Genomic DNA, 72,089 nt, shown 5'->3' on the forward strand with positions numbered 1-72,089 from the left:
CAAATCCCAACCCTAATCCTGACCCCACCTTATCCCTAACCCTATAAAAACTAATAAAATCTATATATATATAAAGAAAAAAAATGCTGGAAATGTAGGTTCCAAAATTTCTGCTTGCATTATCTGCAACAGCTCTGTGACCTAAAGACTACTTGACTTGAGTTGACTTTAATAATTTTCATTCGTCAAGATCCCTAATCTTACACTTTAATTTTCCCTTACCTTTCTGATATTCTTTCACCATCAGTCAGTCAATCAATAAATCAACCAATCCTTACAGAATTTCTTCTGGCAAATTAAATATGAGCAGATTTATTATTATTTAAAGTTTCCAAAACCACAGTGTCAGAATCCATTTATATCACATTCATAAATGTATATTTAAAACATTATCCTCCCCCCATGGATTCTGCCATCTCCCGAGGAAGGAGGAGCGCATGTGGATTCAGCCTGCCTTAGGTTATTTCAAAGACCAAGGGAAACCTTTTGAACTGGGGGAATAAAAGGGAGGGTTAGAGAAAAAGGCATCTGGCCTGCGTTTCCACTTGAATCTGTAGAGGAAGAAGGCAATAACCATAAAGATTCGAAGTTCCTTTTTCCCATGAAAGGGATGACACGAAGTAAAATGATGGGGGGTTGACCAAATGGGGTTGAGGGAAGGGGGGTTGAACCAGGAACTCTTTATAAAGTTTCAATTTGTAAAACAATACCAAGTCCTGTCTTGTATTTCCACAACCAAGCATGTCCTAGTAAAAATTCCTTTTGGACTAGAACTGACTCCAAGAGTTTTTGTTTTCCTAAGACGTGGATTGGGGTGAGTCCTGACACACAGTCTATTTTCTCAGATGCCAGGTGGAAAAATGAACATCTGGACTATGAGATTGTGGAAGGCTTCTGAATGAACAAAGGAGCTACTTACTTCTGTGAAAGAAATTGTGGTGTATCCCCATCTGAAGAAACTATTTCTGGATCCTGCAGTCAGATAACTGCCAGCCAGTTTCTATCCTTCCCTTTTTGGGAAAACTTGTTGAGTTCATGATAGTGGCCTAAAGAAGCTGATTATGTAGACCTTGTTCAGTCAGTTGTCATCTTAGTTATTACACTGAGATAGCTTTGGTCATTCTTCTGGATAACTTACATGAAGACTTGAATGGGAAATGTCCCATTCCTCTTCCTTTTGAAGCTATTGATACCATCAACCATAGTATCTTCTTGGACCACTTCTGAAATGGGAAGGACATTTTAATGGTGGTTTTGCTCCTACTGTCATGCATTATTCTGGTCTGGTTTAGTGGGAGATAAGAGGTGGCCATTGATTTACTACAGGAAATGGTCCTCCCCCCATTCTTTTACATTTATGTGACCCCTGCATGAAATATAATCTAATATTTGAGGTGAAATACAATTAATAAGTTGATTATGGCAATTATATACCACCTCATATGCTCTAAGGGAAAAGCTGCCAGTGAAAGGGCCCTATACTGATGCCTGTAAGTGTCTGAATGGGGAGAACAGAAGCCAAGTAAGATGATATGCCATTATTGTGTTGAGATTCTCCATCAGTCCTTGTTGTATCACAGATAGCTATGCCTATGTGACTGGAATCAAGTCCCAATAAGATATAATGTGCCATTGAATTTCTTGATGATTTCTAGAAGGTTCTTTAGCATGACAGTAATTTTTAATTCATTTACAGCACAATTTTTAATAATTCTTTTTATTACTACCCTGCTTGTAGATGGTATTTTTATTTTTATTCATTTTATGTTGCTTGTACTTGCTTGTATTGTACTATAAAAAGGTAAAGGTTCCCCCGCACATTCGTGCTAGTCGTTTCCGACTCTAGGGGCCGGTGCTCATCTCCGTTTCAAAGCCGAAGAGCCAGCGCTTGTCCGAGGACGTCTCCGTGGTCATGTGGCCGGCATGACTAGACGCCAAAGGCGCACGGAACGCTGTTACCTTCCCACCGTAGTGGTCCCTATTTTTCTACTTGCATTTTTACATGCTTTCGAACTGCTAGGTTGGCAGAAGCTGGGACGAGTAACAGGCGCTCACTCTGTTACGCGGCACTCGGGATTCGACCCGCCAAACTGCCGACCTTCCGATCGACAAGCTCAGCGTCCTAACCCACTGAGCCACCGCGTCCCTAAATTGTACTATACTTTATTGTAATTTATTTATTTTATTATAGATATTTATTTTTTATATTTTATAACTTTTGTTGGGTTTCTTCTTTTTCTATTTTGTACATTCTCGACACCTTTGCAACTATGGTGGAATGTCAAACAAAGAAATTAGCAATCTCTTGTGAATTAACATAAGACCATTTTGCTTTGAAAACCAACTAACTTTTTCCTGTTTTTACACAAAAGCTAAAAAAATCCTTTTTTTTCTCCCTTAAGCCCTCGTTGCTCTTAGTAATTGCAGGATTGTGGACCTCTTGCCACCCCACTGAAGCAGAACTGATGTTTACTGAGATCAAAAACATGTTTACTGTTCATGCTTTCCTAAGACTTTAATTACTAATTGTTGACCTTTCCATTGTTATTAGCAATCCCCATATCAAAGTTTCAACTGCATCTCCTAGTGACAAAGGGGTTGTTGTGCAGACCAGTGCAAGCAGTAATACTCTTAATAAGGAACAGCTTTGGGAAAGAGAAATTGATTCACAGATAAAACATATTTATTTGTGATGATGATATTTTCAGCCTTGGTCTTAGTGCTTTTGCCTGAAATGATGAACATGACGCCCAGTGCTACATGTAGGACAAGTGATCCTTTGCCTTTTGTTCACAAGCAATATCAGCCAGGAGACTTCATTGTTGTGGACATTCTCTCTCAGATCTACATCTTCTATACTATGATAGACTTCAGAAAACATCCTTCTAAGGAACTCTTTGTGGACATTGTGTGAGTTGTTTTTTTTTTACAAAGGGACACAGAGAAAGAAGGAGAGAGAACCTTCATGTTAACTTTCTTTAATTTGTTCTTTGATGAATAGCTCTTTTCTTGTCTTTAAAGTATCTCTTGTTCTTTGACCTATGATCTTCCTTCCTTCCTTCCTTTCTTTCTTCCTTCCTTCCTTTCTTCCTTCCTTTCTTTCTTCCTACCTTCCTTCATTCCCATGCATTACATTTTCAAGAAAAGAAATAATACTGATAAAACACACATTTAAAGAATATTTGCACGTGAAGACAGCTAGGTAATCTTGAGCCAATCTTCTTAGTTCAGCAAGCAATGGCAAGCCACATCCAAAAATCATCCCATTAAATTTTATATCATTTGCAAATGATCACTATCTCTATGGAGATAGTTTGCCTAAGATATTTATAATGATTTATTTTGTGATAGTTTTGTGATACTAAAAAGTATTATTTGTAGGCTAGTAAATAAACAATACTGTAATACACTATTAGATGATAGATGATAGATTTATAGAAGAAGTTGATAGAGAGATAGATGATAGAGAGACAGACAGACAGACAGACAAAGAGAGAGAGAGATGATAGAGAGAGAGAGACAGACAGACAGACAGACAGACAAAGATAGATAGATAGATAGATTGTTGTTATTGTTGTTAGCTGCGAAGTCGTGTCCGACCCATCGCGACCCTATGGACAACATTCCTCCAGGCCTTCCTGTCTTCTACCATCTTCTGGAGTCCATTTAAGCTCACGCCTACTGCTTCAGTGACTCCATCCAGCCACCTCATTCTCTGTCGAGATAGATAGATAGATATAGATAGATAGATAGAAATATAGATAGATAGATGATAGATAGATAGATAGATAGATAGATAGAGACAGACAGACAGACAGACAGACAGACAGACAAAGAGAGAGAGATGATAGAGAGAGAGAGAGAGACAGACAGACAGACAAAGAGAGAGAGAGATGAGAGAGAGAGAGAGAGAGACAGACAGACAGACAGACAGACAAAGATAGATAGATAGATAGATAGATAGATAGATAGATAGATAGATAGATAGATAGATAGATAGATAGATAGATAGATAGATAGATAGATACAGACAGACAGACAGACAGACAGACAGACAGACAGGTAAATGTGACTAAATATTAGGTTGAATTGCTATATACCATACATCACAGTTTCAACAGAGTATATTTTGACAGAATATATGATGCTTATTTTAGAGTCATGACTCCAATGTATCAACACATCCTAGCTTTAGAATTTGCCATCATGGAGATCAATAGAGATTTCTCTATTTTACCAAACCATACCTTGGGCTTCCACATTTATAATACATATTTTGATCCAAGTTGGACATACCGGGCGTCATTGGAACTCTTCTTCACAAAGGACCAATTCATACCTAACTACAACTGTGATATTCAAAACAGACCAATAGCAGTCATTGGAGGTCCTACATCAGACATCTATCTAAACATGGCTAACATCCTTTCCCTGTTTAAGATGCCACAGGTATGGCTTTTTTTTAGTGATATGGAGTGATAGGACATAAAAATCCATTTGCTGTTTCTCTACAGAATTGTTCATGGGAGAAAAATGTTGTGATTGAGTCTACATTTCAAAAAATATAGGGTTCCGGAGGATGTGAGTGAATAGTCCAGTGGTTTGGTTATGCTATAAGTCTTGATTTTTTTTTCTTTTGATGTTTCCAAGGGCTAGAGTATTAATGAAGTAGTATATGTTGTCCAGAAGTAAGATTTCCTTGATTATTTCAGAGAAAGAATTGCTAAATACATGACAGAGCATGGTTAGAATTGTCAAACTGGGGCTAGGAACACATGAGCTTCAAAGATTACACTGTTCAACCTTTACTTTAAACATGATTGTAATCATTTACAATTCTTTGTGAATACCTTGGAAAATATTCATTGGATTGGATTGAATTTTAGTATTCTCCAAAGTATTCTCCAAACTATTCACTATTCACAAAGGTTCACCCAATCTTGTGTTTAGAAGTATATTCTTAATAGGCCATTCAGTATTGATAAACTGCTAACATTTATCTTGGAAATGAGATGATTTAGTTTGTACTCTACAAAGAGAATCTTGTGCCTCAGGTTATGATATTGAAAATCCCTGAAGTGGTGATTATTGTATACTTTCTTTCCTATAGTAACATAACAGGATATGCCTCTTCTCTGTGAATTATGAATTGCCGTAACTGCTTGAAAAATCTAATGCAATGCTGAACCATGCACCTATTTTTTTTCTTGCATCTCAGCCTTGTTAGTGATGGCATAGCAATCTCCATATAGAGATGAACTTATATTCTTAAGTCTTGAGAAAAGCTGAACCTTAGCTCACCTTCAGTACAAATGTAAAACATACATGGAATTGGATTTTAGTTTCTAATTTAGTAGCAAAGCAGGGAAAGAGTATGATTACACACAATGCTAATTTTACTGATTTTTTCCCTATTATTGTTTGTCTCTCTCTCTTTCTAGGTAATATATGGTTCTGCTCCTGAAATTCACACAAAAGAACAAGCTGCTTTTTACCAACAGATGTTACCAAATATGGACGCTCAGTACAAGGGCATTTCTAAATTGCTGCTATATTTCACATGGACATGGGTTGGGATGTTGTTAGTAGATAATGACAGTGGTGAAATGTTTCGACACACATTGGTTCCCATGGCTACCCAGAGTGGTATCTGTTTTGATTTCATTGAAAGATTTCCAAATCCTGTGTTTACAAATAATATTGTAGAGTTAGTAGAAACAGGACTTAAGATGTACAAAGTGGTTATGAGAAGTAATGCCACTGCAGTGGTAGTTCATGGTGAATTTGGGAACATGATAACTCTACGATTTCTGTCCACTAGTTTGAAATATAATGATTTTCCACTATGGACAAAAGGTAAAGTCTGGATCATGACACTCCGGATGGGTTTCACATCAACTTCCTTTCAAAGATATGGTGACCTGGATTTTCTGCATGGCGCATTATCATTTGCCATTCACTCAGAGAAGGTGTTGGGATTCTATCAATTTGTTCAATCAAGAAACCCTATCTTGGAAAAGGAACAGAGTTTTATCAAGATCTTCTGGGAAAATGCATTTGAATGTTCCTTCTCCACCTCTGTGGTAGAAGAGGAAGATGGGACCACTTGTACTGGAGAGGAGAAACTAAAGGATCTCCCTACATCTGTGTTTGAAATGGACATGACTGGCCACAGCTACAGTGTCTACAATGCCATCTATGTGGTGGCCCATGCTTTACATGACGTCTATTCATCTATAATGAAATACAGAGCAGGAAATCTTGAAACCAAGGAGAAACCTTTTAATCAACACCTGTGGAAGGTAAAAGTCCAAGGAGACAAGTCACAGAGAAGTCACTCTATCTTCTTTCTAGATTTCTGAAGAATCAATTCTTAAAATATAGATGAAATCCTGTAAACATACATTTATTTATTTATTTCTTGACCAATCACAATCTATAAAATATAGCATACCCTTACTACATAAATGTGTAACACCACATAAATATATACCCCATGAATTTTCTGAAATTCAAAAAGATTCTCCAAATTCAATTACTTTGAAAGGTGTAGATGTTGTTTTTTTATTTCTGTACTAGACACATTACAAATGTCCTCATCAATAGTATTTGAAAGAAAGTTTCTTAAATTATAAAGCTTTCTACAGCATCCATCCCCTCACACCGTCTTTTATACACTCATCATAAATTTCTTATGTCTCTGTTTTATTACATCTCTGTTATCATAATATTTTTCCAAATCCATTACAAATTATTATTTTATTCTGTTATAAACTAATTAATATTTAGATATATTGTTTCATTTTTATTATTTATTTTATTATTTTATTTTACTTTTATTTTTGTGCTATAAAGATTGTTAATCATGATTAATGTTAAATATTTATTAATACTGTTATTATTATTTCCTTTTCTGTTTAGCAATGATCTAAAAGAATTTCTTATCTAAATATCTTAAAGGGGAGAAAGAGTGTTGTTTTACATCTTAATAAATATCTCTATTTGGCTTTTTAATTTTTTTTAGCTCAACCACTTTATGAGAAAGATTTCATTCAATAATAGTGCTGGGCAAAAAATTTGGTTCAACAAGAATGGAGAATTAGAGACTGGATTTGATATTATTAATTGGATCACATTTTCAAACTTATCTTTTAAAAAAGTCCGAGTTGGAAGCATACACTTCATGGATTCCCAAGAAAAAATATTTACTACTGATGAGGATGATATTGTATGGCCAAGTAGGTTTACCCAGGTATGATCCTGTCACATTTTGGCTTGTGTTAAGACCTGATTTTCCTCCTTCTAAAGCTCTCTTAGAGCCAAAATATTCCACAGAAATGATCTTCGGAAACAGATCTCAACAAATACTTTCTCCCTAAAGTCTCTCCAGCCTGTCATCACTGGAGACATCTTGGATGTTTTTTAATATAGGAGGGTAAACGGGGAGAAATGAGTAAGCAGGAAAAACAGTTCACACATTGCCTGTAAAATGAATGAGAAAATTTTAACATTCACTAAGAGACCTATAGATGTTCACAAGGAAAAATGGGCCAAAGTAAACTTGATAAATCAATCCATGTGTCAAGTGGTCCATGTCCTGGTGACAAATTAGGTAATGTGGTTTATATTTATTTTCATGTTGAAAAAGCTGTTTGAACTTATATACCACAAATCACCCTTCACTGACTCATTTTATTATGTCAAACCTGAATATAGAATGGAAGGATGCTTCTAGAAACATTTCAAAATACTGAGATGAAAACTTTGCAAAGATAAAGATAAATAAAGATAAATAAATCTCTTCCACATTTACTTGTTCATGAACAGACAAAGCCATTTTCTCTGTGTAACGGAAAGTGCCATTCAGGCTACAGTAAGATCAAGATAGAAGGAAAACTATTTTGCTGCTATGACTGTCTTCACTGTCCAGAAGGGAAGATTTCTAACAGGGAAGGTAAGAGATCTTGTATATCTACCTCACTTAAAATAGAGATACTTGTGAAACAACTATCTCATGGAAAATTTAGTGAAATCTTTCACTTGGTAGATTAAACTACAAGGAATTGAATTATAAAATGTCCATTATTCTTAGCAGGTAGTACATTTCAGAGCAAAGATTTATGGGAAGACAAGTTGGTGGCAACTATCCTAACGTATATACTTTTCAAATGTTAAGTGGCAGTCCTTGTTTTGAAAATTGTACAATCAGTTTTTATTCCTTCACTGCAACTGAAACTTTAATATTTTCTTTCACAGACATGGATGAATGCTTTCTGTGTCCAGAAGATCAGTATCCCAATGAGAAGAACAATTTCTGTCTCCCCAAAGTTATAACATTCTTGAAGTACAAAGAAACTTTGGGTGTTGTTTTGGCCACTTCTGCTCTTTTCTTTTCTTTGGTCACAGTCGGAGTCCTTTGGATCTTTATTAAGCATCAGGACACTCCCATTGTCAAAGCCAACAACCGGAACCTCACATATGCTCTCCTTATTGCTCTCCTGTTATCATTTCTTTGTATTTTCCTATTCCTTGGGAAACCTCACAAGGTGACATGTCTCATTCGTCAAACTGCATTTGGCATCATTTTCTCAGTGGCCATTTCTTGTGTTTTGGCCAAAACCATCATTGTGGTTCTAGCTTTCATGGCTACCAAGCCAGGATCCAAGATGACCAAATGGGCAGGGAAAAGACTTGGCACATTCATGGCATCCTGTTGCTCCTTTATTCAAATTAAGATTTGTGTCATATGGCTGATCATGTCTCCCCCATTTCCAGATGCTGATGTGAAGTCAATAGCAGAAGAAATCATCCTAGAGTGTAACAAAGGTTCTGCCTTCATGTTTTACTGTGTCTTGGGTTATATGGGCTTCCTTGCCATTGTCAGCTTCTCAGTGGCTTTCCTAGCAAGGAAATTGCCTAATGCTTTCAATGAAGCCAAGTTTATCACTTTCAGCATGTTGGTTTTCTGTAGTGTTTGGTTGTCCTTTGTTCCAGCATACCTTAGTTCAAAGGGAAAATATATGGTTGCTGTGGAAATCTTCTCCATTATAGCTTCCAGTGCTGGTTTACTGCTTTGTATCTTTTCTCCCAAATGCTACATCATTGTGCTGAGGCCTGATCTGAACAACAAAGAATTTTTAAAAAGCAAAACAACAGATTAATATAAAATGTGATGGCCTGGTAGAAAACAGAAACCATTTAGGTCACAATTCTTTGTTGATATACTTGCTACAAGTCCTGAATTGGTCTCTGCTACTTACTATTCATTAAAAAAGAAGATAATTTCTTCCAGTTAATGTATAATTAATATATTTAATTGGAATCAGGTATAATTTTGTTTACTTTTAATTGGACAGAAATCTTTGTCCCTCTTCTTTATTTATTGTTATTGCAATGAAAATGCAATAGGAGAAATCATATCAGCAGAGAGAAGCTTAAAATGTAGCAAAGTAGTGGCAGATATAAATAGAAAATGTGGGAGTGGGATTAATTAAAAAAACTTTGGGGGGGTTACCTGGATTTGAGATTTCTATCCAATTCCAGGCTATTATTTATCTGGACTGAGTTCGACCCTGTTTCCCCTGATGATGTGGACAGGATTATGGGGAGGCTGAGCTCCACCACCTGTTTATTGGACCCGTGCCCCTCCTGGCTGGTGTATGCGGCCCGGGAGGAGACACGAGGCTGGTTCCAGGCAGTAATAACTGCTTCTTTGAAGGAGGGTGTCTTCCCTGCCGCCTTGAAGGAGGCAGTGGTGAGACCCCTCCTCAAGAAGCCTGCCCTGGACCCGGCTGTTTTAAATAACTATTGTCCAGTCTCCAACCTTCGCTTTTTGGCGAAGGTTGTTGAGAGTGTGGTGGTGCATCAGCTTCCTCTGTTCCTGGAGGAAACTGATTATCTGGACCCATACCAATCGGGTTTCAGGCCCGGGCACAGCACGGAGACAGCATTGGTCGCGCTGGTGAATGATCTCTGGCGGGCTCAGGACAGGGGTTGTTCCTCTGTCCTAGTCCTATTAGATCTCTCAGCGGCTTTTGATACCATCGACCATGGTATCCTAGTGCGGCGTCTCAGGGGATTGGGAGTGGGAGGCACCATTTTACAGTGGTTCTCCTCCTATCTCCTGGGCCGCTTGCAGTCGGTGTTGACAGGAGGGCAGAGATCCGCCCTGAGGCCTCTCGTTTCTGGAGTTCCTCAGGGGTCGGTTCTCTCTCCCCTCCTGTTCAACATCTATATGAAGCCGCTGGGCGAGTTCATTTGTGGTTTCGGGGTGGGGTATCATCAGTATGAGAAAGTCTGGATGGATTTCATTCCCACTTCTATGCAGAGGAATTGGCCTTTATACTTCATTCATGGTGCCATATCTATTGTGGTTCACTTGGGGGACTTGGTAGGATTTCAGGATTTTGTTAGAGAAAGAAAACTGGTCACCAATCAAGATAGCTTTCTGGAGGATTTTTGTGAAGATGCATTTCAATGTGCATTCCCAAACTCCAGTGGACAGAAGAATATTAATGGCAAATGCACTGGAGAGGAGAAGTTAGAGACCCTTCCTTCATCAATTTTTGATATGCAGATGAATAGTTACACCCTCTACAATGTAGTCTATGCTATAGTACATGCATTGCATGCTCTATATTCATTCAGAAAGAAACAGAAAGGTCTGCCAGGTAAAAGTCAACTGAATCTTCTCCATCAAGAATCATGGCAGGTATCATTTTGAGTCTCTCTCTCTCTCTCTCTCTCTCTCTCTCTCTCTCTCTCTATATATATATATATATATATATATATATATATATATATATATATATATATATATATATATATATATATATATATATATATATATATATATATATATATATATATATATATATATATATATATATATATATATATATATATATATATATATATATATATATATATATATATATATATATATATTAAGTATTTGTCAAGGCTTTGTGAAAGCACCTTACTAATTAACTCTTTCATTCCTGCTTTGGCCTGTCTCAAGGCTTATCCACAGGATATAGTCAACTATGACAGCTCATTATTTGTGCAAATTATTCAAATTGCTAATAAAGAATTTGGGAGGCTAAGATGATCATTTCGAACTCATTTATGTTCTCATCAGTTAGTCATACCCTTTATCTGAGATTCGAACCCGGGCTGATTGTATATCAGGCAGTGTTTTAACCTCCTGAGCCACAGGTTCTGTCTCTCTTATATTAGCTGGAAGGCAAGGCAAATGTATGTTTAAGTATTTGTCAAGGCTTTTTGAATGGACCTTGCTAATTAACTCTTTCATTCCTGTTTTGGCCCGGCTCAGGGCTTATCCACAGGAACTAGTCAACTTATGACAGCTCATTATTTGTGCAAATTATTCAAATTGCTAATAAAGAATTTGGGAGGCTAAGATGATCATTTCGAACTCATTTATGTTCTCATCAGTTAGTCATACCCTTTATCTGAGATTCGAACCCGGGCTGATTGTATATCAGGCAGTGTTTTAACCTCCTGAGCCACAGGTTCTGTCTCTCTTATATTAGCTGGAAGGCAAGGCAAATGTATGTTTAAGTATTTGTCAAGGCTTTTTGAATGGACCTTGCTAATTAACTCTTTCATTCCTGTTTTGGCCCGGCTCAGGGCTTATCCACAGGAACTAGTCAACTTATGACAGCTCATTATTTGTGCAAATTGCACTAAATGAGTTGTGCAAATTGCACTAAATGAGAATATATATATATACGCATCTATTCATCTATTCATCTATTCATCTGTGTATGTATTTATGCTATAAATCCTCTTCTCATCCTTATGGGTGAGACATATGTGTCCTCTACCAATGACATAGGAGTTTGTGGGGGTGCGGTTACTCAGTATTTTAGCTGAAATAACACTTCACTCTTTGGGACATAGAGCTCTGGTATTGTTCGTGGGGTTTGTTGGAGCCATTTTCCCAGTTTAGGGGTCATAGCCCCAAGTTATCCTACCATACCTGGAACCATTTTGGCCTTTTCTTTCCACATCCTCTCTAGTTCATCCTTAATGCCTCCAGTTACTCATACTCCTTCATCCCGATGTTGCTGTCACTAGACACTGCTACCTCTATCACCATCTTTGCATTTGGGTCCTCATTTATTACCACTATGTCTGGTTGATGTGATGTATTAATGTTAAAGGGTTAATGTTATAAGTTCATGTTAACCATTGTGTGAGGTAAATAACCGTGACAGGAGTACACGCGGCAGCTTTTGACAGCTGTCAAAAGCTGCCGCCGGTGAATGCGCAGGCGCGGCAGCTGACAGCTCTCAGCTGTCAGCACGGCCACCTACCACGCAAGCGCAGCCGCCACGAGGATTCCGAGCTGTCAAAGAACCGATGCAGCCGATTGGTTCAGCAGTTCAGGCGGGAGGAGGACGAACGGCTGATTGGTCCAGCCAGCCAGCGGCTGGCTATAAAAGAGCAGAAGCGGAGCAGATGATTGTCCGGTACCTCAATAAACTGCAGCCAGCTGTCTCCAAGTGGTCCTTGAGCTGAGCCACTTCAGTTGACTGGCTACTACCTGCCCATCTGTCTGGATGTGGAAGCCCCACAAGATCTTAGCAGCTTATCTTTGGATACCATCCTACTCATGTACTCCTGGATGCTCTTGATCTTGTCCAACACAGTGGATACTGGTTTTGTAAATAAAAACTATGATAGAAAACAATAATTAATCAAGAAAATATTGGGAGGTAACTTTCTTCCAAAAGACTTTTTAGCTCTTGGTCTAATCATTTTTTTTAAAAAAAAAACTTTATTTTTTTTCTCTTGAGTTGCATCATTTTCTGAAGACTGTCTCATTTAACAATAATGCTGGGGAACCAGTTTCCTTTGATGAAAGTGACAAATTGTGTCAGGATTTGGTGTAATCAACTGGAACCCCTTGCCAAACCAGTCCCTCTGTCAGAACCCATTCCTATTTTATTTCATTTCTATCTATCCTCTCTGATCTAAGAACAAATCCCACATCTCAATCTCCAGATGTGTCTTGTGGAGTGGGGCGAGATGCTCTCCTCCTGAGTAACAGAGCCTGCCTGCATTTTTCCCTCCTTTTCTCCACTCTCCATGCTCCAGGATCAGGTGCTCTAGGATCAGGTGGGGGTAGGCCTTCTCATCGCCTGACCTCTGTCTCCCCTGTTCATCCTATCCCAATCCTGAAGGGCCCTGGCCTGCCTCAGCCTGCTCTTCCCCACATTCCTCTAATGCCACAGACACCTCTCCCTAGGGTCCTGTTCCAGCTCATGTTCCTTATCAGATTCAGGCTCAGATGGAGGCATGAAACCCCCTCTATTTGGGGGAACACTTTGGAGGACATTGTTTGTTAGAAGGTGACTGCTTTCTATAGTTACTATTTATATTTATCGTTTCCTTCTTCTTTGAAGATTTGTGCAGTAATAAAACACTGCTATTGCTTTGGTCATACTGTATATTCATAATAAAAATAAACAAGGGAACAATTACATATTAAAATAAGTGGCTAAAGAACTTATGCTAATAGAATTCTCATACCTACATATCTTACAGTACCATAAAATGTCTAATTTTGTATTGTCAGGTTTTGTAATTGTTGTATGTTTTTCATAATATTTTATGGGAAGAAAAATCAGGTCTGGTTCCAAGCCAGGAGAAAGATGCTGAAAGCAAAATGTATGTTGCAGGAAAGAAGGTCTGTGTTTATCTGATAGACAGAAACTAAAATGGCAGCAGAATGTTTCTGGGGTGGCTGACAAAATAAGGTTGAAATAAGTGCTTTTATACATTCTTTGGGGCCTCATGATTGAGATGCCTGCTCCTGTGCAAGAACATATCCTTCTAATTGCTGTTGCCAGATTCCTATGGGGTCATGCAAAGGTGAAACTCGAAAAATTAGAATATCGTGCAAAAGTTCATTTATTTCAGTAATGCAACTTAAAAGGGGAAAATAATATATGAGATAAACTCATTACATGTAAAGCAAGATAGTTCAAGCCGTGATTTGTCATAATTGTGATGCTTATCGCTTACAGCTCATGAAAACCCCAAATCCACAATCTCAGAAAATTAGAATATTGTGAAAAGGTGCAATATTCTAGGCTCAAACTGTCCCACTCTAATCAGCTAATTAAGCCATAACACCTGCAAAGGGTTCCTGAGCCTTTAAATGGTCTCTCAGTCTGGTTCAGTAGGAATCACAATCATGGGGAAGACTGCTGACCTGACAGTTGTGCAGAAAACCATCATTGACACCCTCCATAAGGAGGGAAAGCCTCAAAAGGTAATTGCAAAAGACGTTGGATGTTCCCAAAGTGCTGTATCAAAGCACATTAATAGAAAGTTATGTGGAAGGGAAAAGTGTGGAAGAAAAAGATGCACAAGCAGCAGGGATGACCGCAGCCTGGAGAGGATTGTCAGGAAAAGGCCATTCAAAAGTGTTGTGGACTTTCACAAGGAGTGGACTGAGGCTGGAGTCAGTGCATCAAGAGCCACCACACACAGACAGATACTGGACATGGGCTTCAAATGTCGTATTCCTCTTGTCAAGCCACTCCTGAACAACGAACAACATCAGAAGCATCTTAACTGGGCTAAAGAAAAACAGACCTGGTCTGTTGCTCAGTGGTCCAAAGTCCTCTTTTCTGATGAGAGCAACTTTTGCATCTCATTTGGAAACCAAGGACCCAGAATCTGGAGGAAGAATGGAGAGGCACACACTGCAAGATGCTTGAAGTCCAGTGTGAAGTTTCCACACTCTGTGTTGATTTGGGGAGCCATGTCATCGGCTGGTGTTGGTCCACTGTGCTTCATTAAGTCCAGGGTCAATGCAGCCGTCTACCAGGAGATTTTGGAGCACTTCATGCTTCCTTCCACAGACGAGCTTTATGGGGATGCTGACTTCATTTTCCAGGAGGACTTGGCACCTGCCCACACTCCCAAAAGCACCAAAATCTGGTTCAATGACCGTGGGATTACTGTGCTTGATTGGCCAGCAAACTCGCCTGACCTGAACCCCATAGATAATCTATGGGGCATTGCCAAGAGAAAGATGGGAGACATGAGACCGAACAATGCAGAAGAGCTGAAGGCTGCTATTGAAGCATCCTGGTCTTCCATAATACCTCAGCAGTGCCACAGGCTGATAGCTTCCATGCCACGCCGCATTGAGGCAGTAATTGCTGGAAAAGGGGCCCAAACCAAGTACTGAGTACATATGCATGCTTATACTTTTCAGAGGTCCGATATTGTTCTATGTACACTCCTTGTTTTATTGATTGCATGTAATATTCTAATTTTCTGAGATTGTGTTTTTGGGGTTTTCATGAGCTGTACGCCATAATCATCACAATTATGACAAATCACAGCTTGAACTATCTTGCTTTGCATGTAATGAGTCTATCTCATATATTAGTTTCCCCTTTTAAGTTGCATTACTGAAATAAATGAACTTTTGCACGATATTCTAATTTTTCGAGTTTCACCTGTAGTGGTCATGGCTGGCTCTACAGAAAAAATTTGAAATGCAAATCCTAAGTGTTTGCTTGTCTGAGCTTATTTTATCAACTTTGGCTTGCCTAATTTTGTTGCTTATTTGGAGTCTCTGTTTGTTCTTTGCTTATGAATAGAGTGGCCCAATCTTTCTGAATGAATACAAAATCTAAAGACTGGCCTCTTCATGCTTCTGGTTGTTTTCCTATAACAGGAAGACTGGGGCTGTTTTCTCCCTTTAAGAAGTTGTTTCTCCTCTTTTCCTTTAGGGGAAATATAATATTCATTCTCTCTCTTCATTCATGCTTTGATACAGAAAGCCATTCAGACTTTTTTTTCTCAAATGAAACTTTGGAAGGAACAGGATGAAGAAAACAAAGAACACAGGAACCATGATGAATTTCATCAAGTATGAGAAAAAGCTAATGTTCTCACAAACAGTACTTGTAAAAACTCAACTCAGTGTTCTTATTAGTCATGGCTCAAAGTTGGCAGTCCTTCAGTTTCTTTCCCTTGAGGAACTATGTATATGCATCACCATCCTATTTATGTTTGGGTATTCTGGGTAATATTTTTTATCATGGTGAAAATGATTCTGGATAATGATTCTGAGGACCACTCGGAGGCTCCAACTGGTACAGATTGCAGCCGCGAGAGTTGTGTTGGGAGTCTCCCGATACTCCCATGTTACACCTCTGCTCCGTGAGCTGCATTGGCTCCCAGTTGTCTTCCGGGTGAGATTCAAGTTCTGGTAATGGTTTTCAAAGCCCTACATGGCATGGGTCTGGAGTACCTTAGGGATCACCTGCTGCCGGCGTCAACTTCCCTCCTCCCTGTGCGCTCCCACAGAGAGGGCCTCCTCAGGGTGCCACCGGTCAGAGAATGTCGTCTGGTGGCCTCCAGGGGGAGGTCCTTCTCTGTGGGTGCCCCGGATTTATGGAATCATTTGCCGGTTGAGCTCCGGATGGCGCCCGACCTTCGCTCCTTCCGACGCGATCTGAAGACTTATTTGTTCGAACAAGCCGGCCTGGCCTGATGGGGGATGGGTTTAGGTTTTATTGTTATTTTAAATGTATTTTAATCTACTGTTGTTACTTGGGCATCTTGTTTAATTCTTTTTTAGTTTTTGTATTCCTGTACTTTTATATGTTTGCCCTGTTCACCGCCCTGAGTCCTTCGGGAGAAGGGCGGTATACAAATAAAATTATTATTATTATTATTATTATTATTATTATTATTATTATTATTATTATTATTATTATTATTATTATTATTATTATTATTATTATTATTATTATACTTTTCATTTCCATCATGATGAGGTATGGGGGGAGGTTTGATCCAAGATAAGATGGTATCCACAGCTATGTCACATAAGCTTTGTCCGCTTGTTTATGTTCTATAAATTACATGCACAACACACATAAAAACAGAGGTGGTGTACAGTATTTCATAGTCATGGTTACCATCTGGACAGGTTTATTTTTAGCCTCCTTGCATAATTGCTAAACGCTAAAGTCATTTAAGCTTAATGCTGAATATAAAGGAAAATGAGAATGCTTCCAAAATTAGGAAAAAAATACCGTTAATCTGTGCAATAGATCTGGAACCTCAAGTAATGGCAGTTGAAAAACGCTGTGGAAAAATAGGTTTATGGTTAAACAAAAAGAGACAATAAATTTAATTGCTTTAGAACTGAGAATGAAAATATTAAATTGGTGAATAGCTTCTACTGTATATTTCCAGTTCCACCAGTACTTTTTAGGTTCCAACAGTAAAGGGATCAGTGAAGAAATATGCCCCAGCCCTAGCACTTTTATCAGACGTTCAAATACTGTGACATGTTATGACTACAATAATTATAATCATGGAGATAATGCTTTTCCATCAGATTCTCTGTGAAAGTAAAAGTTGTATTCTGAAGAAAAAGGATAGAAAGGGTATTAATGGTTTTTTGGAGAAGATGCTTGAGAATATCATGAATAACCTGGACAACAAACTGATGCATCATTGACCAAATCATCCCAGAGTTCTTGCTCAAAGCACAAACAACCAGACTCAAATTACCATATTTTGACAAATGTAAAATTTTAGGAAAGATAGAAGGAAAGTAAAAAAAGAGGATGACCAGCACAAGAATGATGGACTTGATTATAATAGTGATGAGTGCACTATTGGAAAACCTGGATAACCATAATGGTGAAGGATCATCCTGGAGAATGTTCTATTTATGTGATCAAAAAGATTCAAAACACAAACTTCTTCAGAGCAACCGATCAATCAATCTGTCAGTCAGTGTGGATTTCGGACCTATATGGAGTGTGCTCTCCCCAAACAATAGCTACAAGGAAATAAATTACTCGTTTCTAAAAAGATTCTCATTAGGCAAAATAAAAAAATAGAGAACTGAATACCATCTTCTGTACTAGTTCCAAACTGTTCACAATACAGGGGTTCTTTAAGATGATTTTATTCACTTTTGCTAAGTCTATGACTATTTTCATTCATGTTTTTGTATGCATCACTGACTGAAAATCTTGTTAATTCAACATATGAAATTGGAGGAAGATCTTGTTGGACTTTAAGCAGGATACACAAGAATTGAATAATGTCTTCTATAACCCTCATATTGATAACACCTAATTCAATGTTTCCCTTTTCTCTCTTCTCCTTTCAGGTTCAGCCCTTTTCAGGGTAGAATGTTCATTATCTTTCAAGTCATAGAAAAACTATGCAAGAAGGAAAACTGTTCTGTGGCAATGACTGCTTTCCTTGTGCAGAAGAAAAGATTTCAGCATAAGAGGGTAAGATATACATTAACAGAATTTGTTGGTCGAATAGGGCAGTGATAGCAAACCTTTTAGAGACCAAGTATCCAAACTGCAAGCCAAAACCCACTTATGTATCGTTGGGTTACGGGTGGGCATGGCCCATTGGGTGGGCATGGCTGCAGTGGTAACAGCAGACTGGGTGGGAATAAAAAGTTCAATCAATCAATTCCAACTTTGAGATCATTTTTTTCCCCGCGAGAAGTTGAAATTGATTGATTGAACCTTTTTTTTCTGCACATGGCGGCGGAGGCCTAAAGCGAAAAGGTTTTATAAAACCCAGTCGAAGGCCTGGGACTAGGGCAACAGTGCACGTGCCCACAGAGAGGGCTCTGTGTGCCACCTGTTGCACGTGTGCCATAGGTTCGCCACCATAGGAATAGGGAGTAATGTTTATTTGCCTCCCATTTTACATGAAAGGTAAGATTTTCAAAGCTCACAATATCATGCAGGTGAAGTTCAAATTCAGCAAACCAGGGATCAGAGTTGGGGATGCAGAAGAAAATCTATTTTCCTATCCATTCATACACAAAACACTCGGGTATATAATTATACTTTCAGTTGTAGCAATACTGACAATGTATTATGTTCTTTTTTCAGATGCAGATGACTGTGTCCCATGTCCAGGAGAGCAATATGCAAATTTACATCAAAATGGATGCATTGACAAAGAGATCACCTTGTCTCACCAAGAACCTTTAGGAATTACATCTTTGGTGTTTGCATTCTCCTTTGCTTTCATGAGAGTATTTCTGCTTATTATCTTCATTAAACATACTGACACACCTATTGTCAAAGTCAACAACCAGAGCCTCTCCTACCTTCTCATCTCTCTTCTCTTCTCCTTCCTTTCTGCTTTCCTCTTCATTGGTCAGCCCACAGTACTGACATGTCTCCTTCAACAAGTTGCTTTTAGTTTTATATTTTCAGTAGCAATCTCTTGTGTGCTGGCCAAGACTATGACTGTAGTTCTGGCTTTCATGGCCACCAAGCCAGGATCTGGAATGAGGAAATGGGTGGGGAACAGATTGGCTACTTCTATTGTTTGTTCTTGCTCCTTTCTTCAAGCTTTCTGTAAGATCGCATGGTCACACAAGAGGAACACTCAGATGGGTGTGAAAGATTCTTTATTGAAGTCAGGACTTGCAAGCTTGCAAGGGGTTTACCTGGCATGCTTTTATACCCGCCCAGGTGAATGCCAACCAATAGCTTCAAACCTGGGCTTCCCGCCAGTGCAGGTAGCCAATCGTTTTAAACCCTGGCTTCCTGCCAGGTCTGGCTATAGCCCGGGGCTCTCATACCTGTTTAAACCAGGCTTTCCCGCCAAATGCGGTTATAGCCTGGAGCTGTCCAGTCCCGTGCCTCCTGCTGTGCTGACAGTTTGTGTATGCTGGAACTGCATACACTACACCCCTTCCCCCATAGTGAGGAAGCTTATTTTCTTGACCATTTCCTTTCCCAGAACTATATACAATATTTACATTCTTATTATTCCCACGCCTGCCCCCCCTCAAGTTCGCACGTAGTTGGAGAGGTAGGCTGGGGCCTTGTGTGTTCTGTTGGATCTTCTCAGGTTTAGCCCACCTGTTGGTATGTTGGAGTTTGAGTCTGTTTTATTGTTGTCCAGCCATTCCTGTTGGTATGTTGGACTACCTTGTGTTTGTGTGGGTGACACAGTTCCAGGGGGGTCTGTGGGCCTGAAGGCTGAGGGACTGTCATTGCAGTGTTGAGGTGTCCTTGTTGTGGTTGGGTCAGCTGTTGCCCTGCTCCCATTGTCCCGTCCCTGCCTGGAGCAGGTTAGACCTTGTGACCCCCTGGTGACCCTCCTGGTCTGTTGTGGTGGTGGCTCCACTTCATCAGACCTCACCTCCTGATTGTCCTCCAGGATCCTTTCGGGAGCCCTTGGCCTCAACTGATCCAGGTGCCGTCTTCACTGAAGTCCCCCCTCCACCCTTACATTGTAAGAAAGTGACCCAGTTTGGTCCACTACCTCCCCTGGTACCCATGGGTGGCCTGTGCCATAGTTTCTTGCCCAAATGGTATCTCCCTGGTTGAAAACTTTGTTGATGTTTGGGGTTCCGGTGTCTGCAGCCACTCTATCTGGGTGTAGTCTGTCCAGTGTGGTAATTAGACGCCTGCCCCATCAGAGTTCGGCTGGGCTTTTGCCTGTTGCAGTGCACGGTGTGGAATGTTGATGGAGCAGGACAGTGGCCAGCCGCTGCTTCCAGTCCCCCTGGATGATGCGCTTGAGGACATCCTTTGTGGTGCACAAAAAACGTTCTGCCAACCCATTACCAGCCAGATGAAAGGGGGCAGAGGTGACATGTCTAATGCCCAAGGTCCTCAGGAACACCTGAAAGTCCGATGAAGTAAATTGTGTTCTGTTATCTGATACTATTACATCAGGAAGTCTATGGGTAACAAAGAGTCCCCTGAGTACTTGAATTGTCCCTGCTGTGGTCATGTTACCTACAGGTACCACTTCTAGCCACTTTGAATGGCTGTCCACCGCAACTAGGAAGGTATGGCCTTGGAATGGTCCTGCATAGTCAATGTGTACTCTGGACCATGGAGTGTGTGTCTCTTCCCATTTGTGAACTGGAGCATGTGGCTGCTCAGGCTGTGACCTTTGGCAAGTGTAACACCCTGCCACTAGCCCCTCTATTTCTTTGTCCAGGCCAGGCCACCAAAGATAACTCCTGGCCAGTGCTTTCATTCTTACTATCCCTGGGTGGCCCTCATGCAGGGACTGTAGGACTCTTTCCCTTAGCCCTTGTGGTATGATAACCCGGCTTCCCCATAACAGGCAACCCTTATGTGTAGATAGTTCGTGTCTCCTAGAGAAGTATGCTACGAACTCTTGGCCTGGTGATTTGTCCTGCCACCCTGAGCTCACCCATGAGTGTACTCGACTCAGTATTTTATCTTTGGGTGTTTCTGCAGCCACGTCTTTGGTGTTAAGGGGGCATTCTGGTAGGTCTTGAATAGTCAGTATTTGAACTGCAGGTGCTGGATCTGGTTCTGTGTCCCTTAATGGGAGTCTGCTGAGGCCATCAGCATGCCCCATCTCCTTGCCTGTACTAGTTTGCATGTATGTACTAGTATGTACTAGTTTGCATGAATAAGCTGACAGGAAGATGGACCAGCACAGCATTCTGGGTGACAGAATCTGGGGTGTTTGTTTGTTGTGAACAGACTTAGTAATGGTTTGTGGTCAGTGAAGATTGTGAAGTCCCTCCCATAGAAGTCCCTGCCAAAAAACTGTCCCTGCCAACAGTTTTTTTAGAGCTTTTTTTACAGCTGTGTGAGCTGTAGACCAATTCCAGGTTGTCTGTTTGTCTAACAGCCTGTGCAGGGGTTCTGCTATTGTTGCCTTATGTGGCAGGAAGGCATGGTAAAAGTTGAGCAGGCCCAGGAAGGCCTGCAACTCTGCCTTATTTTGTGGAATTGGAGCCTCCTTGATGGCCCTTACCTTGGATGCTATGGGGTGGATGCCTTGAGCATCAATCCTGAATCCCAGGAACTCAGTTTCTGTCACCCCAATTCTGCATTTGTCCTTCTTGAGCTTTAACCCAGCAGCCCTGAACCTGACTAGTACAGCCTGCAGCTGGTCTGCCAGGATGTCCTCAAAATTCCCTGCGATGAGGACATCATCAAAGTATCGGCAGACCCCTGGTATGCCCTTAAGGGTTCGTTCCATGACCTCTTGGAAAATACCTGGAGCTACACTTACGCCAAATTGCAACCGGTCTACCTGGGACACCCCCTTGTGGGTGACTATGGTCTGTGCTTCAGCTGCCTCCTGGTCGACCGGTAGCTGTTGATAAGCTTGTGCTAAATTGAGTTTTGCGAATATTGACCCGCCTTGCAGGGATGCGAGGATGCTGCTGACCGCAGGGACGGGGTATGAGTGAGCGCTCAGTGCCCTATTAATTGTCCCCTTATAGTCCGCGCAGATCCTCAGCTCACCATTCGGCTTGAGGGGTGTTACAATGGGGGTTTCCCACTTAGCTCCTTCTACCGGAGTTAATACGCCCTGGTCTACCAGCTTGTCGACCTCCCGTTCTATCTTATGCTTAAGGGCGAACGGAACTCTCCTGGCTTTAATTCAGATGGGTGGAACCTGAGGTTTTAGCTTAAAAGTAATAATAATAATAATAATAATAATAATAATAATAATAATAATAATAATAATAATAATAATAATAATAATAATAATAATAATAATAATAATAATAATAATAATAATAATATAAAGTTGGAAGGGACCTTGGAGGTCATCTAGTCCAACCCCCTGCTCAGGCAGGAAACCCTATACCATTTCAGGCAAATGGCTGTCCAGTCTCTTCTTAAAAACCTCCAGTGTTGGAGCATTCACCACCTCTGGAGGCAGGTTGTTCCACTAGTTAATTGTTCTAACTGTCAGGAAGTTTCTCCTTAGTTCTAGGTTGCTTCTCTCCTTGACTAGTTTCCATCCGTTGCTTCTTGTCCTGCTTTCAGGTGCTTTGGAGAATAGCTTGACTCCCTCTTCTTTGTGGTAGCCCCTGAGATATTGGAACACTGCTATCATGTCACCCCTCACCCTTCTCTTCATTAAACTACACATACCCAATTCCAGCAACCGTTCCCTATATGTTTTAGCCTCCAGTCCCCTAATCATCTTTGTTGTTCTTCTCTGTACCCTTTCTAGAGTCTCGACATCTTTTTTACATCGTGGTGACCAAAACTGGATGCAGTGTTCCAGGTGTGGCCTTACCAAAGCATTGTAAAGTGGTATTAGTACTTCACTTGATCTTGATTCTATCCCTCTGTTAATGCAGCCTAGCACTGTGTTGGCTTTTTGGCAGCTGCAGCACACTGCTGGCTCATATTGAAGTGATTGTCTACTAAGACTCCGAGATCCCTCTCACAGTTACTACTATTGAGCAAGGTACTACCTATACTATACCTATGCATTTGATTTTTCCTGCCTAAATGTAGAACCTTACTTTTTTCACCATTGAATTTCATTTTGTTATATAGTGCCCAGTGTTCGAGTCTGGCCAGATCCTTCTGTATCTTAAGCCTGTCTTCTGGAGTATTGGCTATTCCTGCCAGCTTGTCACCTTCTTGCCACTTTCCCCCACTAATGGACCAATCATTTCCTTAACTTTTTTCTTGTTTTTTTATATGTTGAAAGAAGCTTTTTTTGTAATTTTTGACTTTGGGGGACCCATGTATTTCCCTAATTTCCCATCAAAGACGTCTGAGAACTCTTCGCAAACGGTCTCTAGCAGGTGGCAGCCCTGCGTCTGGTGAATCCCCACGATCCTGATTCCCAGTGCCTTGAACCAGCCCAGCTCCACAAGGCTGGTGTGTTGCCCTTCTACCACCAGGATATCCAACACTCCCTTGAAACCCTTGTACTGCACCTCTACTGATGCCTCCCCCTGGATGTTTATCGGAGTGTTCTGGAAGTCAGTGAGGGTCAGTCTGGATGACCTCAATGGAACCCGCCGGCCACTCTGCCTGCATACTGTCTTAAGGTTTCAACGGAGATAATGGAGACGGCCGACCCTGAATTCAGTTCCATTTTGCAATGAACTCCTTGCAGCTTTACTGCCAGCTTTATTTTTGGGGTGATGGGTTTCGGACCCCCCATTGTGCGGACAGCTTCCCTGCCCTCCATATGGCTGACAGTCAATCACCGATGCCATTCCCCAGTACCTGTGGCTGTCTGGAACTCTGCTTCCACCTCATTCAGGTTGTCTTGTAGCTTGCTTCGGCAAACAGACACAATGTGCCCGGTCTTTCTGCACGCCCGGCATTTGGCTGACTTGAACTGGCAGGTAGACCGAGGGTGCTGTCTGCCGCAGCTCGAACATTGGGTAGACCGGGGACCATTTGTGCCACAACCAGGGCACTGGGTAGACCAGGTGAGGCCGTGTCCACAGCCGCAGTGCTGGGTAGACCGGGGGCAGTTCACTCCGCAGCCGGGGAACTGGGTAGACCGGGGGTTGTTCGCTGCATCCCGGGCATCTCTGTTCCATCGTTGATGGCCTCATCTCCCTCAGGTTGTCTCGTTTAGTGTCGCTGGTCCCTCGTCTCCACTGCAGCCGCTCACCTGATGGATGGCTTCACCGGCGCTGCAACCTTGTGGTTCCTTCATGTCCGTCCCCTCTGCAACGTCCCAGGCTAGGAACTCCTCCTGGACTTCCTGTGGCCTGGCAAACAGCTTTTGCCGCAGTTTTTTTTCACACAGGCCGAAGACTATGTGGTCCCTCAGCCTTACTTCGGTGTTCTCAAAGTTGCAGAGGTGGGCTGCCTGTCTGAGTGCGGCCATGTATTGCTTAGCCGACTCCCCCGCACGTTGATCCCACTTCTTGAATCGGTACCTCCAAGTGATTTCAGACATGTCGGGTCAGAAGTGTGTAGTCAACTTGTCCAGGAGGTCCTTGTAGCTGTCAGAGTCGACGTCCTCCGGTGAGCACAGACCGACCGCCAGCTGGTAGATGTCCATTCCGCAGCTACACAGCAGCGCCACCACATTCTGGCCATCATCCACGACCCCGTTTGCCTGCAGGTAGTATTCTAGCTGCCCCGCGAATGATTCCCATTCTTCCAGGCAACCACTGTTAAAAAGGGGATACTGACCAAGCTGAGCCATGCCGCTGTCGCAGGTTGTCCTGCTCCGACGCCACTGCGCTCCCTCAGTTTCTGCAGCCGATCGTGGTTTCCTCCGCTGTTATTGTTTGTCAGGGCAGGATCCCATCCTCATTGCCAGTGTAAGATCACATGGTCACACAAGAGGAACACTCAGGTGTGCGTGAAAGATTCTTTATTGAAGTCAGGACTCGCAAGCTTGCAAGGGGTTTACCTGGCGTGCTTTTATACCCGCCCAGGTGAATGCCAACCAATAGCTTCAAACCTGGGCTTCCTGCCAGTGCAGGTAGCCAATCGTTTTAAACCCTGGCTTCCTGCCAGGTCTGGCTATAGCCCGGGGCTGTCATACCTGTTTAAACCAGGCTTTCCCGCCAAATGAGATTATAGCCTGAAGCTGTCCAGCCCCGCACCTCCTGCTGTACTGACAGTTTGTGTATGCTGGAACTGCATACACTACACTTTTCTTTCTGCTATTTGGCTGGCAACCTCTGCCCCATTTCCAAATTTTGACATGTATTCTCTGCAGAAAGAAATAATACTGGAATGTAACGAAGGGTCGACCTACATGTTTTGCTGTGTCTTGGGCTTCATGAACATTCTTGCCCTAGTCAGTTTCTTGGTAGCCTACCTTGCTAGGAACTTGCCTGACACCTTTAATGAAGTTCATCACCTTCAGCATGCTGATCTTCTGCAGTGTGTGGTTGTCATTTTCCCCAGCCTATCTGAGCACCAAGGGCAAACACATGGTAGCTGTGGAAATCTTCTCCATCTTTTGCTCCAGTGCAGCACTACTGGCTTGCATTTTTTTACCCAAATGTTATATTATTCTTTTACGGCCTGAACTAAACAAAAGAGAACAGCTAGTGAGGAGTAAATAATATCTCCAGGTTTTTACTGAGCATCGCTGACAACACCATGTGATAAGCAATATGTTTAAATTTGAAAATAAAGTTTATGAAAATATCTCTGTCTTGTGGAAGTTCTTCCAATTTAGAGACTGTCACTGCGTTTTTTCTGTTTTGTCAGCTACGCATGTCTCACTCTGTTTTTCTGCCAGCTGCATAGTATTCATGCAATAAGCAATATGTTTAAATTTGAAAATAAACTTTATTATATTTTAAACTATTAATGCAAATGTTTGTGCTCTTTGCAAATAAAAAGGACCTATTTTGCAATTTTGCTTTATACTAAGTCGATAGCATACTTCTTCAAGGATGTTTTTCCTGAAAGACATGAATTAATTCAAAGATTAATTTTAAATTTAGCTTCACTGTTTTGTCCTTTTGGTCACTTATCATATCACAAACATATCTGATGAAGATTTTGCTACCTTAATGCTACTACTGTCCAAAGGATGATTAAATATTTCTTTAATCGTTTGTAGTCTGGCCAGCAACTCCTAGAACTCTTCAGGGAATCTAGAGAATAAGTTGATAGAGCAGATAATCTCCTGTTCAGTGTATCCATAAAGAAAACACAAATGTTGCATGTCAACAGAAGACATCTATTGCCCACTGTGGATTACAGACCTTTGTAGTTCCTCAGGGAGAACGTTCAGTTCACCAGGACTTAAGAAATCAAAATGAATGAATCCTGTTCTTCAAAAATGAAAGGTTTTCTACTGCTGTAGTAAATTCAGTTTAGCTTCATGTTATGCTAATTAGGTAAAATATTTACAGTTGCAAAGTTTTGATAATGAAAATACTAGCTTCTGTTTCTCACCATGAAAAGGTAGACAGGAATTGAGCTCATATTTTCAAAATCTTTACTTTTTAAATATCTAAAAAAGAGTATATTGTGGTAAGTGGACAAAGTTTGTTAATATGGGAAGTCATCATAATTATGTCTTGTAGTGATAGAGAATCAAGTAGCATGACCCAGAAGAAAGAAATAGACATCTGGGACAATATGAAGATTGTGGGTATATAGGAATATGGTCATCCTCATTCCATCCATCTTCATTATCCTGTCCTGCCATGTCCTAGCCTCTTCTTCTTCCTCTCCTATCATTATCAAATTCTTGTCTGAATTCTCAGAGTAATTCCAGTTGTTACTGGCAAGGCTATCAAGATTAAATGTCACAAAGAATCTTCCCTATGACTTGGAGATATTGGAGAAAAGATTGTGGATAGAAAGCATTTTGACAGGGGGAACATATCCAATCTTGCTTTAAAAGAAATGGAGGAGAGATTGAAGCATCTTGGGGGAAACGTACAAGGATTAGTCATTCCATGCACTACTGCCTGCATTCACTGATTCAGAGGGTGCCATCTAAGTGACAAATGACATCCTTTGCATTTTTAATTAACAAAAAGCTTTGAAAGGAGTTGTGATAACATTTTTTGGTTCAAAGCAGTGGCAGTGGACACAAGGAGCACTGAGGTAGTGGGAGTGGGGGTGTAAGAGCAAAGTAGTGGCACATATAAAGACAAAGTTTGGGAGTGGGAATGAAAACACTTTTGGGTGAATCCACTTCCAGGCAGGCCATTAGTTGAAATAAATCTTGAAAACTTTTCCTTCTGTATTAGGATCAGTATTTACTTTGCATGTTTTACTGCTCTTAGTGTATGACAGATGCTTCCTCTAAATCTATAATTGTTGTGGGGGCAGGTTAAATGCAGTTCTGAACAGGAAATTCTCTGCCCTGTCCTATTCTCCAATCCTACCTCACCTTAGCTTATTATTGTTGTATCATTATCAAATTCTTCTCCACATTCTCACGGGAGTTCTAGTTGCTACTGACAAAATTACCAAGGTACAAAGAATCTTCCCTTTATCTTGGAGAGATTTTACAACAGAGAGTCAGAAAGACACATTTTCATCAGATCTTTCCCTGATACTTTATGCTCTGTCATCTCAGAGAGAAGCTGGTTGGAGAAATTTAAATTACAGATAGGAAGAGACAAATAGGCACTTTCCAGACATGATGGTTAAGATTCCACTGTTAATACTGTTGCAGTCTCGGATAATGTGCAGTTTTGCTATTCTTCAATGTTTGGTCAGCGAACCTGTTCCCACTCACAGATATTTAAAGACAGGACATCTGAACCTTGGTGTCATAACCTTCCAAATGTATATGCTTTCTGAACCATTCTCATTTGAAATCCCACCTGCACATGAAAATCCTGGATTCCCTTTGTAAGACATTCAGATTTGTTGGAACTGTTAAATAAACTGTCCTTGCTTGGATTAATCACACTCTGAAGATTGGTTGCTTGTTGAACATTATTCAGTGCATTTCTGGAGCACATTCATTAATGTGATTTTATTGTGTTACTTTCAATAAGAATGCTGGAAATGTAGGTTCCAAAATTCATGCTTGCATTATCTGCAAAAGCTATGTCAGCTATTTGACTTCACTTGTTTTAACTTGCTTTAACCTGATTTTAACATTGTCAAGGTTCCTATATGCCCTTAACTTTCTGATGTTCTTTTGCCATCAATTAACCAATCCTTACAGAGATTTTTTTTTACAAATTAAAAATGCGTAAATGTATTATTGTTTAAAATACCCAAAATCAGTCTACTGAGATGCATGTGGGAAAAAGGACAATAGTTTCCAAACTGAAATCACATCTAAGTGGCATGTTTTTGAAGTTTTCTTCCAGGTCTAAAATGCCAGAGCAATTGTCATTGGAATTAAATGCATGCTTCATTCCAATAGAGAATAGTGACTTAATTTAATCTTTTTATAGATACTTGACTCAAAACTATCAGCATATTTTGGCCTTGGAATTTGCCTTGAAGGAAATCAGTGAAAATCCTCACTTCCTACCCAATATCACTTTGGGGTTCCATATTTACAACAGCAACTTCATTGGAAGATGGACCTACCATGGTGCACTGGAGCTTCTTTCAACAAAGGACAACTTAATCCCCAATTATAAGTGTGATGGCCAGAACAATGAAGTAGCTGTCATTGGAGGACCCTTTACAAGAATCTCTTTGGAAATGGCAAACATTCTGTGCAACTACAAGATACAACAGGTGAGGTATGTTCCCTTTTTCTCCCAAGCTATATGTTTGTATCTCTCATGTCCTTCTTGCTTGCCTGTAGTTAGGAAGATTGAAATTACAGTCTCAAACAACCAGTAATTCATGAAGTACTTAAGGTATTCATTTCAAAATTAGAAAAACGTGAAGGTCAGGTTTTTCCAAGGATTCTGATCAAACAAAACATTGAATAAGACAACACTTGACAAACTAACAAAGAAGTCTCTTTTGGCCAGCTTGTACATTTTTGTTTTGGCCAGCTCCTATTTATGTTTCTTATATACCATACAAAAACATATGTGTTATGTCAATATATTCAATGACTAGGCAAAGCATTATGAACTAGAAAAATATTTGGGATCAGTAACTCAAATAGAACATGAAATGTGTACAGAATGTACAGTGAGATGGTTCCAGTAAGTACAACTTTCTGCCAAATCTGAAATTCTCTTGTTAAATTTCTGCAGCAATGAAAAGGGAGAATGATGGTTGCTTGCAAAAGCCATCCTTCATTGACTTGCAATATAACTATGTTCCTGAAATGGACAGAGGAAAATTATGAATATGAGATCAGTGAGGTAGTCAAGACAAGAGGCATGGCCAGGAAAACAGGCTTTATCTTTATTTTAAAGTTACATTAACACAATCCTGAAGGATTGAAAGTACTCCTCTTCTTTATTTTAGTCTCCAAATAACAGTCAGGGTCCTTTCTCAAATATTTCTCACATCTTTCTTCCTTCAGTGAGCTGAAATATTTTTACATGTGGTTCTCCAGTCTGCAGATCTTCCACCCCCCTCCTAACATCCTTAGCATATACCACTACATTGAATCAAACTTAAGGTGAAGCTGATATTACTTTTTTAATTTATTAAATCCATAATTCTTCTTTGTTCATTATAATAAGAATTGCTTGTTATTGTCACGATTGTTTCCTTATTTGTATTTCTGAACTCTTCATTTTGTCTTTTTACCTCTGTGCTTTGAACACAAACTTCTCTTTGCTTTGATTGAGAAGTGACAAAAGCAAAATAGGGGATATGGTATCAAGACGTTTAAGGAGAAAAATTTGCAGAGAATTAACATTGTGTTTTATTGACTCTATCAACTAATCAAAATCTTCTTTGTTTTAATCTGGCTTTACACTATTTAGCAATTCCATCACCAAATGTTGCATGCTTATTACAGTAACACCTTTCAATTGCTTTCCTTTCTTCAGCTCATCTATGGTTCTGCAGCTACAATTAATGACGGAAATGTTTTCCACTGGATGTTCCCTAACAATATGCTTCAATATAGGGGAATTCTCCAGTTATTGCTACATTTTGGGTGGACATGGGTTGGGATGATTTCTTTGAACTATGATGATGGAGAATTGTTTACAGCGACTGTGGTTTCAATGTTTGCCCACAGAGGAATCTGCTTTGACTTTATTAAAAGTTACCCAAAGAAGACATACACTAATGAATTCTCTGCAATGTTGGAGGATGGAAATGAAATATATGACACTGTCATCTCTAGCATGGCATCTGCTGTGATTGTACAAAGTGAATTTATGCTGACTATGAGATTGTTGTTCTCTTATCAAGTTTCATCAAAAAATGAGAAGGTCTGGATTATGATAGCCCAGATGGATTTCACTTCCACTTCTATTCAAAGGAACTTTCCTTTACACTTTATTCATGGTGCTTTATCCATTGTGGTTCACTTAAGTGACTTTGCAGGATTTCAGGATTTTGTTAGGGAAAGAAATCCTTTCACCAATCAAGAAGATGGCTTTCTGAAGGATTTTTGGGAAGACGTATTCCAATGTGCATTTCCCAACTCCAGGGGACAGAAGAATTTTGATGATATATGCACTGGGGAGGAGAAAATAGCGGCCCTTCCTTCATCAATTTTTGACATGCACATGAATAGCCACAGTTATACCATCTATAATGCAGTGTATGCCGTGGTACATGGCTTGCATGCTCTATATTCATTGAAAAGGAAACACAAAGTTTTATCAGATACAAGTCAACTGAATTTTCTCCATCAAGAATCATGGAAGGTATCCTTGTCAGCATATCTATTTGATATAAATTGTCTTCCTTATGTCCTCTTCACTCTCAAAGCCTCTTTTCTCTCTTGTCTGCTGTTACCTCAGGATTTCTCTCAGCAGCTCATCTTTGGGTACCAACTTACTGAAGTCGTACTGAGTGTTGGTCAGGACAGTGGATTCTGGTATTCTTAAAGAAAGATGGTTGTAAAACCAACAATTAATGAGAAAGGGGTCTTTCTTCTTTTAAGTCTTTTAAGTCTTGGTCTAATCAATTTTATAAAATGTTTTATTTCTTTTTCTATTTGAGTTGCATCATTTTCTGAGGACTGTCTCATTTAACAATAATGCTGGGGAGCCGGTTTCCTTTGATGAAAGTGGGCAATTGGTATCAGGATTTGATATAATCAACTGGATCCCCTTGCCAAACCAATCCCTCCATAGAGTGAAAGTTGGAAGTTTAGATGTTCATACTTCCGAAGAAATGAAGTTCACCATTCAGGAGAATGCCATTGTTTGGCCCAACAGTTTTAATCAGGTAGGCTGGATTCTCCTGTTGTGTTACCATTCCTTGAAAGGCAATAAATAAAATCAAAGATTCCAATATTGCAAGACCAAGTTCTGTTGAAAAAAAATCCCCAGATTCTTCAGCTTTTTGGCTTCCCTTCATGAGGTATCAGTCTTCAAAATATTATTATATTGATTCAGTAAATAGTACTTTAACTAATATTACACTAATGACAACAGCAACAACAATGGAAAGTCTCATAAACCTTGGGAAGTCTGTATTAACCACTTTGAAAGATAATAATAATAATAATAATAATAATAATAATAATAATAATAATAATGGTAATAATAATAATAATAATAATAATAATAATAATAATAATAATAATAATAATAATAATAATAATAATAATAATAATAATGTGTAAGGGACCTTGGAGGTCATCTAGTGTGTGTGCGGGTATGTGTGTGTGTGTGTGGGTGTGTGGGTGTGTGTAGATCTTTGGTCATTCAGGTTTTTTCCCACGTAGAATTGGAGGTATCAGGGCAACGTTTCGACAAAATTTCATCCATCATCCTCAGGCTGGGGACTTCAGCTTCGTTCTTCTGGGAGAAGTGTGTGATAGTGGCTGTTTTTTCTTGGTTTTTAAACTGCCAGAGGGGGTGTGTTCTGTGGGTGGAGGCTTGGCTGTGTTCTGATGGGGTGGAGGTGTGCTCTGATTGGGTGGGGGCTTAGCTGTGTTCTGATTATTCTTGTGGGGCTAGAGGGCATAAAGCCAAATTCTGTAGAAAGGGAAGAAAACTTTCTTTGGAATCCATTGGCTGTTAGTACGTTAGTGAGAGTGTGTAGTTCAGTTTTTAGGTGTTGTTCGTCAGCTAGGTATTTTGTTCTGGAGATGAGTGTCTTGGCTACGAAGTTGATCTGTGCTGGGTGGTGGTGTGAGAGTGCGTTCAGGTAGCGGTTTTTGTTTTTTTTATGGTAGATAGTGTGTCCTAGGGAGCCGTTGGGTTTCTTGTAGACTAAGACATCAAGGAAGGGAAGTTGATTGTTAGCTTCTGTTTCCATGGTGAATTGTATTTTGGGGTGTAGGCTGTTGAGGTGTGTGAGGAAGTCATCCAGTTTTTCTTTGCCGTGTGGCCAGATTATGAAGGTGTCATCTACGTATCTGAGCCAGAGTTTGGGTTTGTGGTTGGATTTTTCTAGAGCGAGGGTTTCAAAGTGTTCCATGTAGAGGTTTGCGATGACAGGTGAAAGGGGTGATCCCATGGGTGCTCCTTCCATTTGTTTGTATCTTTGTCCATTGTAGATGAAGTATGTGTTTAATAGGCAGTGGTTGGTCAGATCTAGGATGTGTTTAGGGGGGTTGTATTTATTTAGGATAGCTGTCAAGGCTTCTTTGATTGGCACTTGGGTGAAGAGGGATACGACATCGAAGCTCACAAGTAGGTCACAGGGCTGTAAGTTTAGTTTACTTATGATCTCTATGAATTGGAATGAGTTTTGTACGTGTGAGGTGATGGAATTTGCGTAAGGCTGTAGTTGTTTGGCAAGAAATTTGGCTAGATTTTGTAGAGGTTAGCCTATGGAGCTGACTATGGGTCTGAGTGGGGTTCCTTCTTTGTGTATCTTGGGGAGACCATAGAGCTTGGAACATCTGGATGATTTTTCTCTGGGAATGATTGTTTTCTGGATCTCTTCACTGATGGGGGTGGCTTTTATTTTGGATTTTGTGGTTTTTTTCAGGTAGGTGGTGGGATCTGTGTTGAGGAGTTTGTATGTGGAGTCTCAGAGTAGGTTGGATAATTTGGTATGGTAGTCAGATGAGTTCATTACCACCGTGGCATTGCCTTTGTCTGCTGGCAGAATGATTATGCTGGTGTCTTTTTTTTAGGTTAAGTAGTGCTGTCTGTTCCTCTTTGGGTAAGTTGCTTTTGGGTGGTTTGCTGGTGCAGAGGATGTTGGTAACTTTGAGTCTGATTTTGTTGGCATCGTCAGGGTTAATTTTGGTCAGGCTGGATTCGACTCTGCATATAATCGTTTCCATGGGGATGTGTTTGGGAGAGACTTCAAAATTAAATCCTTTAGACAGGATGTTGGTTTCGGCTTTGGTGAGAATCCTATCTGAGATGTTGTGCACAGTTTGTTTCATGTGTTGCTGTGAGAGGGGAGGGGTTTGTTTCTGGTGTTCTTTTAGTCTTTGGAGTTTATTGGTGTGTGTGTCTGTTTTGTAGCTTTCATGGCTGGCAGCTGAGACCAGCCCATCCACTCAAAAAAAAAACATCCCCAACCAATCAGAACACAGCCCCCATTCAAAACACACTCCCACCCAATCAGAACACAGCTAAGCCCCCACCCAATCAGAGCACACCTCCACCCCATCAGAACACAGCCAAGCCTCCACCAACAGAACACACCCCCTCTGGCAGTTTAAAAACCAAGAAAAAACAGCCACTATCACACACTTCTCCCAGAAGAATGAAGCTGAAGTCACCAGCCTGAGGATGACGGATAAGATTTCATCAAAACGTTTCCCAGATACCTCCAATTCTACGTGGGAAAAAACCCAAATGACCAAATATATACATACAAACACCTGCAAAAACCTCAGAAAACACACACACACACACACACACACACACACATATATATATATATATATATATATATATATATATATATATATATATATATATATATATATATATATATATATATATATATATATATATATATATATATATATATATATATATATATATATATATATATATATATATATATATATATATATATATGCAACATTCTCCTTTTCTCTCTTCTCCTTTCAGGTTCAGCCCCTTTCAGTGTGTTGATTGTAAAGTAATGTGTTGATTGGTTGATTTCTGCCTCCATTATTCAAGATGCCTTGTCTCCCATGTCACTTGAAAGTTAAGATTTTCACACCTCGGAATATGATGCAGCAGAAGTTCTAATTCAGCTTACCAGGGGCCAGAACTGGAGGCTGCAAAAGAGAATCTGTGATCTTTTTTCCTATCTATTCTAATTCACAAACTCTCAGATGTATAATTTGGCTTTTAACTGTAGGAATAGAATAGAATAGAATAGAATAGAATAGAATAGAATAGAATAGAATAGAATAGAATAGAATAGAATAGAATAGAATAGAATAGAATAGAATAGAATAGAATAGAATAGAATAGAATAGAATAGAATAGAATAGTACAGAATGCAGCCGCGAGAGTTGTCTTGGGAGTTTCCCGGTACTCCCATGTTACACCTTTGCTCCGCGAGCTGCATTGGCTACCAGTTGTCTTCCGGGTGAGATTCAAGGTTTTGGTAATGGTTTTCAAGGCCCTACATGGCATGGGTCCGGAGTACCTCGGGGATCACCTGCTGCCGGCGTCAACTTCCCTCCGCCCTGTGCGTTCCCACAGAGAGGGCCTCCTCAGGGTGCCACCGGTCAGAGAATGTTGGCTGGTGGCCCCCAGGGGGAGGGCCTTCTCTGTGGGCGCCCCGGCTTTATGGAATCAGCTGCCGGTTGAGCTCCGGATGGCACCTGACCTTCGCTCCTTCCGACGCGGTCTGAAGAACTGTCTATTTGAACAAGCCAGCCTGGCCTGATGGGGGATGTGTTGGGGTTTTTATTGTGGATTTTTATATTACTATCTATTGTTTTAGCTTGGGCTCTTATTTAATTCTTTTTTAATTTTTGTACTCTGTATTTTTATATGTGCCCTGTTCACTGCCCTGAGTCCTTCGGGAGAAGGGCGGTATACAAATATAATTAATTAATTAATTAATTAATTAATTAATTAATTAATTAATGTATTATGCTCTTTTTCAGATGCAGATGACTGTGTCCCATGTCCAGGAGATCAGTATGCAAATGTCCACCAAAATGCATGCATTGACAAAAAGATCACCTTCTTATCTTACCAAGAACCTTTAGGAATTACATCTTTGATTTGTGCATTTTCCTTTGCTTTCATGACAGCATTTATGCTTGTTATCTTCATTAAGCATAATGAGACACCTATTGTCAAAGCCAACAACCAGAGCCTCTCCTACCTTCTCCTCACCTGTCTTCTCTTCTCCTTCCTTTCTGCTTTCCTCTTCATTGGTCAGCCCACAGTACTGACATGTCTCCTTCGACAAGTTGCTTTTAGTTTTATATTTTCAGTAGCAATCTCTTGTGTGCTGGCCAAGACTATGATTGTAGTTCTGGCTTTCATGGCCACCAAGCCAGGATCTGGAATGAGGAACTGGGTGGGGAACAGATTGGCTACTTCTATTGTTTTTTCCTGCTCCTTTCTTCAAGCTTTTCTTTGTGCTATTTGGCTGGCAACTTCTGCCCCATTTCCAAATTTGGACATGTATTCTCTGCAGAAAGAAATAATACTGGAATGTAACGAAGGGTCGACCTACATGTTTTACTGTGTCTTGGGCTTCATGAACATTCTTGCTCTAGTCAGTTTCTTGGTAGCCTACCTTGCTAGGAATTTGCCTGACACCTTTAATGAAGCCAAGTTCATCACCTTCAGCATGCTGATCTTCTGCAGTGTGTGGTTGTCATTTTTCCCAGCCTATCTGAGCACCAAGGGCAAATACATGGTAGCTGTGGAAATCTTCTCCATCTTTTGCTCCAGTGCATCACTACTGGCTTGCATTTTTTTACCCAAATGTTATATTATTCTTTTACGGCCTGAACTAAATAAAAGAGAACAGCTAGTGAGGAGGAAATGATATCTCCTGGGTTTTACTGAGGATCGCTGAAAACCCCATGTGATAAGCAATATGTTTAAATTTGAAAATAAAGTTTATGAAAATATCTCTGTCTTGTGGAAGTTCTTCCAATTTAGAGACTGTCACTGCGTTTTTTCTGTTTTGTTAGCTACGCATGTCTCACTCTGTTTTTCTGCCAGCTGCATAGTATTCTTATCAATGTAACCAAGTTGATTGTCACATGTCCAGCCATGTTAAGTTCTTTCTTTGCTTTCCAATTCAAGTTTTATATACAGTAGAATATGCCTCGGGTTTCTTTGTTTTTACCTGATGTTTACCATGCATCAAATGAACCATGGTTCATCGCTCTCTGATAAGGAAGTATTAATTTATTTCCCTGACAACGGTAGCAGAGGATGGTTTGTTTTTTCCAAGATTTATTGCTACTGATAAGCGTATAGGCAATTAGCCAGCTAGTTAGTCCAGCGACTGAGGAACGCTGTGATTAATTGCTGCAATATGCCGAAGAAAAAGAGCGAGAAGAAGAAAGCTCGTTGTCAGTCTGCTGCAGAGAAGACAGTTATTTCAGAGGCATCTCCCTGCCAGTTTACAGACTCCGCTCACATCTGCTACACGTCTTGGAGAAGAGAATGCAGCCTCTGAGTTAAGGTCAGTCTCACCGTTTTCTGATTTTACAAGCCCTCAAGCTGACACTCCAGAAATAATTTATACTGCTGGAGCCCAGGCCGTCTTTGAGAGGCTTGGTGCTAGACCAAAAGATTCATTAGAAAAGGAAGTGATTCATTATCCTCCTAGCCCTGAACAAACTGTGCATGAGAAGGTTTTGCAAAGTTATTTTGAACAAATAGAGGCTTTTGAGTAGAGTCTACAACAGGCAAAGGCATATGCATCAATGATTAAGCAGCATGAGAGAGACTCTGCTGGTATTCACATTCCAGAGTCGACCATATTGCCTTCTTCTTTGAAGCCAAAGACACTCCCACAAGATTCTGCCATATTGCCTTCTTCTTCCAAGCCAAAGCCACTCCCAGAATTGAGTGTTGTGTCAGGCGAATGGGAACAGGAAGCTCCTATGTCACAGTCCCATGATTATGTGCCGTCTCAAATGACACACCGGGCTACAATGATGCCTGAATCTAATGTTATAGCACCATCTGCTGGTGAATCTGTTTTACAAGATAGAAATGAATTACTAAGTGGCTTGCGTGAGAAAATGCTAAGATTGCAGCTCTCTTTTTCGCAGATGTCTATTAATGAATTATTGCTCCAAGCTGCAACACCTCCTCATATATCGGGTGCTTCAGCTAGAATCCCTATTAATACTGCTACTATCCAGGTTCCTGTCCCAGATGGAGCATAGCAGCCTTCATCCCAAGTGCAGCCTCCGCTGTTTTCTCAAATACAAAGGCCAGTGCTAACTGCAGGCCGATTTAATGTAGGAGCTCAAACGCCAGTGCCTCCCGCTGGCCAGGGTGGAATTGCAGCTCCAGTACAGCCACACCCAGCACCGGTACCTGCGGCAGCTCCAATTCAACTGCTGCAAGTCCAGGCACAGGCACCTCCTGTAGGCCAATTCCAAATTGCTCAACCTGCACAGCCAGCACCTCCTGCAGGTCAGGTCCGGATGGCACAACCTGCACAGCCAGCACATCAAATGTATGTTCCTCAACAGGCATCTCCTATTGTACCACTGGTTGGTGATTCAAAATTGAAGCGGTCAGGACAAAATTACAGGGCATGGGTCAGTGAAGTTGGACTTTTGCTCCGCAGAGAAGGTACTCATTGCATGGTATTTAATCCTCCTGACCAGCTATGGACTCCTGACATATGGGACTTAAATAATAAAGCATGCACAATATTATTGATGTCAATGGACACTAAATTGCAGCTTACGTTTTCACAAGATGCAACTGCTCAACAAATTTGGACTCAATTAGAAGCATGTTATCGGCCTATGTCAATTGAGTCTACATGTTTGCTTTTGTCCAAGTTCCATGGCTCTAGATTAAAACCTGGTGATCATATTGGAGAACACTTAACTAAAATGAAAGGAATAAGAAAAGAACTGGTTAAAAAGGCTATCCTATTGATGACTTTCAAATTGAAGTCTTTAGGATATATTAACACTTATTTGGGTGTTCAAGTTGTCAAAACTCAGAAGGGGTTCAGTCTTACACAAGAAGATAAAATTGAACAACTATTGCATCACTGCAACATGGAGGATGCTAAAGCAGTGAGTATACCCATGCAAACCAATTTTCACAACTTGGCACATGAACCAAGTCCTGAGTTCGAAGATCAAACACTTTATCGCTCAGTCATTGGGTCGCTGCTGTATATTAGTAGTTGGACTAGACCCGACATTGCACTTAGTGTTAATCTCCTATCATGACACGTAGGCAAGGCAAAACAGTTTCATTGGACATGTGTTAAGAAATTATTGAGATACCTAAAACACACTAGAAACATGAAGTTATTGTTAGAACCCACACATACTATGCAGAGTTATGTTGTTATGCAGATTCTGATTGGGCAAGTGATAAGAAATCACGTAAAAGTACTTCAGGTTATATGATGTTTTTAAATGGATGTCCTGTTTACTGCCATGTGCATAAACAGAATTTTGTTTCTTGTTCATCTACTGAAGCTGAATATGCTTGGGTTTCAGATGCATGTAATTCTCTAACGTGGTTTGATGCTTTAGTCAGAGATATCTGGACACATCCGATTCGACCAATCACTGTGATGGAAGACAACGAATCTGTGGTTTATATATCTGAGAATCGATTTACAGGTTCAAGATCTAGACACATTGACATCCGTTATCAAAATATAAGACAAGTAGTCAAACAAGGTTTTGTAAAATTGCAGTATGTGCCTACACATGATCAGATTGCTGATATGCTGAACAAGCCACTTCCTGCAGCTCAGCACAAGTATCTGCGTAAGATGTGCCTTATCTGAGTCCTGCATTACTGACATTACTGTCACTTCGTTTTTTCTGTTTTGTCAGCTACTCACGTCTCACTCTGTTTTTCTACCAGCTGCATAGTATTCTTATCAATGTAACCAAGGTGATTGTCACATGTCCAGCCATGTTAAGATCTTTCTTTGCTTTCCAATTCAAGTTTTATATACAGTAGAATATACCTCGGGTTTCTTTGTTTTTACCTGATCTTTACCATGCGTCAAATGAACCACGGTTCATCGCCCTCTGATAGGGAAATATTAATTTATTTCCCTGACAGAGACATCTCAGGACTAAGTGAAATCATATTATATTTTAAAATATTAATGCAAATGTTTGTGGTCTTTCTAAAAAAAAGGACCTATTTTGCAATTTTTCTTTATACATTCTTGTTCAAGGATGTTTTTGCTGAAAGACATGAATTAATCCAAAGATTAGTTTTAAATTTAGTTGAACTGTTTTTTTCCCCTTTTGGTCACTTATCATATCACAAACATATCTGATGAAGATTTTGCTATCTTAATGCTACTACTGTCCAGAGGATGATTAAACATGTCCCTAATCGTTTGTAGTCTGGCCAGGAACTCCTAGAACTCTTCAGGGAATCTAGAGAATAAGTTGATAGAGCAGATAATCTCCTGTTCAGTGTATCCATGAAGAAAATACAAATGTTGCATGTCAACAGGAGACATCTATTGCCCACTGTGGATTACAGACCTTTGTAGTTCCTCAGGGAGAACGTTCAGTTCACCAGGACTTAAGAAATCAAAATGAATGAATCCTGTTCTTTATTTATTTATTAAATTTATTTATTTATTAAATTTTTATACCGCCCTTCTCCCGAAGGACTCAGGGCGGTGTACAGGGCAATAAATATCAAAATGTACATTCAAAAGTTAAAAAAGAGATTAAAAAGAATTAAATAATTATGCCCAATAATACAATACTAAAAGTGTGTTAAAAACTTAATCCAACCCCAAACCCATTAGACCAGGCCAGATTGTTCAAATAAATAAGTTTTTAAATCACGCCGGAAGGAGCGCAGGTCGGGAGCCATCTGGAGCTCAACCGGCAAGCGGTTCCACAGGTCTGGCGTGCCCACAGAGAACGCCCTCCCCCTGGGGGCCACCAATCAACATTCTTTGATCGAAGGCACCCTGAGGAGGCCCTCTCTGTGGGAGCGCACTGGACGGAGGGAAGGTGCTGCCATAGGTAATCCGGACCCATGCCATGTAGGGCTTTGTAGGTCATAACCAGCACCTTGAATCTCACCCAGAGGGCAAACCGGCAGCCAATGCAGCTCGCGGAGCAGAGGTGTAACATGGGAGTATTGGGAGACCCCCAACACAACTCGCGCGGCTGCATTCTGCACCAGTTGAAGCCTCCGGGTGGTCCTCAAGGGCAGCCCCATGTAGAGAGCGTTGCAGTAGTCCAAACGAGAGGTCACGAGCACATGAGTGACTGTACGCAAGGCATCCCAGTCTATATAGGGCCGCAACTGGCACACCAGGCAAACCTGGGCGAAGGCCCCCCAAGTCACAGCTCCTATATGATCTTCTAAGGAGAGCTGTGAATCTAGAAGGACCCCCAAGTTGCGAGCCCTGTCTATGGGGGGTAATAGCTCACCCCCCATAGAAAGAGATGGAATATTCTGAATATTCTGAGATGCCGGCACGTACAGCCACTCAGTCTTGTCAGGGTTGAGTCGAAGCCTGTTCCTCCCCATCCAGACCTGAACCGCCTCCAGGCAACGGGACATCACGTCGAGGGCATCACTTGGGTGGTTTGGGGTTGAAATAAAAAGCTGGGTATCATCAGCGTACTGATGATAACCAACTCCAAAACCACGAATGATCTCACCCAGAGGCTTCATGTAGATGTTGAACAGGAGAGGCGAGAGGACCGATCCCTGAGGAACTCCACAAACAAGGGGCCTCAAGGTCGACCTCTGCCCTCCTGCCAACACCGACTGCGAACGCCCCAGAAGGTAGGAGGAGAACCACTGAAGAACTGTGCCTCCCACTCCCAACCCCCTGAGGCGCCACAGCAGGATACCATGGTCGATGGTATCGAAAGCCGCTGAGAGGTCTAATAGGACTAGGACAGAGGAACAGCCCCTGTCCCGAGCCCGCCAGAGATCATTCACCAGTGCGACCAATGCCATCTCCGTGCTGTACCCGGGCCTGAAGCCCGATTGGTACGGGTCTAGATAATCAGCTTCCTCCAGGAACAGAGGGAGCTGATGCGCCACCACGCTCTCAACAACCTTCGCAAGGAAGCGAAGGTTGGAGACCGGATGAAAGTTATTTAATACAGCTGGGTCCCGGGCAGGCTTCTTGAGGAGGGGTCTCACCCCCACCTCCTTCAAGGCGGCGGGAAAACTACCCTCCCTCAGATAAGCAGTTATCACTGCCTGGAGACAGCCTCGTGTCCCGTTCCGGGCTGCATAAACCAGCCAGGAGGGGCATGGGTCCAACAAACATGTGGTGGAGCTCAGCTTCCCCATGATCCTGTCCACATCTTCAGGAGTCACAGGATCGAACTCCTCCCAGATAACATCGACAAGACTGCCCGTATCCTCATCATCAGACTCTGCCCTGTTGGAGTCCAGACCGGTCCGGATCTGAGCGATTTTGTCTGACAGATATCGACTAAACTCCTCGGCACGACCCTGCAAGGGCTCCTCCCTCACCTCCTGATTAAGGAGGGAGCGAGTTACTTTAAACAGGGCGGCCGGGCAATTATCTGCGGATGCGATGAGGGTGGCAAAGTGGTTAGACCTTGCCACCCTCATCGCCACGAGATAAGTTCTTGTGAACGACCTTAGTCGTAACCGGTCGGATTCGGATCGGCTGGACCTCCAACAGCTCTCTAGGCCCCGTCTCTGACGCTTCATCTCCCGGAGCTCCATGGAGAACCATGGAGCCCATTGGGATCTGCGCTGGGTCAAGGGCTGCATGGGTACAACTCGGTCGAGTGCCTCTGTGGCCGCCCTTTCCCAGGCTTCCACTAGGGCATCGGCCGAGCTGTGGGCAAAGGAGGCAGGTGGGGGCCCAAGCACCGCCTGGAACTGCTCAGGGTCCATCAGGCGCCTAGGGCGGAACCATCTCATTGGCTCAGCAACCCCACGATGGGGAGTGGCAAAACGGAAGACCAGACGCAGGAGATGATGATCGGTCCATGACAGGGGTGTAATAATTGGAAAACCCCCACCAAGATCATCTAACCACCATCCGGATAGAAAAACCAAATCGAGCTTGTGACCCCCCCCATGAGTTGGGCCCTGAATAAGCTGCATCAGGTCCATGGCCATCATGGAAGCCATGAACTCCCGAGCTAACTCAGATGATCCCCCCAGGGATGGTAGGTTGAAGTCACCCAAGACCATAAGTTTGGGGAACTCAACCACCAACCCTGAGAGGAAGCTCAGGCAGGGCTGCTGCTACGCGACTAGGCGAAAAGTACACCAGCAGCAAGCCCAACTGAGCTCTAGAGCCACATCTCAGGAGGAGGGACTCACACCCGACTATCTGGACCATGGTGGCCTCCCGCGGACATAAGGTCTCCCTCGCAACTACTGCCACTCCACCACCCCTACCCTGGGCCCAAGGCTGGTGCAGCACCCGGAAGCCTGATGGGCAAAGATCAACCAGGGGGACACCGCCCTCTGGGCCCAACCAGGTCTCCGTAATGCAGGCCAGGTCCGCATGCTCCTCCTCAATCAACTCACGAATGAGAGGAGCCTTCTTCAAAAGTGAAAGATTTTCTACTGCTGTAGTAAATTCAGTTTAGCTTCATGTTGTGCTAATTAGATAAAATATTTACAGTTGCAAAGTTTTGATAATGAAAATATTAGTTCCTGTTTCTTGTCAAGAAAATGTAGACAGAAATTGAGCTCATATTTTCGCAATCTTTACTTTTTAAATATCTAAAAAAGAGTAAATTGTGGTAAGTGGACAAAGTTTGTTAATATGGGAAGTCATCATAATTATGTCTTGTAGTGATAGAGAATCATGTAGCATGACCCAGAAGAAAGAAATAGACATCTGGGACAATATGAAGATTGAGGGTATATAGAAATATGGTCGTCTTCATTCCACCCATCTTCATTGTCCTATCCTGCCATGTCCTAGCCTCTTCCTCTTCCTCTCCTATCATTATCAAATTCTTCTCTGAATTCTCAGAGTAATTCTAGTTGCTACTGGCAAGGCTATGAAGATTGAATGACACAAAGAATCTTCCCTATATATTGGAGATATTGGAGAAAGGATTGTGGATAGAAAGCATTTTGACAAGGGGAACATATACAATCTTGCTTTAGAAGAAATGGAGGAGAGATTGAAGCATCTTGGGGGAAACGTACAAGGATTAGTCATTCCATGCACTACTGCCTGCATTCACTGATTCAGACGCTGCCACCAAAGTGACAAATGACATCCTTTGCATTTTTAATTAGCAAAAAGCTTTGAAAGGAGTTGTGATAACATTTTTGGTTCAAAGCAGTGACAGTGAAAAACAAGGAGCACTGAGGTAGTGGGAGTGGGGGTGTAAGAGCAAAGTAGTGGCAGATATAAAGAGCAAGTGTGGGAGTGGGATTGAAAACACTTTTGGGTGGTGACCTGCGTTTGAGATTTCTATCCACTTCCAGGCATGCCATTAGTTGAAATAAATCTTGAAAACTTTTCCTTCTGTATTAGGATCAGTCTTTACTTTGCATGTTTTACTGCTCTTAGTGTATGACAGATGCCTCTTGAAAATCTATAATTGTTCTGGGGGCAGGTTAACTGCAGTTCTGAACAGGAAATTCTCTGCCCTGTCCTATTCTCCAATCCTACCTCATCTTAGCCTATTATTGTTGTATCATTATAAAATTCTTCTCCACATTCTCACGGGAATTCTAGTTGCTACTGGCAAAATTACCAAGACTAAATGGCACAAAGAATCTTCCCTTTATCTTGGAGAGATTTTACAACAGAGAGTCAGAAAGACAAATTTTCATCAGATCTTTCCCTGATACTTTATGCTCTGTCATCTTAGAGAGAAGCTGGTTGGAGAAATTTAAATTACAGATAGGAAGAGACAAATAGGCAGTTTCCAGACATGATGGTTAAGATTCCACTGTTAATACTGTTGCAGTCTCAGATAATGTGCAGTTTTGCTATTCTTCGATGTTTGGTCAGCGAACCTCTTCCCACTCACAGATATTTAAAGACAGGACAGCTGAACCTTGGTGTCATAACCTTCCAAATCTATATGCTTTCTGAACCATTCTTGTTTGAAATCCCACCCGCACATGAAAATCCTGGATTCCCTTTGTAAGACATTCAGATTTGTTGCAATTATTAAATGAACTGTCCTTGCTGGGAATAATCTCACTCTGTAGATTGGTTGCTTGTTGAACATTATTCAGTGCATTTTCTGGAGCACATTCATTAATGTGATTTTATTTTGTTCCTTTCAAAAACAACGCTAGACATGAAGGTTCCAAAATTCATCCTTACATTATCTGCAAAAGCTATGTCAGCTATTTGACTTCACTTGCTTTAACTTGCTTTAACCTGATTTTAACATTGTCAAGGTTTTTTTTTTGGGGGGGGGGGTTTAAATCCCATTTATATCCCGCCCTTCTCCGAAGACTCAGGGCTGCTTACAATCTAAGCACAAATCAATGTGCTTTAGCAATAGCCTTCATTCTATGTATATGCCTGCATATTAGGGCTTTCGCCCCCCCCCCAAGTGGCATTATTACAAAGTCAGCTTATTGCCCCCAACAATCTGGGTCCTCATTTTACCTACCTCAGAAGGATGGAAGGCTGAGTCAACCTTGAGCCTGGTGGGATGAGAACCTGCACTAATTGCAGGCAGCTGGTGTTACTTAAGGAAGCATTAGCCCACTGCTCCACCAAGGTTCCTACTCTTATGCTTTAATTTTCCCTTAACTTTATGATGTTCTTTTGCCATCAATTAACCAATCCTTACAGAGATTTTTTTTTACAAATTAAATATTCATAAATGTATTATTATCTAAAATTCCCAAAATCACAGTCTACTGAGATGCATGTGAGAAAAAGGGCAATACATTCCAAGTGAAATCACATCTAAGTGGCATGTCTTTGTAATTTTCTTCCAGGTCTAAAATGCCAGAGCAATTGTCATTGGAATTAAATGCATGCTTCATTCCAGTAGAGAATAGTGACTTAATTTAATCTTTTTATAGATACTTGACTCAAAACTATCAGCATATTTTGGCCTTGGAATTTGCCTTGAAGGAAATCAATGAAAATCCTCACTTCCTACCCAATATCACTTTGGGGTTCCATATTTACAACAGCAACTTCATTGGAAGATGGACCTACCATGGTGCACTGGAGCTTCTTTCAACAAAGGACAACTTAATCCCCAATTATAAGTGTGATGGCCAGAACAATGAAGTAGCTGTCATTGGAGGACCCTTTACAAGAATCTCTTTGGAAATGGCAAACATTCTGTTCAACTATAAGATACAACAGGTGAGGTATGTTCCCTTTTTTCCCCGAGGTATATGTATGTATCTTTCATGTCCTTTTTGCTTGCCTGTAGTTAGGAAGATTGAAATTATAGTCTCAAACAACCACCAATTCATGAAGTACTTAAGGTATTCATTTCAAAATGAGAAAAACGTGAAGGTCAGGTTTTTCCAAGGATTCTGATCAAACAAAACATTGAATAAGACAACACTTGACAAACTAACAAAGAAGTCTCTTTTGGCCAGCTTCTACATTTTTATTTTGGCCAGTTCCTATTTATGTTTCTTATATACCATACAAAAAATGTGTTATGTCAATATATTCAATGACTAGGCAAAGCATTATGAACTAGAAAAATATTTGGGATCAGTAGCTCAAATAGAACATGAAATGTGTACAGAGTGTGCTGTGAGATGGTTCCAGTAAGTACAACTTTCTGCCAAATCTGAAATTCTCTTGTTAAATTTCTGCAGCAATGAAAAGGGAGAATGATGGTTGCTTGCAAAAGCCATCCTTCATTGACTTGCAATATAACTATGTTCCTGAAATGGACAGAGGAAAATTATGAATATGAGATCAGTGAGGTAGTCAAGACAAGAGACATGGCCAGGAAAACAGGCTTTATCTTTATTTTAAAGTTACATTAACACAATCCTGAAGGATTGAAAGTACTCCTCTTCTTTATTTTAGTCTCCAAATAACAGTCAGGGTCCTTTCTCAAATATTTCCCACATCTTTCTTCCTTCAGTGAGGTGAGATATTTTTACATATGGTTCTCCAGTCTGCAGATCTTCCATCTCCCTCCTAAGATCCTTAGCATATACCACTGCATCCCATATATACCACTACATTGAATCAAACTTGAGGTGAAGCTTATATTACTTTTTTAATTTATTAAATCCATAATTCTTTGCTTTCCTTTCTTCAGCTCATCTATGGTTCTGCAGCTACAATTAATGATGGAAATGTTTTCCACTGGATGTTCCCTAACAATATGCTTCAATATAGGGGAATTCTCCAGTTATTGCTACATTTTGGGTGGACATGGGTTGGGATGATTTCTTTGAACTATGATGATGGAGAATTGTTTACAGCGACTGTGGTTTCAATGTTTGCCCACAGAGGAATCTGCTTTGACTTTATTAAAAGTTACCCAAAAAAGACATACACTAATGAGTTCTCTGCAATGTTGGAGGATGGAAATGAAATATATGACACTGTCATGTCTAGCATGGCATCTGCTGTGATTGTACAAAGTGAATTTATGCTGACTATGAGATTGTTGTTCTCCTATCAAGTTTCATCAAAAAATGAGAAGGTCTGGATTATGATAGCCCAGATGGATTTCACTTCCACTTCTATTCAAAGGAACTGGCCTTTACACTTTATTCATGGTGCTTTATCCATTGTGGTTCACTTAAGTGATTTTGTAGGATTTCAGGATTTTGTTAGGGAAAGAAATCCTTCCACCTATCAAGAAGATAGCTTTCTGAAGGATTTTTGGGAAGATGTATTCCAATGTGCATTTCCCAACTCCAGCGGACTGAAGAATTTTGATGGTATGTGCACTGGGGAGGAGAAAATAGCAGCCCTTCCTTCATCAATTTTTGACATGCACATGAATAGCCACAGTTATACCATCTATAATGCAGTGTATGCCGTGGTACATGGCCTGCATGCTCTATATTCATTGAAAAGGAAACACAAAATTTTATCAGATACAAGTCAACTGAATTTTCTCCATCAAGAATCATGGAAGGTATCCTTGTTAGCATATCTATTGATTTACTGTAAATTGTCTTCCCTTCCTTATTTATTTTATTTTTTATTTTAATTCCATTTATATCCCGCCCTTCTCCGAAGACTCAGGGCAGCTTACAAGCTTAGCAGTAGCCTTCATTCTATGTATATGCCTGCTTATTACAGCTTTCACACACACCCCAAGCGGCATTATTACAAAGTCAGCTTAATTGCCCCCAACAATCTGGGTCCTCATTTTACCTACCTCAGAAGGATGGAAGGCTGAGTCAACCTTGAGCCTGGTGGGATGCGAACCTGCACTAATTGCAGGCAGCTGGTGTTACTTATGTCCTCTTCACTCTCAAAGCCTCTTTCCTCTCATGTCTGCTGTTACCTCAGGATTTCTCTCAGCAGCTCATCTTTGGGTACCATCTTACTGAAGTAGTACTGAGTGTTGCCCAGGACAGTGGATTCTGGTATTCTTAAAGAAAGACTGTTGTAAAACCAACAATTAATAAGAAAAGTGTCTTTCTTCTTTTAAGTCTTGGTCTAATCAATTTTATAAAATGTTTTATTTCTTTTTTCTATTTGAGTTGCATCATTTTCTGAGGACTGTCTCATTTAACAATAACGCCGGGGAGCCAGTTTCCTTTGATGAAAGTGGGCAATTGGTATCAGGATTCGACATAATCAACTGGATCCCCTTGCCAAACCAATCCCTCCATAGAGTGAAAGTTGGAAGTTTAGATGTCCATACTTCCGAAGAAATGAAGTTCACCATTCAGGAGAATGCCATTGTTTGGCCCAACAGTTTTAATCAGGTAGGCTGGATGCACCTGTTGTGTTACCATTCCTTGAAAGGCAATAAATAAAATCAGAGATTCCAATATTGCAAGACCAAGTTCTGTTGCAAAAAAATCCCCAAATTCTTCAGCTTTTTGGCTTCCCTTCATGAGGTATCAATCTTCAAAATATTATTATATTGATTCAGTAAATAGTACTTTAACTAATATTACACTAATGACAACAGCAACAACAATGAAAAGTCTCATAAACCTTTGGAGGTCTGTATTAACCTCTTTGAAAAATAATAATAATAATAATAATAATAATAATAGTAGTAGTAGTAGTAATAATAATAATAATAATAATAATAATAATAGTAGTAGTAGTAATAATAATAATAATAATAATAATAATAATAATAATAATAATGAAGAAGAAGATGATGATGATGATGATGATGATGATGATGATGGAAGGGACCTTGGAGGTCATCTAGTGTGTGTGTGTCTGTGTGTGTTTGTAAATATCTATATCTATATCTATATCTATATCTATATCTATATCTATATCTATATCTATATCTATATCTATATCTATATCTATATCTATATCTATATCTATATCTATCTATATCATCTATCTCTATATCTATCTATCTATCTATCTATCTATCTATCTATCTATCTATCTATCTATCTATCTATCTATCTATCTATCTTTCTATCTATCTATCTATCTATCTATCTATCTATATATATACATATACTGTACATATATGTTGTTGTTGTTAGCTGCGAAGTCGTGTCCGACCCATCGCAACCCTATGGACAACGTTCCTCCAGGCCTTCCTGTCCTCTACCATCTTCTGGAGTCCATTTAAGCCCACACCTACTGCTTCAGTGACTCCATCAAGCCACCTCATTCTCTGTCGTCCCATTCTTCCCCTGCCCTTAATCGTTCCCAGCATTAGGCTCTTCTCCAGTAAGTCCTTCCTTCTCATCAGGTGGCCAAAATATTTGAGTTTTAGCTTTAGGATCTGGCCTTCTAAAGAGCAGTAAGGGTTGATCTCCTCTAGGACTGACCGGTTTGATTGCAGTCCAAGGGACTCGCAGGAGTTCTCCAGCACCATAGTTTGAAGGCCTCGATTCTTTGATGCTCAGCCTTTTTTATGGTCCAACTTTCACTGCCATACATTGCAACTGAGAAGACCATAGCCTTAATTATATGCACTTTTGTTGACAGGGTGATATCTCTGTTTTTTAGTATGCTGTCTAGATTTCCCATGGCCTTCCTCCCAAGGAGCAAGTGTCTTTTAATTTCTTTGCTACAGTCCCCATCTGCGGTGATCTTGGAGCCCAGGAAAATAAAATCTGTCACTACCTCCATTTCTTCCCCATCTATTTGCCAGGAATTAAGAGGACCGGATGCCATGATCTTGGTTTTCTTAATGTTAAGTTTCAGCCCAACTTTTGAACTCTCCTTCTTCACCCGCAACAAGAGGCTCTTTAATTCTTCTTCACTTTCTGCCATTAGAGTGGTATCATCTGCATATCTTAGGTTGTTGATATTTCTTCTGGCAATCTTAATTCCAACTTTTGATTCATCTAGCCCTGCCTTTCTCATGATGTGCTCTGCAGGGCGACAGTATACAGCCTTGCCAGACTCCTTTCCCAATTTTGAACCAATCAGTGGTTCCATGTCCAGTTCTCACTGTTGCTTCTTGGCCCACATATAGGTTTCTCAAGAGACAAATAAGATGGTCTGGTACGCCCATCTCTTTAAGAACTTGCCACAGTTTGTTATGATCCACACAATCAAAGGCTTTAGCATAGTTAATGAAGCAGAAGTAGATGTTTTTCTGGAACTCTCTAGCTTTCTCCATGATCCAGCGTATGTTGGCAATTTGATCTCTAGTTCCTCTGCCTCTTTGAAATCCTGCCCGTACTTCTGGTAGTTCTCGATCCACATACTGCTAGAGTCTAGCATGTAGGATTTTAAGCATAACTTTACTAGCATGAGAAATGAGTGCAATGGTGCAATAGATTGAACATTCTTTGGCACTGCCTTTCTTTGGAATTGGAATATAAACTGATCTTTTCCAATCCTGTGGCCACTGTTGAGTTTTCCAAATTTGATGGCAAATTGAGTGTAGCACTTTTACTGCATTGTCTTTTAAGGTTTTGAATAGCTCAGCTGGAATACGGCGGCAGTGGCGATCAAGTGATTTGAGGACTCGGGCTGGAGTTGAGATTCATACCAGCTGGAGGGCGCTGCTTTCGGCGGCGCGGAGCCTTCCCTCTCCCCCCCGAGTGGCAGTGGTGGCTTCCTGGCTTGGAAAACGGCCAGGCCTTGTTCTACAGCCTCTTTCTACTACCTTTTGCCATGGACACCCCCCGCCTGTCGGAGGAGCAGCGGTGACGATCGAGCGATCCGGGGACTTGGTTTGGAGCTGGGAATTATATCAGCTGGCTGGCGCTGTTTCGGCAGTGCGGGGCCCTCCCTCTCCCCCAAATGGCGGCGGTGGCTTCCCAGCCTGGAAATTGGCCGTGGTTTTATCCTACCGCCGTGGATTTGTTGGATTGCCAGTGGATGCTTGGATTTGGGGACGGAAATGCCTTTTGGTTGTTGTATGGTGTTTGTAGGTGGGATGTTTTTGCCCCCCCTTCCCCGGAATGGCGGTAATGGCTGGCGGCCTGATGATCGGCCCTGGTTTGGCCCTTCTCCCCATGCTGGCTGTTAGGCATTACTATGGCCCGAAGATCGGCCAGGATTACGCTTTAATGCCCGGTGGGGGCTAGTGCTTCCCATTAATTTTCCGGATTGGACCTGGGACTGGACCATGGTGGGAGGACCGTCTAGCATTGTTCATCAACCGCCCCACTGGTGTGAGAGACCAGTTGGGGTAAGTTTACCCCGGGATTACTCATTTTGTCCATGACAGGCTAGATACCTCAGCTGTAGTGAGAGAACGGTTGGGGGTCTCTTTTTCTGAGTTCCACCCAGGTCAGAGCTGAGTTGGCCTAACTGGACTGTGATACATCTACCGGACTTTTGCTATCAATACCATAGATCCACCCATTATCAACATCAGCCCTATGCGGACATCTTTTATTATTGTATGGCTCCCTTGCACTATTCTGGAGCCGACTTGTATGCCCTTGGGGGGGTTTCTCCCTCCTAGGTTTGACCCGCTGCCCTTTTCTACACTCCCCTTAATGATGGGCCCAATTGTTGGAACCCTGAGAGGTGGCTGGGCTTAGATAGGGGCCTCGAGCGGAGACGTATTAAGAGGCCTCTAATTCACTTTTTAGCCGGTTATTTTAATAGGTTACGGAGGGTGAGGGAGGGGAGGGAATTATTAACTGGCACTCAGTCCGGGCCGGTTTGGGGTCCCGGCGGGATGAGGTTTGGGTCAGAGGCGGCTGGTTCTGGATGTGTTGGGGTGGGGCCTCAAATCCCCATGATGATAGGGAATGGCAGCAGGTGTGTGCACGGAGGGCCGTATCGACATCCGGGATCGCGCCCCCGCTGCTTGCGAGCGGTGACGCGCTCCGACCCTCCGGTTAGCACCCTTTTGCCCGGGGGTGAGGGTGATCAGGCCCCTGAGCTTAGGCTGGTGTATTTTAATGCCAGATCCATTGTTAATGAGGCTCCCCTCGTTCGTGACTTGATTGAGGAGGAACGCGCGGATCTGGCATCTATTACGGAAACCTGGTTGGGATCGGAGGGAGGGGTCCCTCTGACTGAGTTATGCCCCCCAGGTTTCCGTGTGCTACACCAGCCACGGGCTCAGGGTAGGGGCGGTGGGGTGGCGATGGTTATCAGGGAGACTTTATGTCCGCGGGAGACCACCATTGTCCAGATTGGCGGGAGTGAGTCCCTCCTCCTGAGATGTGGTTCTTGGGTTCAGATAAGCTTGTTGCTTACATAGCTGGCGCCCAGCTGTGTGGCAACAGCTCTGCCCGAGCTGCTCGACACCCTCTCAGGGTTGGCGGTGGAGTTCCCCAGGCTTATAGTGCCTGGTGACTTCAACCTGCCTTCCCTGGCAGGGTCATCAGAGTTAGCCCGGGAGTTCATTGCTTCCATGATGGCCATGGACCTGACCCAGGTAATTCAAGGCCTGACTCATGTGGGGGGTCACACTCTTGACTTGGTGTTCCTATCTGGACAGTGGTTGGATGATTTAAGAGGGGGTTTACCGGACGTTATCCCCCTGTCATGGTCCGACCATCATCTCCTGCAGCTGGTCTTCCATTATGCCACCCCCCGCTGCTGGGAGGCGGAACCAACTAAATATTTCCGCCCCAGGTGCCTAATGGACCCTTAACGGTTCCAGATGGCGCTTGGGTCTATACCTATCACCCTCACTCACAGCCCAGTTGATGCCCTGGTGGATGCCTGGGAAAAGGAGGCCACTGAGGCACTCAACTGTGTCGTACCCTTGCGACCTCTGACCCGGCGCACATCCCGTTGGGCTCCATGGATTTCTGCAGAGCTCCAAGAGATGAAGCGTCGGAGACGGGGTCTAGATAGCGGTTGGAGGTCCAGCCGTTCCAAATCTGACCGATTGCAGCTAAGAACCTTTATAAGGTCTTATCTTGCGGCGATGAGGACGGCGAGAGCTAATTACTTCGCCGCCCTCATCGCGTCCGCAGATAATCGCCCGGCCGCCCTGTTTAGGGTGATTCGCTCCCTTCTTAACCAGGAGGTGAGGGAGGATCCCTTACAGGGACGGGCCGAGGAGTTTAGTCATCATCTGACGGACAAAATTGCTCATATCCGGGCTGGCTTGGACTCTGACTGGGCGGAGTCTGATGTGGAGGAATCGGACGGTCTTGAGCATATTATCTGGACTGAGTTCGATCCTGTTTCCCCTGATGATGTGGGCAGGATCATGGGAAGGCTGAGCTCCACCACCTGTTTATTGGATCCGTGCCCCTCCTGGCTGGTTTATGCGGCTCAGGAGGGGACACGAGGCAGGTTCCAGACAGTAATAACTGCTTCTTTGAAGGAGGGTGTCTTTCCCGCTGCCTTGAAGGAGGTGGTGGTGAGACCCCTCCTCAAAAAGCCTGTCCTGGACCTGGCTGTTTTAAATAACTATCGTCCAGTCTCCAACCTTCGCTTTCTGGCAAAGGTTGTTGAGAGTGTGGTGGCGCATCAGCTTCCTCTGTTCCTGGAGGAAACTGATTATCTCGACCCATATCAATCAGGTTTCAGGCCCAGGCACACCACAGAGACGGCATTGGTCGCGCTGGTGAATGATCTCTGGCGGGCTCGGGACAGGGGTTGCTCCTCTGTCCTAGTCCTATTAGATTTCTCAGCGGCTTTCGATACCATCGACCATGGTATCCTTCTGCGGCATCTCAGGGGGTTGGGAGTGGGAAGCACCGTTTTATGGTGGTTCTCCTCCTATCTCCTGGGCCGCTCGCAGTCGGTGTTGACAGGAGGGCAGAGATCCACCCTGAGGCCTCTCGTTTGTGGAGTTCCTCAGGGGTCGGTTCTCTCTCCTCTCCCGTTCAAGATCTACATGAAACTGCTGGGTGAGATCATTCGTGGTTTCAGGGTGGGGTATCATCAGTACGCTGATGATACCCAACTGTTTTTCTCCACCCCGAACCAACCCAGCGATGCCCTCACCGTGATGTCCCATTGCCTGGAGGCGGTCCAGGTCTGGATGGGGAGAAACAGGCTTCGTCTCAATCCTGCCAAGACTGAGTGGCTGTGCATATCGGCATCTTGGGTTAACCTGACTATTCTACCTTTAACGATGGGGGGTGAGGTGTTACCCCCTGTTGATAGGGCTCGCAACTTGGGCGTCCTCCTGGATTCACGGCTTAATTTTGAAGATCATATAGGAGCCGTGAACAGGGGGGCTTTTGCCCAGGTTCTCCTGGTGCGCCAGTTGCGACCCTATCTGGACCGAGATGCCCTACGCACAGTCACTCATGCACTCGTGACCTCCCGTCTAGACTACTGCAATGCTCTCTACATGGGGCTGGCCTTGAGGACCACTCGGAGGCTTCAGCTGGTGCAGAATGCGGCCGCGCAAGTTGTGATGGGGGTTCCCCGATACTCCCATGTGACACCTCTACTCCGTGAGCTGCATTGGCTTCCGGTTGCCCTCCGGGTGAGATTCAAGGTGCTGGTGATGACCTACAAAGCCCTGAATGGTTTGGGTCCAGGATATCTAAGGGAACACCTGCTGCCAGCATCAAGCTCCCTTCGTCCAGTGCACTCCCACAGGGAGGGTCTTCTCAGGGTGCCGCCGATAAAAGACTGTCGGCAGATAACACCCAGGGGAAGGGCCTTCTCTGTGGGTACGCCTGCCCTCTGGAACCAGCTGCCCATGGAGCTTTAAATAAATAAAATAAATACTGTCACCTCCACTAGCTTTGTTGTTGCTCAGATTCTCTAAAGCCCACTTCACTTCACATTCTAGGATGTCTGGCTCGAGGTAAGTGGCCACCTCATTGTGATTATCAGGGACGTTATGCTCATTCTTCTATAGTTCTTCTGTATAATTTTGCCACCTCTTCTTAATCTCTTCTGCCTCTGTTAGGTCCCTGCCATTTTGGTCCTTTATCATGCCCATTTTTGCATTAAATGTTCCCTTCATCTCTCCAATTTTCTTGAAAAGATCTCTGGTCCTCCCTATTCTATTGTTTTCTTCTATTTCATCATCTGATGGACAAAATCGCTCAGATCCGGGCTGGCTTGGACTCTGACTGGGCGGAGTCTGACGTGGAGGAATCGGACGGTCTTGAGCATGTTATCTGGACTGAGTTCTATCCTGTTTCCCTTGATGATGTGGACAGGATCATGGGAAGGCTGAGCTCCACCACCTGTTTATTGGATCCGTGCCCCTCTTGGCTGGTTTATGCAGCTCGGGAGGGGACACGAGGCTGGTTCCAGACAGTAATAACTGTTTCTTTGAAAGATGGTGTCTTTCCCGCTGCCTTGAAGGAGGCGGTGGTGAGACCCTTCCTCAAAAAGCCTGTCCTCTACCTGGCTGTTTTAAATAACTATCGTCCAGTCTCCAAACTTCGCTTTCTGGCAAAGGTTGTTGAGAGTGTGGTGGCGCATCAGCTTCCTCTGTTCCTGGAGGAAACTGATTATCTCGACCCGTACCAATCGGGTTTCAGGCCCGGGCACACCACAGAGACGGCACTGGTCGCGCTGGTGAATGATCTCTGGTGGGCTCTGGACAGGGGTTGCTCCTCTGTCCTAGTCCTATTAGATCTCTCAGCGGCTTTCGATACCATCGACCATGGTATCCTTCTGCGGCGTCTCAGGGGGTTGGGAGTGGGAGGCACCATTTTACGGTGGTTCTCCTCCTATCTCCTGGGCCGCTCACAGTCGGTGTTGACTGGAGGGCAGAGATCCACCCTTAGGCCTCTCGTTTGTGCAGTTCCTCAGGGGTCGGTTCTCTCTCCCCTCCTGTTCAACATCTACATGAAGCCGCTGGGTGAGATCATTCGTGGTTGCGGGGTGGTGTATCATCAGTACGCTGATGATACCCAACTGTTTTTCTCCACCCCGAACCAACCCAGCGATGCCCTCGCTGTGATGTCCCATTGCCTGGAGGCGGTCCAGGTCTGGATGGGGAGAAACAGGCTTCATCTCAATCCTGCCAAGACTGAGTGGCTATGCATATCGGCATCTTGGGTTAACCAGACTATTCCACCTTTAACGATGGGGGGGTGAGGTGTTACCCCCCGTTGATAGGGCTCGCAACTTGGGCGTCCTCCTGGATTCACAGCTTAATTTTGAAGATCATATAGGAGCCGTGAACAGGGGGGCTTTTGCCCAGGTTTGCCTGGTGTGCCAGTTGTGACCCTATCTGGACCGAGATGCCCTACGCACAGTCACTCATGCACTCGTGACTTCCCATCTAGACTACTGCAATGCTCTCTACATGGGGCTGCCCTTGAGGACCACTCAGAGGCTTCAGCTGGTGCAGAATGCGGTCGCGCGAGTTGTGATGGGGGTTTCCCAATACTCCCATGTAGCACCTCTACTCCACGAGCTGCATTGGCTTCCGGTTGCCCTCCGGGTGAGATTCAAGGTGCTTGTGATGACCTATAAAGCCCTGAATGGCTTTGGTCCGGGATATCTGAGGAAACACCTGCTGCCAGCATCAAGCTCCCTTCGTCCAGTGCGCTCCCATAGGAAGGGTCTTCTCAGGGTGCCGCCGATAAAAGACTGTCAGTGGATAACACCCAGGGGAAGGGCCTTCTCTGTGGGTGCGCCTGCCCTCTGGAACCAGCTGCCCGTGGAGCTTAGGACTGCCCCCGACCTTCGTACATTTCGCCGGGACCTGAAGACCTGGCTCTTTGAGCTCTCCGGACCAGGCTGAGAATTTTTAACTGGGTTTTTTAATTTTAGGGATAATTTAATCTTTTTAAATTTGTTTTTAACTTTTGTACTGGTTGTTTTAAATACCCTGTAAACTGCCCTGAGTCCTTTGGGAAAGGGCGGTATATAAATCTAATAAAATAAAATAAATAAATAAAATAAATACTGTCACCTCCACTAGCTTTGTTGTTGCTCAGCTTTTCTAAGGCCCACTTCACTTCACATTCTGGGATGTCTGGCTCGAGGTCAGTGGCCACCTCATTGTGATTATCAGGGACTTTAAGCTCATTCTTCTATAGTTCTTCTGTGTAATTTTGCCACCTCTTCTTAATCTCTTCTGCCTCTGTTAGGTCCCTGGCATTTTGGTCCTTTATCATGCCCATTTTTGCATTAAATGTTCCCTTCATCTCTCCAATTTTCTTGAAAAGATCTCTGGTCCTCCTTATTCTATTGTTTTCTTCTATTTCTTTGCACTGTTCATTTAAGAAGACATTCTTATCTCTTCTAGCTATTCTCTGGAATTCTGCATTCAATTGGGCGTATCTTTCTTTTTCTCCCTTGCCTCTCACTTCCCTCCTTCCCTCAGCTATTTGCAAAGCTTCCTCACACAGCCATTTTGCTTTCTTGCATTTCTTTTTCTTTGGGATGGTTTTGGTTGCTACCTGTATATATATATATTTACATTTCATGCATGTTTTATATGCAACAATGATAAAAAAGCCCTTTAGCTGAACAATAATCTTGGAGAAACATCTTGTTGGACTCTAAACAGGATGCACATGAATTAATTAATTTCCTGTATAGGAATCATTTTGACAATACGTGGATGCAACATTCTCCTTTTCTCTCTTCTCCTTTCAGGTTCAGCCCCTTTCAGTGTGCAATGATCATTGTCTTTCAGGTCATAGAAAAGCCATGAAAGAAGGGAAATTATTCTGTTGCTATGACTGCCTTCCATGTGCAGAAGGAAAGATTTCATCACAAGAGGGTAAGATATCCTCAATAGAATGTATTGAGCAAATTCAAAGTAATGTGTTGATTGGTTGATTTCTGCCTCCATTATTCAAGATGCCTTGTCTCCCATGTCACTTGAAAGTTAAGATTTTCACACCTCGGAATATGATGCAGCAGAAGTTCTAATTCAGCTTACCAGGGGTCAGAATTGGAGGCTGCAAAAAATGTGTGATCTTTTTCCTATCCATTCTAATCTACAAACTTTCAGATGTATAATTTGGCTTTTAATTGTGGCTTAGTGGGTTAGGACGCTGAGCTTGTCGATCAGAAGGTTGGCAGTTTGGCGGGTCGAATCCCAAGTGCCGCATAACAGAGTGAGCGCCTGTTACTCATCCCAGCTTCTGCCAACCTAGCAGTTCAAAAGCACGTAAAAATCCAAGTAGAAAAATAGGGACCACTACGGTGGGAAGGTAACAGTGTTCTGTGCACCTTTGGCATCTAGTCATGCCGGCCGCATGACCACGGAGACGTCCTCGGACAAGCACTGACTCTTCAGCTTTGAAACGGAGATGAGCACCGGCCCATAGAGTTGGAAACGACTAGCACGCATGTGTGAGGAAACCTTTACCTTTACTTAAGCAATGTATTATACTCTTTTTCAGATGCAGATGTCTGTGTCCCATGTCCAGGAGATCAGTATGCAAATGTCCACCAAAATGCATGCATTGACAAAAAGATCACCTTCTTATCTTACCAAGAACCTTTAGGAATTACATCTTTGACTGGTGCATTTTCCTTTGCTTTCATGACAGCATTTATGCTTGTTATCTTCATTAAGCATAATGAGACACCTATTGTCAAAGCCAACAACCAGAGCCTCTCCTACCTTCTCCTCACCTGTCTTCTCTTCTCCTTCCTTTCTGCTTTCCTCTTCATTGGTCAGCCCACAGTACTGACATGTCTCCTTCGACAAGTTGCTTTTAGTTTTATATTTTCAGTAGCAATCTCTTGTGTACTGGCCAAGACTATGATTGTAGTTCTGGCTTTCATGGCCACCAAGCCAGGATCTGGAATGAGGAACTGGGTGGGGAACAGATTGGCTACTTCTATTGTTTGTTCTTGCTCCTTTCTTCAAGCTTTTCTTTGTGCTATTTGGCTGGCAACTTCTGCCCCATTTCCAAATTTGGACATGTATTCTCTGCAGAAAGAAATAATACTGGAATGTAACGAAGGGTCAACCTACATGTTTTACTGTGTCTTGGGCTTCATGAACATTCTTGCCCTAGTCAGTTTCTTGGTAGCCTACCTTGCTAGGAATTTGCCTGACACCTTTAATGAAGCCAAGTTCATCACCTTCAGCATGCTGATCTTCTGCAGTGTGTGGTTGTCATTTTTCCCAGCCTATCTGAGCACCAAGGGCAAATACATGGTAGCTGTGGAAATCTTCTCCATCTTTTGCTCCAGTGCAGCACTACTGGCTTGCATTTTTTTACCCAAATGTTATATTATTCTTTTACGGCCTGAACTAAATAAAAGAGAACAGCTAGTGAGGAGGAAATGATATCTCCCGGATTTTACTGAGGATCTCTGAAAACCCCATGTGATAAGCAATATGTTTAAATTTGAAAATAAAGTTTATGGAAATATCTCTGTCTTGTGGAAGTTCTTCCAATTTAGAGACTGTCACTGCGTTTTTTCTGTTTGGTCAGCTACGCATGTCTCACTCTGTTTTTCTCCCAGCTGCATAGTATTCTTATCAATGTAACCAAGGTGATTGTCACATGTCCAGCCATGTTAAGTTCTTTCTTTGCTTTCCAATTAAAGTTTTATATACAGTAGAATAAAAGCTCGGGTTTCTTTGTTTTTACCTAATGTTTACCATGCATCAAATGAACCATGTTTCATCGCCCTCTAATAGGGAAGTATTAATTTATTTCCCTGACAGAGACATCTCGGGATTAAGTGAAATCATATTATATTTTAAACTATTAACGCAAATGTTTGTGCTCTTTGTAAAAAAAAAGGACCTATTTTGCAATTTTCCTTTATACATTCTTGTTCAAGGATGTTTTTGCTGAAAGACATGAATTAATCCAAAGATTAATTTTAAATTTAGTTTCACTGTTTTTTCCAGATGGAGCAAAGAGGCTTCTTTGATCCCACTGGTGGGTCAGGGGTCCCCGGCCCCTGCATCCCCATTGGCGAGAGAGTTTTATGGTAAGGGAGGGGCTGAGACCCCCTTAAATACCTCTGCTCAAGGGGCTGCTCTTTGTCTAGCTATGCTTGCTTGCTCTCTGTTCTTTTTGTTCTCTCTTCTGCTAGCTTACAATCCAGGCATGGAGGCCTCCATGCCAGGAAACTCTTTCTATTTACTTTATCGTTAAATAAAGCTTTGAATGATCGCATTCCTGCGTGATGCCTTTTACTTGGAAGCACCTTAACAATCCATCGACCTCGTGAGACCATCTCACAAGTTGGTAGCAGAGGATGGTTTAAGGCAACGCTTCTAAGCCAAGTCACGCAAGATGCCTGGAGGTTCAAAGAACCCATTTGAAACAGGAGGTCCCATTTGCAGGAGGTCCCCGACTGTGACAAGGAGTCTTCAATCAAAGACGGCAGCCCTGCCTCCAGCCCCTGATGCAAGCTCCACTCCAGGTGAGAGCACAGATGACCTCTATTCCCCCAGAGGACCCAGCGGAGCGCCAGGGACCCCTTCACATGCCTCCCTACATCTGCAAGCCACAGAGGGAAGCATGGAAGGCTTACAGTCTACCCAAGACTGCCCAGACGCAGCGGAAGTGGCCCGGGCCCAAGACAAGTGCCGCGTGGGCCAGATGACTGAACAGGAACGCGAAGAGCTGCTCTTAACGTTTCTTGCAGCACAAAGGACGTCACAAGCCTCTCCACGGGAGATGCCAGCGCAGGAGGCCTCTGGACACTGGGTGAGTCCTTTCCCAGTGCCCACGAGGCCCCCTAATATGGCACCGGCCACCCTGAGTGACCCCGGGACCCCAGAGCTTTTGGCGTGAAATTTCCCGCCAAACTGTGACCTACAGCTTTCTGGGGCAACTGGAAGCAATATGGCGGCCGCCAGGACACCCACATGGCCTGATATTAATAGGCTCCAGCCAAGCCTCGAGGCCCAGCAATCAGGAGCATCCAGCCGAAGCAGCATGGAAACCTCCTGGTCCTCCCCACCAGAAAGCCTCAAGGCCTATGATAGCCTCAAAGCCTGCCCAGCTGAGACTGCTACAGGAGGGCTTGAAGCAGCCATCCAGGCCCTGATTGCGGCCCTGGAAGCCAACAGGACCGCGGCCTCGACATCGGGGGTAGCCAGCCTCCCTCGCCAACCCCAGGGGGCTCCCGGAAGAGTTCCAAGGCCTCTAATCCTCTCCCCGGGGCCTAGCTGCCGAAAGGGGTCCAACCTGGAGCCTCTCAGCTGCGTCCAGGGTCTTCAGGACCAGTGATGGGCTTCTCAGGGCAATCCATGTGCCATCCAGCCTCCATCCTGCGATCCTTGCCCCCCGGTGAGTGTTCCAGTGCCGGGGGGGCTTCAGGAGGAATCTTCAGGGCTGCTGTGGCCTTCAGCCCCTTTTCAGGCCCAAATCCCAGCTCAAATGAATTCTGAGCATGCCCAGTCGGGGCCATCCAACTCTGAGCATGCCCAGTCGGGGCCATCCAAAAATCAGAGAAAAATACCACCATCTACCAGCAGAGGGGTCCCTCTTCCATTCAGTTCAATATTCAGATCTATAACAATGCATATAGAGCAATGAAAGATTCTCCTTTTTTATCTGCTCCTGCATTCTTAAATAAATTCGAAAAACTGCAACTTGGGGGGGGGAAATTTCAGCAGATGGAGTAAAGAAGTGCAGATGTATCTATTAGAGCAAGGGACTCTAGAGATGGTTCTGAACCCCCCACCTCTTCCCTGGGGACCCCAAGAAGAGTGGTATCATAGGAAAGCATATACCACTCTACTGAGTTCACTGGATACTAACTTGTACTCCAGCATTCCAGATGGGCTCACAGCTGGTGAAGTTTGGTGGTTATTATACAATTTATTCAACAGCGACAGCATCGGTTCGATCACCAGACTTACAACTGAGTTTTACTCCTCCAGACTGAGGTTTGGAGCTAGCATGCCTGAGCACCTTGGAAAATTAAAGGCGCTCAGGGCAGAACTGATGTCCAGAGACTACCTTGTACCTGAGGCTAACATGGTCGCTGTCATTCTGGCTTCCCTGGACAGAAGTTGGAGCAGCTTCATTGTTTCACTGGAGGGGACAACGAAGGAAGCCATGACTCTGTCCTACCTCACAGGCAGACTCATTGAGGAAGATAAGAGATGAAGAGATGCCGGAGAATATGCCAGAGTCACCACCCAGCGAACCAGCAGGAGGCACCACAGCTCAGAGCAGGTTAATGCTCTACTTAAGTGCTTCATCTGTGGCTCTGAGGGGCATCTGAAGAAAGACTGCCCCCATCACCAACAAGGCCCCAAGCGTGGTCCCAATCAAGGAAGGGACAAGGGGCAAGGAAGGGGACGTGGCGGGGGTAAAGGTAGTGCCAAGGGCAATTTTGTGTGTACTTGTGCTCTCACCCCCAACACAAAGGCTGATAACCCCACTGACCTATGGTTACTGGACTCTGGAGCTTCATCTCACATTACCAATATGAAACAAGGGTTTAAAAGGTTAAAGAAAATTAACTCATCTGTCAAGGTGGCCAATGGTGATAAGGCTTTGGTTGTTGGGGAGGGCACTGTTTCTGGCTGGGAAAAGTTGAAGGGGTACTGCATGCTCCCTCCATTGCCAACAACCTATTAAGCATTATCAAATTATGTGACGATGACAAGGTGGAAGTTTTATTTCGCAAAGGGGGAGGTCATGTCACCCGGAACCAGAGGGTCATTGGAAGTATTGCCATCATAAATGGTTTGCCATACTTCTCCCCTGAGACCCCAGCCACAGAGGACAGCCCACCGGGTGCCATCTCAGAAGGGGCCTGCGCACGGGAAGAGAGAGAGCCCCCACAGCCAGCCCCAAGGCTGTTTAAGGAGCGCAAGGCCGAAGCGGTTGCACCCAAGCCACCTCAGCCAGCCCCACGGCTTTCCAAGGGCAGTGTGGACAAGAAACCCGAACCTCAGCAGTCACCTAAAGCACCGCTCAAGGCAACCAGAGCCAAGAGGGTGTCAGTGGGGAAGCCGCTCCACGATAAGTGTGCCCAACTGTTACACCAAAGATTAGGTCATGCGAGCTTCCCTGTGGTTAAAAAGATGAGAGAGTTTGCTGAGGGAGTCCAGCTCAAGGATTGTGAGGTATTCCTGGACTGTGCTATCTGTAAGAGGGCAAAGAGGAAGGCTGCCCCCATCCCTAAGGTGTCACTGCGTAAGACCCAATACCCGTACCAACTAGTACATGTTGATTTGGTTGGGCCTTTCACACCATCCCTAGGGAAAAGACAGTATTTTCTCACTGCCGTTGACGATTTTTCACGGTACGGCCACGTGTATACCCTCATAGAAAAATCTGAAGCCTTTGACGCTATAAAATCACTGTACAACTTTGTAGAGACCCAGTATAAAACCAAGATCGCACAACTGCAGAGCGACCGTGGGGCTGAGTTCATGTCCCGAAAATTCCAGGACTGGGTAAGGTGTAAGGGCATCCGCCATTTTCTTACTGCGCCATTCACCCCTGCTCAAAATGGCGTAGCAGAGAAAAGAAATGGAATCCTGCAAACTATGGTGCGTAGTCTGATTGCGGACGCTGGGGTCGCAGAATCATACTGGGCAGAGGCGGTGAAATACGCCAATTACACCTTAAACCGCACCTGGAACAGTGTTGTGAACCAGACCCCATATTTCCTGGTTCACGGTAGGAAACCAAGTCTGGGACATTTGCGTGTGTTTGGCTCTTACGCTTGGGTGCACATCCCCAAGCAGCTGCGGAAGAAGGGGAGATCTGTCTCCCAGAGACTGAGGCTCTTGGGCTACGCTCCTGGCTCCAAGGCCTACCGTTTCCTGGGAGAAGGGGGCAGGATTGTGACTTCCCAATCTGCCTCCTTCAAAGAGGACTCCAATTGGACCCAGATTCACTCCAATGATCTGAGCCCATATATCAACCGACACAGCAAGGACACACCGACCACGACATCACCTGAGACGACCACATACCCGGCCACCGACGAAAGTGAGGAACAAGACGAAGATGTCATCCTACCTGGATCAGATGGGGAGGATGAGCCATCCAGTCCCCCAGCGACGCCTCAGAGACCCGCGGAAGAAAAGGGCGGTGAGTGGCAGAATGTAAGGAGATCAAAGCAATCCAACAAAGGGATCCCGCCAAAGAGAATCGACATTGGGCACATCGCGTCTGTCAACAGTGTTGTGGTCACCCCAAAATCCTTCTCTGACCTCCAGGAGCTGCCCATCGAAGAACAGGAGAAATGGCAGCTCGCGATGGAGAAGGAAATGCAGAGCCTAAGAAAGCTCAAGGTCTTCACCCCCCAACAACCACCAAAGGAGAGGAAAGTCATTGGCACAAGGTGGGTTTACAAGGCCAAACCACTTGCCAATGGCCTCTACCTGTATAAGGCCCATTTGGTAGCTCAGGGGTTCGCCCAGCGCTACATGGAGGACTATGGGGAGACCTACTCTCCAACCGTCCGGGCAGAGAGCGGAGGCCGCCCTCGTAACTGCAGCCGCTCTGGGGGAGGAAGTCTTCCAATTCGACATCCAGACCGCTTACCTCCATGCCAACTTGGACTGGCAGATCTACGTGAGGGCCCCTCCTGGCTACCAGCAGGAAGGGGGAAATACATGGTTGCTCCACAAAGGGTTATATGGCCTTAGGCAGTCGGGGAAACTATGGTACGACTGCCTTAGAAAAAGTTTAGAATGAGTTGGTTTCACTGCATCCCATGCAGATGAATGTGTTTTCACACGCAACTCCAAGGGTACCACAGAACGGGTGTTAGTTTATGTGGACGACCTACTATATGTAGGGCCTGACAAGGAAGGGTGTGATGAATTTGCCAAGGCCCTGGGGGAAAAGTTTACCCTGAAATCTTTGGGGCGGGTTGATAAGTACTTGGGTGTGCACATCTTGGCCACTAAGGGGGGGGGGGTTCGCCCTATCTCAGAAAGAAAAGATAGAGGAGTTATTGGCCAAATGCAAAATGGCAGAATCTAACCCAACGCGTAGCCCGATACAAAGTGACTATTACAATCACACTCACAAGGACGGTCCTGAGTTCACAGATAATACGCTTTACAGATCTGTGATTGGCTCCTTGCTATATATCAGCAATTGGAGCAGGCCTGACATAGCTTTAGCTGTAAATCTATTGTCCAGGCATGTGGAACACCCAAAGGAATTTTACTGGACTGCCGTTAAAAGGGTACTTAGGTACCTCAGGGGCACGACCGATGCTCTCCTTGTGCTGGAACCAGAGAAGGGGAAGATGGCCCAGCTCTCCGCTTACTCAGACGCAGACTGGGCTGGTGACACCAAGAGTAGACGGAGCACCTCTGGTTTCCTCATATTGCTAAATGGCTGTCCTATCCATTGGCATGTTAGGCAGCAAAAGTTTGTTTCTTGCTCCACGGCCGAGGCTGAATATGCCAGCCTGTCAGACATGGCCAATGATTTGATTTGGTTCAATGCTCTGATAACGAGCATCTGGGCACCTCCTTCTCTGCCTATCCAAATTCAAGAGGATAATACGGCTGCAATTGCAATCTCGGGGGCATATGCAGTGGGCTCTAGGTCCCGCCACATAGACATACGCTATAAAAATGTCAGGCAGCTTGCCAAAGAGGGTTTTATACATGTTGAGCATTGTAATACAACTGACCAGATAGCTGATCTGTTCACCAAACCTGTTCCCATTGACCGGCACAACCTTCTGTGTAAGCATTTGTGTTTGGTCCTCTGAACGTGTATATACATGTCTATGACACCTGATCGCCCCCTCACACACATTCACTGGTCCCTGTCATTGGCTGGCAAGAAGGGGAATTGTTAGATGTATTGTGCCAGCCATGGCAGTTCCCCAAAAAAGGTCATCAGATGGGAGCAAAGAGGCTTCTTTGATCCCACTGGTGGGTCAGGGGTCCCCGGCCCCTGCAGCCCCGTTGGCGAGAGAGTTTTATGGTAAGGGAGGGGCTGAGACCCCCCCATAAATACCTCTGCTCAAGGGGCTGCTCTTTGTCTAGCTATGCTTGCTTGCTCTCTGTTCTCTTTGTTCTCTCTTCTGCTAGCTTACAATCCAGGCATGGAGGCCTCCATGCCAGGAAACTCTTTCTATTTACTTTATCGTTAAATAAAGCTTTGAATGATCGCATTCCTGCATGATGCCTTTTACTTGGAAGCACCTTAACGATCCATCGACCTCGTGAGACCATCTCACATAGAACTCTTCATGGAATCTAGAGAATACGTTGATAGAGCAGATAATCTCCTGTTCAGTGTATCATGAAGAAAATACAAATGTTGCATGTCAACAGGAGACATCTATTGTCCACTGTGGATTACCGACCTTTGTAGTTCCTCAGGGAGAACATTCAGTTCACCAGGACTTAAGAAATCAAAATGAATGAATCCTGTTCTTCAAAAATGAAAGATTTTCTACTGCTGTAGTAAATTTAGTTTAGCTTCATGTTATGCTAATTAGATAAAATATTTACAGATGCAAAGTTTTGATAATGAAAATACTAGCTCCTGTTTCTTGCCAAGAAAAACTAGACAGGAATCGAGCTCATATTTTCAAAATCTTTACTTTTTAAATATCTAAAAAAGAGTAAATTGTGGTAAGTGGACAAAGTTTGTTAATATGGGAAGTGATCATAATTATGTCTTGTAGTGATAGAGAATCAAGTAGCATGACCCAGAAGAAAGAAATAGACATCTGGGACAATATGAAGATTGAGACTATATAGAAATATGGTCGTCCTCATTCCACCCATCTTCATTATCCTATCCTGCCATGTCCTAGCCTCTTCCTCTTCCTCTCCTATCATTATCAAATTCTTCTCTGAATTCTCAGAGTAATTCTAGTTGCTACTGGCAAGGCTATGAAGATTGAATGACACAAAGAATCTTCCCTATATCTTGGAGATATTGGAGAAAGGATTGTGGATAGAAAGCATTTTGACAGGGGGAACATATACAATCTTGCTTTAGAAGAAATGGAGCAGACTGTCAAAATCCATTTATATCCCATTCATAATTCTCTATATGTATGTTACAAAATCTTACAACCCCACTGGATTCTGCCATTTCTCCAAGGAGGACAGGAGAAGATGTTAGTTGGATGTTATCCAATTAATGCAAGATTGTTTATTCAGTCTGCCTGCAGTTCTCATTCAGAGCAGGGGTAAAACCTTTGAACTGAGAAGAACAAAGAAAGGGGGAGAGAGATCTGGTTTGTATCTCCGATTACAATCTGAAAGGGGGAAGTAAATGTCGCAAAGACATGGAAGATTTCTTCTCCCATGGAAGATTTTGACACCTGAACTTTCATTGATCTGGGACTGACCAAATGGACTGAAGGGAGAGGTTTTCACTCAGGGACAATTTAAAAGTACCAATCTGTAACACAGTTTCAGATCCTGTCTAGTTTTTCCACTGACAATCATGTGTTAGTAAAAGTTCCTTTTTGGACAATTCTGTCTTCAAGAGTTCTTCTTTCCTAAGACAGGGATTGGGGTGGGACTTGACAGAGAGATTGAAGCATCTGGGGGGAAAAGTACAAAGATTAGTCATTCCATGCACTACTGCCTGCATTCACTGATTCAGACGCTGCCACCAAAGTGACAAATGACATCCTTTGCATTTTTAATTAGCAAAAAGCTTTGAAAGGAGTTGTGATAACATTTTTGGTTCAAAGCAGTGACAGTGAAAAACAAGGAGCACTGAGGTAGTGGGAGTGGGGGTGTAAGAGCAAAGTAGTGGCAGATATAAAGACAAAGTATGGGAGTGGGATTGAAAACACTTTTGGGTGGTGACATGCGTTTGAGATTTCTATCCACTTCCAGGCATGCCATTAGTTGAAATAAATCTTGAAAACTTTTCCTTCTGTATTAGGATCAGTCTTTACTTTGCATGTTTTACTGCTCTTAGTGTACGACAGATGCCTCTTGAAAATCTATAATTGTTCTGGGGGCAGGTTAACTGCAGTTCTGAACAGGAAATTCTCTGCCCTGTCCTATTCTCCAATCCTACCTCATCTTAGCCTATTATTGTTGTATCATTATAAAATTCTTCTCCACATTCTCACGGGAATTCTAGTTGCTACTGGCAAAATTACCAAGACTAAATGGCACAAAGAATCTTCCCTTTATCTTGGAGAGATTTTACAACAGAGAGTCAGAAAGACAAATTTTCATCAGATCTTTCCCTGATACTTTATGCTCTGTCATCTTAGAGAGAAGCTGGTTGGAGAAATTTAAATTACAGATAGGAAGAGACAAATAGGCACTTTCCAGACATGATGGTTAAGATTCCACTGTTAATACTGTTGCAGTCTCAGATAATGTGCAGTTTTGCTATTCTTCGATGTCTGGTCAGCGAACCTCTTCCCACTCACAGATATTTAAAGACAGGACAGCTGAACCTTGGTGTCATAACCTTCCAAATCTATATGCTTTCTGAACCATTCTTGTTTGAAATCCCACCCGCACGTGAAAATCCTGGATATCCTTTGTAAGACATTCAGATTTGTTGCAATTGTTAAATGAACTGTCCTTGCTGGGAATAATCTCACTCTGTAGATTGGTTGCTTGTTGAACATTATTCAGTGCATTTTCTGGAGCACATTCATTAATGTGATTTTATTGTGTTACTTTCAAAAACAACGCTAGACATGTAGGTTCCAAAATTCATCCTTACATTATCTGCAAAAGCTATGTCAGCTATTTGACTTCACTTGCTTTAACTTGCTTTAACCTGATTTTAACATTGTCAAGGTTTTTTTTGTGTTTTTTTTTAAATCCCATTTATATCCCGCCCTTCTCCGAAGACTCAGGGCAGCTTACAATCTAAGCACAAATCAATGTGCTTTAGCAATAGCCTTCATTCTATGTATATGCCTGCTTATTAGGACTTTCGCCCCCCCCAGTGGCATTATTACAAAGTCAGCTTATTGCCCCCAATAATCTGGGTCCTCATTTTACCTACCTCGGAAGGATGGAAGGATGAGTCAACCTTGAGCCTGGTGGGATGAGAACCTGCACTAATTGCAGGCAGCTGGTGTTACTTAAGGAGGCATTAGCCCACTGCTCCACCAAGATTCCTACTCTTATGCTTAAATTTTCCCTTAACTTTCTGATGTTCTTTTGCCATCAATTAACCAATCCTTACAGAGATTTTTTTTTACAAATTAAATATTCATAAATGTATTATTATCTAAAATTCCCAAAATCACAGTCTACTGAGATGCATGTGAGAGAAAGGGCAATACATTCCAAGTGAAATCACATCTAAGTGGCATGTCTTTGTAATTTTCTTCCAGGTCTAAACTGCCAGAGTAATTGTCATTGGAATTAAATGCATGCTTCATTCCAGTAGAGAATAGTGACTTAATTTAATCTTTTTATAGATACCTGACTCAAAACTATCAGCATATTTTGGCCTTGGAATTTGCCTTGAAGGAAATCAATGAAAATCCTCACTTCCTACCCAATATCACTTTGGGGTTCCATATTTACAACAGCAACTTCATTGGAAGATGGACCTACCATGGTGCACTGGAGCTTCTTTCAACAAAGGACAACTTAATCCCCAATTATAAGTGTGATGGCCAGAACAATGAAGTAGCTGTCATTGGAGGACCCTTTACAAGAATCTCTTTGGAAATGGCAAACATTCTGTGCAACTACAAGATACAACAGGTGAGGTATGTTCCCTTTTTCTCCCTAGCTATATGTTTGTATCTCTCATGTCCTTCTTGCTTGCCTGTAGTTAGGAAGATTGAAATTACAGTCTCAAACAACCAGTAATTCATGAAGTACTTAAGGTATTCATTTCAAAATTAGAAAAACGTGAAGGTCAGGTTTTCCCTAGGATTCTGATCAAACAAAACATTGAATAAGACAACACTTGACAAACTAACAAAGAAGTCTCTTTTGGCCAGTTTGTACATTTTTATTTTGGCCAGCTCCTATTTATGTTTCTTATATACCATACAAAAAAATGTGTTATGTCAATATATTCAATGACTAGGCAAAGCATTATGAACTAGAAAAATATTTGGGATCAGTAGCTCAAATAGAACATGAAATGTGTACAGAGTGTGCTGTGAGATGGTTCCAGTAAGTACAACTTTCTGCCAAATCTGAAATTCTCTTGTTAAATTTCTGCAGCAATGAAAAGGGAGAATGATGGTTGCTTGCAAAAGCCATCCTTCATTGACTTGCAATATAACTATGTTCCTGAAATGGACAGAGGAAAATTATGAATATGAGATCAGTGAGGTAGTCAAGACAAGAGGCATGGCCAGGAAAACAGGCTTTATCTTTATTTTAAAGTTACATTAACACAATCCTGAAGGATTGAAAGTACTCCTCTTCTTTATTTTAGTCTCCAAATAACAGTCAGGGTCCTTTCTCAAATATTTCTCACATCTTTCTTCCTTCAGTGAGGTGAGATATTTTTACATGTGGTTCTCCAGTCTGCAGATCTTCCATCTCCCTCCTAAGATCCTTAGCATATACCACTGCGTCCCATATATACCACTACATTGAATCAAACTTGAGGTGAAACTTATATTACCTTTTTAATTTATTAAATCCATAATTCTTCTTTGTTCATTATAATAAGAATTGCTTGTTATTGTCATGATTGTTTCCTTATTTGTATTTCTGAACTCTTCATTTTGTCTTTTTTCCTCTGTGCTTTGAACACAAATTTCTCTTTGCTTTGATTGAGAAGTGACAAAAGCAAAATAGGGGATATGGTATCAAGACGTTTAAGGAGAAAAATTTGCAGAGAATTAGCAATGTGTTTTATTGACTCTATCAACTGATCAAAATCTTCTTTGTTTTAATCTGGCTTTACACTATTTAGCAATTCCATCACCAAATGTTGTATGCTTATTACAGTAACACCTTTCAATTGCTTTCCTTTCTTCAGCTCATCTATGGTTCTGCAGCTACAATTAATGACGGAAATGTTTTCCACTGGATGTTCCCTAACAATATGCTTCAATATAGGGGAATTCTCCAGTTATTGCTACATTTTGGGTGGACATGGGTTGGGATGATTTCTTTGCAATATGATGATGGAGAATTGTTTATCGCGACTGTGGTTTCAATGTTTGCCCACAGAGGAATCTGCTTTGACTTTATTAAAAGTTTCCCAAAAAAGACACACAGTTTTGAGTTCTCTGCAGTATTGGAGGATGGAAATGAAATATATGACACTGTCATGTCTAGCATGGCATCTGCTGTAATTATACAAAGTGAATTTATGCTGACTATGAGATTGTTGTTCTCTTATCAAGTTTCATCAAAAAATGAGAAAGTCTGGATTATGATAGCGCAGATGGATTTCACTTCCACTTCTATTCAAAGGAACTGGCCTTTACACTTTATTCATGGTGCTTTATCCATTGTGGTTCACTTAAGTGACTTTGTAGGATTTCAGGATTTTGTTAGGGAAAGAAATCCTTCCACCAATCAAGAAGATGGCTTTCTGAAGGATTTTTGGGAAGATGTATTCCAATGTGCATTTCCCAACTCCAGGGGACAGAAGAATTTTGATGGTATATGCACTGGGGAGGAAAAAATAGCGGCCCTTCCTTCATCAATTTTTGACATGCACATGAATAGTCACAGTTATACCATCTATAATGCAGTGTATGCCGTGGTACATGGCTTGCATGCTCTATATTCATTGAAAAGGAAACACAAAGTTTTATCAGATACAAGTCAACTGAATTTTCTCCATCAAGAATCATGGAAGGTATCCTTGTCAGCATATCTATTGATATAAATTGTCTTCCCTCCCTTATGTCCTCTTCACTCTCAAAGCCTCTTTCATCTCTTGTCTGCTGTTACCTCAGGATTTCTCTCAGCAGCTCATCTTTGGTTACCATCTTACTGATGTACTACTGGATATTGCCCAGGACAGTGGATTCTGGTATTCTTAAAGAAAGACTGTTGTAAAACCAACAATTAATGAGAAAGGGGTCTTTCTTCTTTTAAGTCTTTTAAGTCTTGGTCTAATCAATTTTATAAAATGTTTTATTTCTTTTTCTATTTGAGTTGCATCATTTTCTGAGGACGGTCTCATTTAACAATAATGCTGGGGAGCCGGTTTCCTTTGATGAAAGTGGGCAATTGATATCAGGATTTGATATAATCAACTGGATCCCCCTGCCAAACCAATCCCTCCATAGAGTGAAAGTTGGAAGTTTAGATGTTCATACTTCAGAAGAAATGAAGTTCACCATTCAGGAGAATGCCATTGTTTGGCCCACCACTTTTAATCAGGTAGGCTGGATGCACCT

At 42.5% G+C, this 72,089-nt stretch overlaps 1 protein-coding gene across 1 annotated transcript; it reads left to right on the plus strand.

Moving 5' to 3' along the window:
• Positions 1 to 24,985: 24,985 nt before the first annotated feature.
• Positions 24,986 to 59,136, plus strand: LOC308676824 (vomeronasal type-2 receptor 26-like; the record flags this gene model as incomplete). Its single annotated transcript, XM_081342860.1, has 6 exons — positions 24,986 to 25,140; positions 28,679 to 28,970; positions 30,194 to 31,024; positions 31,323 to 31,550; positions 57,483 to 57,609; positions 58,238 to 59,136. 6 exons carry the CDS (start codon positions 24,986 to 24,988, stop codon positions 59,134 to 59,136), a joined length of 2,532 nt encoding a protein of 843 aa, XP_081198986.1.
• Between the last annotated feature and the right edge of the window lie 12,953 nt (positions 59,137 to 72,089).

Source organism: Vipera berus (genome assembly GCF_964194415.1).
Source record: "Vipera berus genome assembly, chromosome: W".
Lineage (NCBI taxonomy): Eukaryota > Metazoa > Chordata > Lepidosauria > Squamata > Viperidae > Vipera > Vipera berus.